This window comes from Liolophura sinensis, chromosome 1, assembly GCF_032854445.1.
Source record: "Liolophura sinensis isolate JHLJ2023 chromosome 1, CUHK_Ljap_v2, whole genome shotgun sequence".
Classification (NCBI taxonomy): domain Eukaryota; kingdom Metazoa; phylum Mollusca; class Polyplacophora; order Chitonida; family Chitonidae; genus Liolophura; species Liolophura sinensis.
In genome coordinates, this window is record NC_088295.1 from 4,648,142 (window position 1) to 4,713,017 (window position 64,876).

Genomic DNA, 64,876 nt, shown 5'->3' on the forward strand with positions numbered 1-64,876 from the left:
TAGTGACACTACCACACAGAACAAACATGTGGTAATGACACAGTCACACAGGATACACATGTTGTAGTGACACTGTCACACGGAATACACATGTGCTAGTCACACAGTCACACAGGATACACATATTGTAGTGGCACTACCACACAGAACAAACGTGGTAGTGACACAGTCACACAGGATACACACGTGGTAGTGACATTGTCACACAGGATACGCATGCTGTAGTGACACTGTCACACATAGATACGCATGTGGTAGTGACATAGTCACACAGGATACACATGTTGTAGTGACACTGTCACACATGATACATGTGGTAGTGACACTGTCACGCAGGATACACAGGTGGTAATGACACTGTCACACAGGATACACATGTGGTAGTGACACTGTCAGACAGGATACATGTTGCAGTGATACTGTCACACAGGATACACATGGTAGTGACACTGTCACGCAGGGTTCACATGGGATAATGACAGTCACACAGGATACACATGTAGTGACACTGTCACACAGGATACACATGTCATATTGACACTGTCAGACAGGATACATATGTGGTAGGGACACTTTCACACAGGATACACAAGTGGTAGTGACACAATCACACATGATACACATGTAGTGACACTGTCACACAGGATACACATGTCATAGTGACACTGTCAGACGGAATAGACATGTGGTAGTGACACAGCCACACAGGATACACATGTAGTAGTGACACTGTCACACAGGATGCATGTGGTAGTGACATTTTCACACAGGATACACATGTGGTAGTGACACTGTCACACAGGATACACATGTGGTAGTGACACTGTCACACATGATACACGTGGTAGTGACACTGTCACGCAGGATACACAGGTGGTAATGACACTGTCACACAGGATACACATGTGGTAGTGACACTGTCAGACAGGATACATGTTGCAGTGATACTGTCACACAGGATACACATGGTAGTGACACTGTCACGCAGGGTTCACATGGGATAATGACAGTCACACAGGATACACATGTAGTGACACTGTCACACAGGATACACATGTCATATTGACACTGTCAGACAGGATACATATGTGGTAGAGACAATTTCACACAGGATACACAAGTGGTAGTGACACAATCACACATGATACACATGTAGTGACACTGTCACACAGGATACACATGTCATAGTGACACTGTCAGACGGAATAGACATGTGGTAGTGACACTGTCACACAGGATACACATGTAGTAGTGACATAGTCACACAGAACAAACATGTGGTAGTGACATTTTCACACAGGATACACATGTGGTAATGACATTGTCACACAGGATACACATGTGGTAGTGACACTGTCACACAGGATACACATGTGGTAGTGACACTGCCACACAGGATACACATGTGGTAGTGACACTGCTACACAGGATACACACTTAGTGACACTGTCACACAGGATGCATGTGGTAGTGACACTGTCACACAGGATGCATGTGGTAGTGACACTGTCACACAGGATACATGTGGTAGTGACACTGCCACACAGGATACACACGTAGTGACACTGTCACACAGGATACACACGTAGTGACACTGTCACACAGGATATACATGTTGTAAAACCGCATACTATAACTGCCATGTAAGTACTCCATTTACCATTATTCTATCTGCCAGAAATAGAGAGCATGCACTATGACTTGAATGAATCATGAGTTTGTGACATCCTGAATGAACTCACACAAATGATACATGTACATGTGATAATGTAAAACATCTGGTGTAATGCTAAGGTGTCCTATGTGTAAAACTACAAGTGCATGTGCACTGCAAACAATCTAATTACACAAATGATACATGTACATGTGATAATGTAAAACATCTGGTGTAATGCTAAGGTTTCATATGTGTAAAACTAACAAGTGCATGTATGCACTGCAAACAATCTAATTACACAAATGATACATGTACATGTGATAATGTAAAACATCTGGTGTAATGCTAAGGTTTCCTATGTGTAAAACTACAAGTGCATGTATGCACTGCAAACAATCTAATTTGTATTTAATTCTGAGTCATTTCCAATGGTCCTTCTCATCAACGTATGAATCTGCGTTCTTCAGAAGATCTTCCAACTCTTCCCTCAGCTGTATAAACAAATAAAGTATAATCAAAACTTTTTACATCTGAAGCAAACAGTTTTCAAGTATACACATTATGTTTTATTTTCCAGATAACATTTTCACAAAAACAGAAAGAGCACTATTAACAAGCCGTCCGTTACCTTTGTTTTCCATTGGGAATTGCTCATACACTGATCAAAGATATCCTTATCATCTTTGTTAAGCTTGCATTCCTTCACCTGGTTTACCTGTCAAATATTAATAGACAGAGCATGAAGGTAGTTATAATCAGAGCCATGCAGAGCATTCAGAAAATACTGAGATACAGAAAATTCAGATTCACCAATTCGGCAGTCAGTAAAATCAAAGGTTTTTTCAACTTATTAAAGAATTTATTAATATCTAGAACAAAGAGCTTATCAGAACTTGGAAACTAATAGTACCGTCCAGACATACATTTTCGTGGTGCTCACATTTTCACATCAATGAAAATAAACGAACATTTTGAACGAGATGAATTGGATTATGTGAATCAAAAGTAATTTAAATTGGTAAATTTATGCTGTAGAATGTAGTATGTTCAGCAGTAATTTTTACTTTGAAGGCTCCGCTTCTTCTGGTTTTGTGCTCAAAGTGTTAATGAAACGAAAACCAATGAGGCAATGCTAACAGATAAGTGTGGTTTTCGCGTGAGATGACAGGCCTTTGACCACTCTGACTAAATAATTCTACATTCAAAACTTGAATTCAAGACAAACATACCTTCATTTTACACTTCTGTAGAATTTGGTATCTGTAATGGTTCAGTTGATGGTGATATGAACTTCTCTTGGCACAGAACCTTCCCAGTTTAAATACCTCAGGGATATCTCCAATCACCTTGACAGACAGACAGACAGACAGACAGAAAGGTTAACATGCATGTTGACAGTCCAAATTCTACACACTCCCTCCAATTCTAGGTGGACAGATAAGCAGTAAACCTGACAACCATTCATTTTAATGATCTTGTTCTCCTCACATTCTCGTTTGCTTTTACACTGGTGCAATGCCCCTTTCATTCTATTTTCACGCCCCTGTAATGTGAGCTCACATGTAATTTTCATTTTACACTTCTCTAACCCATCTCTGTGTTACTGTACTTTTACCCTTCTCTAACCCACCTCTGTGTTACTGTGGTCCTACCCTTCCCTCACCCACCTCTGTGTTACTGTGGTCTTACTCTTCTCTAACCCACCTCTGTGTTACTGTGGTCCTACCCTTCTCTCACCCACCTCTGTGTTACTGTGGTCTTACTCTTCTCTCACCCACGTCTGTGTTACTGTGGTCCTACCCTTCTCTCACCCACGTCTGTGTTACTGTGGTTTTACTCTTCTCTGACCCACCTCTGTGTTACTGTGGTCTTACCTTTCTCTGACTCACCTCTGTGTAACTGTGGTTTTACCCTTCTCAGACCCACCTCTGTTTTACTGTGGTCCTACCATTATCTGACGCAAATCTCTGTTATGTGGTCTTACCTTCCCTGACCCACCTCGATGTTACTGTGGTCTAACCCTTCTCTGACGCACCTCTGTGTTACTGTGGTCTTACCCTTCTGTCACCCACCTCTGCACTACTACACTTTTATCATTCTCTAGCCCACCTCTGAACTACTGTAGTTTTATCATCCTCTAGCCCACCTCTACACTACTGTAGTTTTATCATCCTCTCGCCCACCTCAGTGCTACTGTAGTTTTATCATTCTCTACCTCACCTCTGTACTACTGTAGTTTTATCATCTTATAGCCCACCTCTGTACTACTGTAGTTTTATCATCCTCTAGCCCACCTCAGTGCTACTGTAGTTTAATCATTCTCTACCTCACCTCTGTACTACTGTGGTTTTATCATCTTATAGCCCACCTCAGTGCTACTGTAGTTTTATCATTCTCTACCTCACCTCTGTACTACTGTAGTTCTATCATCCTGTAGCCCACCTCAGAACACCTGTAGTTTTATCACCCTCTAGCTCACCTCAGTACTACTGTAGTTTTATCATCCTTTAGCCCACCTCAGTACTACTGTAGTTTTGTCACCCTCTAGCTCAACTCAGTACAACTGTAGTTTTATCACCCTCCAACCCACATCAGTACTACTGTAGTTTAATCATCCTCTTGCCCACCTCTGTATTACTGTAGTTTTATCATCCTCTAGCCCACCTCTGTACTACTATAGTTTTCCTATCTAATAGCCCACCTCAGTACTACTGTAGTTTTATCATCCTCTAGCCCACCTCAGTACTACTGTAGTTTTATCATTCTATACCTCACCTCTGTACTACTGTAGTTTTATCATCCTCTTGCCCACCTCTGTATTACCGTAGTTTTATCATCCTCTTGCCCACCTCTGTATTACTGTAGTTTTATCATTCTATACCTCACCTCTGTACTACTGTAGTTTTATCATCCTCTCGCCCACCTTTGTACTACTGTAGTTTTATCATCTTCTAGCCCACCTCAGTACTACTGTAGTTTTATCATCCTCTAGCCCACCTCTATACTACTGTAGTTTTCTCATGTTATAGCCCACCTCAGTACTACTGTAGTTTTATCATTCTCTACCTCACCTCTGTACTACTGTAGTTTTATCATCCTCAAGCTCACCTCAGTACTACTGTAGTTTTATCACCCTGTAGCTCACCTCAGTACTACTGTAGTTTTATCATCCTCTAGCCCACCTCAGTACTACTGTAGTTTTGTCACCCTCTAGCTCACCTCAGTACAACTGTAGTTTTATCATCCTCTAGCTCACCTATGTACTACTGTAGTTTTATCATTCTCTACCTCACCTCTGTACTACTGTAGTTTTATCATCCTCCAGCTCACATCTGTACTACTGTAATTTTATCATCCTCTAGCTCACCTCAGTACTACTGTAGTTTTATCATCCTCTAGCCCACCTCAGTACTACTGTAGTTTTATCATCCTCTAGCCCACCTCAGTACTACTGTAATTTTATCATCCTCTAGCTCACCTCTACACTACACTAGTTTTATCATCCTCTAGCCCACCTCAGTACTACTGTAGTTTTATCACCCTCTACCTCACCTCAGTACTACTGTAGTTTTATCACCCTCTAGCTCACCTTAGTACTACTGTAGTTTCATCACCCTCTACCTCACCTCTGTACTACTGTAGTTTTATCATCCTCTACCTCACCTCTGTACTACTGTAGTTTTATCACCCTCTAGCTCACCTCAGTACTACTGTAGTTTTATCACCCTCTAGCTCACCTCAGTACTACTGTAGTTTTATCATCCTCTAGCCCACCTCTACACTACTGTAGTTTTATCATCCTCTAGCCCACCTCTGTACTACTATAGTTTTATCATCCTCTAGTTCACCTCTACACTACACTAGTTTTATCATCCTCTAGCCCACCTCAGTACTACTGTAGTTTTATCATCCTCTAGCCCATCTCTACACTACTGTAGTTTTATCATCCTCTAGCTCACCTCTACACTACTGTAGTTTTATCATCCTCTGGCCCACCTCAGTGCTACTGTAGTTTTTTCATCCTCTAGCCCACCTCAGTACTACTGTAGTTTTATCATCCTCTAGCTCACCTCTGTACTACTGTAGTTTTATCATCCTCCAGCCCACCTCAGTATTACTGTAGCTTTACCATCCTCTAACCCACCTCTGTACTACTGTACTTCTACTCTAACCTACTGTACCTCTTTATACACATGCATAACTTTTCGGACAATGATGTTAGAACTGACCATAGGCCTTTCCTGTGAGCTGTCATCTTCATTGCTGTTGTCATCTTCATTGTTCACCTCTGCCAGAGTCTCAGGGTCATACCACTGCCCGGTAAAGGTGCACTTTTTTGAGTAAGGATGATCTTGCAGCTTACACGCCTGTAGCAAAAGTAATGTTTTCATAAACCTGTGCTTGACTGGTCTTTTATATTGAATAAAAAAAACCCTAAAAATAGACCCAACGAACCAACAGGAGAGACTTAGTCATCAGGTCAGGGACTAGTCTTTGATAGATTTCATGACTGATTGATCGATTGACTGATCAGTAGCTGCTGAATGTTACACTTAAGAATAGTTAACTTATGTCTGTTGGCAGCCAGTTCACCTGTGGAAGGAAATGGAGAGCCGGGATTAAACCGGCAGTCTTTGGGACATATGTGAAAAAGCCAGTGGCGAGTGAAGGAAAAGACAACTCAACCATATTGCCTATTTATTGTTCAACTCTAACATTTGATTGTGTTTTAAACAGGGTCTTTGCTTGAAATGTTTGATACTTCCAGCAATGGAGTTCTGGCCAATGGGTGACATTTACTGTCGTATAATGCCATACTCAGGGTTTTTCACTGCAATGATGGAGATCGGAGTGCCTGAAGCAAACCATCAACAACTATGGCAAGTCTACACTGGGGCACAACCCCATGTGTGACGAGCAGAATATGCACACCCTAAAGCTGAAAGACATGGTCATCAACCAACGTTTAACCGTACACATGGCCTGAAGCTGAAAGACATGGTCATCAACCAACGTTTAACCGTACACATGGCCTGAAGCTGAAAGACATGGTCATCAACCAACGTTTAACCGTACACATGGCCTGAAGCTGAAAGACATGGTCATCAACCAACGTTTTACCGTACACATGGCCTGAAGCTGAAAGACATGGTCATCAACCCACGTTTTACCGTACACATGGCCTGAAGCTGAAAGACATGGTCATCAACCCACGTTTTACCGTACACATGGCCTGAAGCTGAAAGACATGGTCATCAACCGACGTTTTACCGTACACATGGCCTGAAGCTGAAAGACATGGTCATCAACCGACGTTTTACCGTACACATGGCCTGAAGCTGAAAGACATGGTCATCAACCGACGTTTTACCGTACAAATGGCCTGAAGCTGAAAGACATGGTCATCAACCGACGTTTTACCGCACAAATGGCCTGAAGCTGAAAGACATGGTCATCAACCGACGTTTTACCGTACACATGGCCTGAAGCTGAAAGACATGGTCATCAACCAACGTTTTACCGTACAAATGGCCTGAAGCTGAAAGACATGGTCATCAACCAACGTTTTACCGTACACATGGCCTGAAGTTGAAAGACATGGTCATCAACCACCGTTTTACCGTACACATGGCCTGAAGATGAAAGACATGGTCATCAACCAACGTTTTACCGTACAAATGGCCTGAAGCTGAAAGACATGGTCATCAACCAACGTTTTACTGTACACATGGCCTGAAGTTGAAAGACATGGTCATCAACCAACGTTTTACCGTACACATGGCCTGAAGATGAAAGACATGGTCATCAACCCACGTTTTATCGCAAAAATGGCCACACATGAATTGTCAAGCACTTGATGTCACCGAAGCCTCAAACGCAGCGATCATGTGATGAGAGAGTATGAGTGACCATAACTGCTGCTTCAATGACTTTCCAAGATGTGGCATTTCATCACAAATATCTTGCTTGTGACAGGCATTTATATGGAATCTGTTATTATAAAGCCTCACACCATTATATTTTTGCATGGCATCAGACGTTGTCTGTATGGAATTAGACAGTTTACATGCTCACCTGACAATCTCCATGGCTACCAGAGCTCATGGACTCCAGCTTCATATAGGGCTTGGACAGCAAGGCTTTCTGTGGGGTACAACATTTGCTCACCATTTATGTTTCTGTTAAGCCCTTCTGATCTCTACATACGGATAAAGTCTGTTTGTGGTGTAACATTGGATCTGGAAGCAATGTTGGACCCATCAAAATGGCCTTTCTAGGCACAGTTTGAACAATAGTCTACATACATGTATAACAAGACTACATGTACGTCCGAACATCTCTGAAAATGGGTCAACAATTACTAACCAGGGCCCGGTTGTTTAAAACTGTTAGAAGACTTACTACCAAATTTAACTTTAAACCTCGATGTCCTTAATTTTATACTTAGCCCAAAAACATTTACATAATAGTATATTAAATATGAACTAAGCCTGCTGCTGTTACACTTTAGACTTTGGTCAGCTGTATTACCTGCTGAATTTGTTTAAAAACCTTAATTATACAGTTGACCTAATACCAGTTTTAGCTTATACACTTTCCTACAACTGGGCCCTGATTACCATATGTGAAACAATATCTTACACCTACACCCAGCATTTAAGATTATTTCATAGGCAGAAGTTTATCAAACACCTGGTGAGATTCTGATTCATAAAAAATGTCACATTTTACTTTGCAAATATTTAAAATGAGATCTGAAATACACCATACAGAACTACTAAGCATTATAGCTCCTGAAGTCTCACCCTGAAGTCTGCCTTCCAGGCTGAACTGAAAACAACACCCACTCGTGCCTGAATAGCACCTTCTATCTTCCTCACGGCTGGCTGAATCAAAGATTCTGACAGGAAGGATATAATAAGGTACACATTTAATAAAGAAATATATGTATTCATGTACATGTGTATGGATAACTGAATCAAGGCACTATGGGGTTCAAAAATTGACAGAATTACAGTTGGTCTTCTCCTTAAATGTTGATTAATAAGCAGCCCCCCCTCCCCCCCCAACTTCACAACTTACACATATGTTGATGTTAAATCTCTAATTCACTGATCAAACCGTTTGAGCTATACATCTACTAGAATAACACCACAATGACAGCTACCTGCATGTTAACACCATTACATTTCTTTAAACAACTGTCATACCATAGTGATCCATTAACTTCAGATACTCAGGCTTTAAAAAGTCCGAGTCAAGAGCACCATTCACAAATACGGACAGGTAGTGATCAAAAGCATCTTCAAAATCCATCCCACGGCCCATTAACTGTAAACACGAGTATACAGAGACAGATTAGCATTATCAATTAGCGAATTACACTCATGCAAACAGCTGTACACTTACGTATCTGTCTTGATAAACTATACCTTTGTACACAGGGCTATACATGTACTACAGTGCAAGAAGGTTTCACTGAAGCACATAGGATAACAATTTCAGGGCTTGAAATTAAATGTAGTCTCTTGGTCAGAGACCAGTGGAATCTTGGTTAGGCCAGTAAAGCTCAGCAAGCACTGGTTGGACTGACGTGATTTGTCAGTATGTCATTCAACTGTCAGTGACTACACATATACATACAATTATACATGAACAACCACCTAAACATGTGCCATCTACCAGATGGCGTAACTTTTAGATGAAAATAAATTGTAAAACAGATTATCATGTTTTCCTTTTTTTATCCAAAGCACCAGCTAATATTCAGGAGGATCAGACACTGGCTCTACTGACCAGTGATATTTTGTACAGGTAGTTTACTTCAAGCCCTGAATTTCTACAATATATAAGCGAAGGCATATTTGTTATGAGAGGCTTAAGGACACATTCACTAATATAACCAATGTTAAGTGCCATATTCAAAAACCCTGTGCACCTGTACAAGGCGGTGAGATTAATGGATAGGTCTGAGTAAGGTTTGAGCATAAAATTTGTTTTAAAAATCACAATGTTGTTTGGTCACAGTGTGATTAATGCCGGTACATATTATGTTCACTCACCTGTGACAGGTACATTTTGTGTTGCACTCACCTGTGACAGGTACATTTTGTGTTGCACTCACCTGTGACAGGTACATTTTGTGTTGCACTCACCTGTGACAGGTACATTTTGTGTTGCACTCACCTGTGACAAATACATTTTGTGTTGCACTCACCTTTGACAGGTATGTTCACGCAACACTCACCTTTGACCGGTATGTTCACATAACAATCGCCTTTGATACATGTATGTCCACATACCACATACTGTTAATGGATACATGTAGGATCAAATATTTGAAGCCCTTACCTCTGGCAAGTGGGTGGCTAATGAGGGAAGACTTGTTCTACTTTCCTGACTGTCAATAAAATCAGTCATCTGACTGTCCTCTTCTTCTGAAGACCTGACAAGAAGTGAAAGGAAACTCAGTGCAGCAGCAGTTTGTTCTGTATTTCTGTCAAGGTAGCTACATGTAGCAGTCCAGGAAATCCTGGGAACAAAAGTGCAGCACCAGTTTATTCTGCCAAGCTAGCAACATGTAGCAGTCGTGTAAATCCTGGCTTGGTACGGGAACCTAAGTGCAGCACCAGTTTATTCTGTCAAGGTAGCAACATGTAGCAGTCGTGTAAATCCTGGATTGGTAGGAGAATCTAAGTGCAGCACCAGTTTGTTTTGTCAAGGTAGCAACATGTAGCAGTCGTGTAAATCCTGGCTTGGTAGGGGAATCTAAGTGCAGCACCAGTTTGTTCTGTCAAGGTAGCAACATGTAGCAGTCATGTAAATCCTGGCTTGGTAGGGGAATCTAAGTGCAGCACCAGTTTGTTCTGTCAAGGTAGCAACATGTAACAGTCCGGGAACTCCTGGCTTAGCAGGGGAGCTACATGTTTAGCCCAGCACCAGTGTGTTCTGTATTTCTGTCAAGGTGGCAACATGTAATAGTCTGGGAAATCCTGGCTTGCCAGAGGAACTAAAGTGCAGCACCAGTTCGTTCTTTCAAGGTAGCAACATGTAACAGTCTGGGAAATCCTGGCTTGGCAGGGGAACTAAAGTGCAGCACTAGTTTGTTCTGTCAAGGTAGCAACATGTAACAGTCTGGGAAATCCTGGCTTGCCAGAGGAACTAAACTGCAGCACCAGTTCTTTCTGTCAAGGTAGCAACATGTAACAGTCTGGGAAATCCTGGCTTGGCAGGGGAACTAAAGTGCAGCACCAGTTTGTTTTGTCAAGGTAGCAACATATAGCAGTCTGGGAAATCCTGGCTTGGCAGGGGAACTAAAGTGCAGCACCTGTTTGTTCTGTCAAGGCAGCAACATGTAACAGTCTGGGAAATCCTGGCTTGGCAGGGGAACTAAATTGCAGCACCAGTTTGTTCTGTCAAGGTAGCAACATGTAACAGTCTGGGAAATCCTGGCTTGCCAGAGGAACTAAAGTGCAGCACCAGTTTGTTTTGTCAAGGTAGCAACATGTAACAGTCTGGGAAATCCTGGCTTGGCAGGGGAACTAAAGTGCAGCACCAGTTTGTTCTGTCAAGGTAGCAACATGTAGCAGTCTGGGAAATCCTGGCTTGCCAGAGGAACTAAAGTGCAGCACCAGTTTGTTCTGTCAAGGTAGCAACATGTAACAGTCTGGGAAATCTTGGCTTGCCAGAGGAACTGAAGTGCAGCACCAGTTTGTTCTGTCAAGGTAGCAACATGTAACAGTCTGGGAAATCCTGGCTTGCCAGAGGAACTAAAGTGCAGCACCAGTTTATTCTGTCAAGGTAGCAACATGTAACAGTCTGGGAAATCCTGGCTTGCCAGAGGAACTGAAGTGCAGCACCAGTTTGTTCTGTCAAGGTAGCAACATGTAGCAGTCTGGGAAATCCTGGCTTGGCAGGGGAACTAAAGTGCAGCACTAGTTTGTTCTGTCAAGGTAGCAATGTGTAACAGTCTGGGAAATCCTGGCTTGGCAGAGGAACTAAAGTGCAGCACTAGTTTGTTCTGTCAAGGTTTAACAACATGGAACAGTCTGGGAAATCCTGGCTTGGTAGGGGAGCTACATGTTTGCGACAGCACCAGTTTGTTCTGTCAAGGTGGCAACATGTAGCAATCAGGGAAATCCTGGCTTGGCAGAGGAACTAAAGTGTAGCACCAGTTTGTTCTGTCAAGGTAGCTACATGTAGCAGTCTAGGAAATCCTGGATTGCCAGAGGAATTAATGTGCAGCACCAGTTTGTTATGTCAAGGTAGCAGCATGTAACAGTCCAGGAAATCCTGGCTTGGCAGGGGAGCTACATGTTTAACCCAGCAACAGTTTGTTCTGTATTTCTGTCAAGGTGGCAACATGTAGCAGTCTGGGAAATCCTGGCTTGCCAGAGGAACTAAATTGCAGCACCAGTTTGTTCTGTCAAGGTAGCAACATGTAGCGGGGAAATCCTGGCTTGCCAGGGGAGGTACAGGTATGTGTGTAATGGCTGACAAGATACATGTACATATGAATGACTTACCGGTGATCACCACCCTGGCTACCCTCAGAATTTGACATCGCTGCATTATCAGACATCTCATCTTGACTGGACCCTGAATCTTCTGGCATCCTAATCTGAAAAGTCAAACAATTTAGTGTCTTTCATTCTGACATAAGCTGGTACCTAAGTCGTGTATAGCTTTACCCTTTATCTTCATGTTTATCATCCTTCTACATGTACATTTTTGTTATAACTGTTGTTGTTGAGGGCCACATACCTGTAACATACCTGTGAGAACAGGACCTGAAGTATAAGCTAGGATACAAATTAACATGAACAGTATGACACTGTTCCAGTGCTATATTAATAAATACAACCAATGATGTTCTTTGGCTCTAACATTACCGCACACTCATTATGAAGTACTACAACAGATAAATCTTTGAACAAACCCTTCTGTACTTTGGGTTCTTATCTTCAGCCTCTATTGACCTCCTGTCTTTCCAGTTCTTTTTCACTTCTTTTAGTTTTTTCTCCCGTTGCACTTGTAGTTTTCTCTTGGTCTCTTGCCGGCCATGTTTTTCTACAAACACAAAAGAATACCATACAGAGGTTGTCATCCTGATTCATACAATCTGGAGATGACGAAGTCACAGATGTTGTGAGTACGGCATATGGACATTTGTAAATAACTTTTGTTTTCAGATGAAACTTTGTCACCTAAAAAAAGCTGGATAATGAATGCCACCATTTGGCTGTGCTGCACATTTGGAACTATTTATACTGCTTTTTCTGTCCCTGTAATGCCACCATTTGGCTGGGCTGCACTTTTTGGACTATTTACACTGCTTTTTCTGTCCCTCATTTGGCTGTGCTGCACTTTTTGGACTATTTATACTGCTTTTTCTGTCCTGGTAATGCCACTGTTTGGCAGTGCTGCACTTTTTGGACTATTTATACTATAATGCCACCATTTTGTTTCACATCCCAGCATAAGAAAAGGAAAACATTTGTTTTTCTTCTACTCACCGTCCCAAGGACCTAGGATGAGGCTCTTATCCACTGCCTCCATGTCACTGTCCACATCCTCCCCCTCCATAATTCTGTGACACACACTGTGGACCTCTCCTGAATTATCTGTACACCTGACAGACTTAAGGTCGCTATACTCATTGTCCCATTCCTCAGAGTCACTATAAACGTGCTTTGGCGGTTCAGGTGTGCTACCTATGGGTTCCTCCAACTGTAGACTAGAATCCTGTGACAATCTCTCTTCATCCTCCACCTGTTCAACCTCAGTATCTGATTGACAGGTAGTATGTGAGCCCGCCCGGTCACTGAGTTGCTTTGTCCGTTTACGAGGACTCATTATTTGCTCCTCTAGACTAGAATCCTGTGACAATCTCTCTTCATCCCCCACCTGTTCAACCTCAGTACCTGATTGACAGGTAGTATGTGAGCCCTCCCGGTCACTGAGTTGCTTTGGCCGTTTACGAGGACTCATTATTTGCTCCTCTAGACTAGAATCCTGTGACAATCTCTCTTCATCCTCCACCTGTTCAACCTCAGTACCTGATTGACAGGTAGTGTCTGAGCCCTCCCGGTCACTGAGTTGCTTTGTCCGTTTACGAGCACTCATTATTTGCTCCTCTAGACTAGAATCCTGTGACAATCTCTCTTCATCCCCCACCTGTTCAACCTCAGTATCTGATTGACAGGTAGTATGTGAGCCCTCCCGGTCACTGAGTTGCTTTGGCCGTTTACGAGGACTCATTATTTGCTCCTCTAGACTAGAATCCTGTGACAATCTCTCTTCATCCTCCACCTGTTCAACCTCAGTACCTGATTGACAGGTAGTATCTGAGCCCTCCGAGTCACTGAGTTGCTTTGGCCGTTTACGAGGACTCATTATTTGCTCCTCTAGACTAGAATCCTGTGACAATCTCTCTTCATCCTCCACCTGTTCAACCTCAGTACCTGATTGACAGGTAGTATGTGAGCCCTCCCGGTCACTAAGTTGCTTTGTCCGTTTACGAGGACTCATTATTTGCCTCGAGATCAAAGAGTCAGAATCAGAAGCTGAAGAACTGGATAACAGATTGAGGTGAGTGCATTCAGATGACAGCCAGGGGAGGGTGCTGGTGCCTGAGAGGATTGCTTCATCCTCATCCTCAGTCGTATCAGATGGGATTAATTTGTCATCACATGATGATGTCATCACATTATTCCTCTCACCTACCCTGTTGTCAGACAGGACAGGTTTATCATGCATGACACTAAGTTTTTCACATCTGATGTCACCGTTCATTGTAACTTGCTTAACATCAACAACATTTGTACTAATGATATCTGCTCCGATATCATTATCATTATCATCTTCATTATCATTATCATCAGTGGAATCTTCATCATCATCTTCAAAATCAATCTCCTCCTCTTCTGACATTATGAACACCTCCTTATCTATGTCCTCATCCCCATCTTTGTGACTCTGCTCACTTGACACACCATCCCACAAAGTAGTAACCGTTGACTCGTTGTTGTGACGAACAAGTAGAACTGTCACTGGGCTGCAGCACACTTCTCGGTCAACATCAGTTATACCGTCAGGACTACATTGTTTTGTAGCAACACATCTTGCTTTATCCTGACGTTGCTGAAGGAGGTCTTTTCTCTTACCAGCAGAAGTCTCCTCCCTCATAACCTGCCCATTCTCTACATATCCCCTGTCCGCAATTAGTACATGTACCTGTGCAGGTGTGTCATCAGCTAACTCACCCAGTTGTTGACTGACACTGATTAGTCCTGCCTCACAACTCTCCATGGATGGGTCATTGTTAGGCTGAACTCTTGTCTCTTCTTTACCATCACTGTTTTCACCACATCGTTGCAAAGAAGACTTTTTTGCTATGAGATCTCGTTTTGTGTCCTCGAACCACTCATCCACATCAGACAGATCGATGGTGCTCAGAAACTGGTCACCTTCTGTGTCACTGAGAAACTCCATGATCAGGCTGTTATCCCATGTGATCACCCTAAAAAGAAAAAAACAGAAAAAAGAAAAAAAAGACAAAAATTGTGATTACAAGATTTAATGCCTTGAATACCCACAACTGGCAATGCATTCACTGCTTTACTTTTAAAATAGTGGTATAATTTGGTCGAAGAATGATATAAATTACTATATCAAATTATGGTGTTGTACTTCCCTTGATGTATTATTGTATACACTGCTTGTCTTGTCAATGAAGATGGACAATGATGTTCACATATTCTGTCTGGTTTTACTTTTAGTGCTGTCTGATATTATTTTTTTATTTGTTACTTGGTTGGTGTTTTACGGCGTACTCAACAATATTTCACTTATACGACTGCGGCCAGCAATATGGTGGGAGGAAAAGTGGCAGAGCCCAGGGGAAACCCATGACCATCTGCAGGTTGCTCAGAGACCTTCCTGCGTTCGGCCTGAGAGGAAGCCAGCATGAGCTGGGCTTGAGCTCACAGCGACCGCATTAGTAGTAGACTCCTGGGTCATTGCACTGCACAGTTTATAATATTAGCTCCATGAGTGATGCTGACACCTGATTTAACAATGTACTAACGTTCCAAGTACATCAGCTTGCCCCCTTCGCTTCAGATGAAATTGTCACTCTTGGAAGCAGAAAAACTTGCTTCCTGACAGAAAGCATCGGAAATGCATTATTACAAGGGCTGACCTAGTATATTTATATGTCAGCGTCAAGATCAGACCTATCTGAGCATTTCTGTGTCTTCCTTTTGTAGGTTACAATCAATATATACAGTAAATTCATACAGTTTCCACCCACCATAATGCTGGCCACCATCGTATAAGTGAAATATTCTTGAGTACGGCATAAAACACCAATCAAATAAATAAATAAGTAAATCAATTTGATATAACTGCGCAATTTCCTATAATGTCACATGACATGTATTTGCAGGTCTTCCCAGCCTAATTTTGCACACGGAGCTAAATGAATGACAAAGATGTTATCAAATGATCGAATTTGTAAAGTTTAACTGCAGACAGTTCTAACGGAGTCCCTTCATCTAGTATCTACAAGTTATCATGTTCGCTATGTTCTTAAAAACAGTGTTATTCACCAAAGCATTAGCACTTGGGAGTGTGTGTGTGTGTGGTTTGTTTTCGTTTTGTGTGTTGTTGGGTTATGTGAATATGTATGAGCTACTTTGTATGCCACCTACTTATCTATATCCCGACAGCTGATGATGTCTCATGAGAATTTAAAGCGAACTTAACCCAGGTGAGATAGGCATTGAAGAAGATTTTTGTATAAAAAATGATAAATATAGCTTTTAGTCCAGAAAGTCTATGTGGAAAAGTAATCAGAATGTGTCTAGCCTTCAGATATGATAGCTTCTGTGTCCTGTAGAACTCTGAACTTTAAGAATCGGCAAAATCGTCATTTTGCCCATGTGCCGCCATGTTATTTATCACCTTCTGCTCCTTGCGAGGAACCCGGGTGCTCGAAACTATGAACAGAACCTTGTGTGCTAACAATTTCTTCCATGCTTGGATGTGACTCTGTACTGCTTGGTATCTTAGGGCATCGTTAGATCAGTTGAGCCACACACGTACGGCTAGGTATGTCAGTACATCGTCAGATCAGTTGAGCCACACACGCAAGGCAAGCATAATGTATATCGACGTTGTTTTTGTTTGTGCTGTTCACTCTAAATGTCTCTGCTCTCAATGTTTGAAAAGTAAAGTTTTTCCCTAGACAATCCGAAGTGGTGAAGTTGAAATGTAGTGACTGTGCAACGATGTAAATGTTGAGAAATCCTACTAACCAAAGAACATGCTGTAAAAGATTTTCCACTCACCTTTCAGTTTCGAATTCCCCGGAAACAGCTTTACAAATTACCTCCCCTTTTTAAGGTCTCTCCTCTCAGTTAGCCGGGAGACCATAGGTTTATCTCCCTTAGATAATAGAACGCAGTGAAGAAGCGAAGAATCGGGTATTAGGCCTATCTGGAAATTGGATATTCTCCTGTTTCAGTTATTTGAGAAATCTGTATTATACATTCATAAGGCACTTCAATATTGTTTGAATTAAATAAAGGGTGTTTGCATACTATATTGTATACTTAAATCACTTACTATGTACTAAATGTTAATTACGCAAGATATATCACGTGACAGATTTGTTTGACGTCACCTGTTCTCTTTTGTCTTAGAGCGGAGATGAATAAAGATGGCAGTCTGAATGAGACGCTGGGCTCTATTGTCCCTGCTTTCATATCGACCATCATCGAAGGTGTAATGTATAACAAAGGGCTAGATATTTACATGCCTCAACGTTTAATCGTTGAATTAAAAAGCGCGGTAGGTCCATTCCTCAAGGCCTAGGCTACTAACAACAAAAATGAAACATTGCAATTAATGTTTGTGGTGAAGTTAGTGGTTTGTAACAGTGACGACACAGATACTTACGTTAATGTAAGAGGAAAGGCATGTTTCACGTATATCTTTAGAAGGCACTAGGCCTACATGTTTGAGGCGGAAAAATGGTTCAGCCGAACTTATGCGCATGTAGAATTTATGATTTATGGGTTGGCAGGGAATTTAAGCACCACATGCATGCCCACCGACAATTACGTGATCTCCAAAAGGGTACAAAATCCAAGCCTATCTGACCGAAGCAATGTTGACCAGTGTACCTTCGGACATGGTACGGATTTCAGTGAGGGGAAGAGTGTCAGAAACGTGAGCATATTCCCGGCTGTGCTGATACATGCACTAACAGCAGCCAGTGGGAATTTGCATTTAGCTCAGTTCTTGAGTTCAAACCGTGAGTTCAAACCATGGTGCGACTCACAGTGTACGCCGCATAAATCCTCTTTAACATCACATCTATTAGGTATAGGCCTGGTCGGCCTGTGGTGTGGAGGAGGCGGTTAGAATGATGCTAGGCCTATAGACCCATCACAGTTAACGTGAGTGTTCCTGAATTACGAACAATGTAGACAATAGACTTTTACCAGACTACACCATGCATAACCGTAAATAGATTTACCTTTAAAACAGGGTGTCCAAATTTGGCATCACAGCCGCCAATAGTGGCCTGAGGCTCGCCTGCAATGACTGATTTCCATAAAGGTTCCTGACCCTTGACATCGCTTTTCTACCAAGGCACTGGAGTTAGAACAAACTCAGCTCACAGCATGTTGTCAATTAGGCCCATAACTCATGCAGCAATTTGTATACACGTGACGAAAGATCTGGATAAAGGCATAGCATCACTGATTTGTGGTTTACAATCCAAGGTTTTTGAAATGTCATCAGTATAACATGTTATGATTGCGGAAAAATCCATGCCGATTTGCATGGACTAAATTGAGTTTATATCAGCGTCAACAAAGTTTAAGTCATAAAACCAAAAAAGGGTAGCTTACTCCCGTCACACTTAAATACCTTTGTTTGAAAGACTGTTTAACTGAGGAAACCCACTGTACCACAAAGGTATAGCTTTCTGAAAAATTATAGAACATGACGTCAAATAAATAATCAAATAAATAACAATCAAAAGAGTAATTTTCAGCGTTACAATTACGCTACCTTTTACATATCGAGGTGAGTTATCGTTAGACGGCTGTGCACATGTTCTATAAAGGATGATTCACGTATGAGTAAATCACGTATGAGGTAAGTATTATAGTATACAGACCGTAACATTCATCGGGCCGAATTGATGGTAATGTTTATTTAATAAAAGCTGGTTTATATAAAAGCTGGTTCACTCACACAAAAGTATGTTCCAAAGAAAGGAAAAAGAAACAACTAAGATATCATCAGGCTTCGAACACTTTCTCTTTTCTAGCGGTTTGTTCTCTACAGTGACTGGGTTAATTAACTCACTGTACTATGAAGGACACCTTTCAAACAAAATACTGATTTTAAGCTTGCAAGAACATATCACATTATCAAGTTTATGTTTTACATATGGCGACAACCTTTAGCCAAAACGAAATTTTGACAGCTCTCGGACACTAGACATTTTCAGTATAAAATATTTTTCTTGTTAATGTCGATCATCACAGAGAAAATTTAAAACACAGTGCCTCCTGGTGTCATCCTGTAACACTTGATGCTGTTATCTCTCACCTCATCATTCTAACATCCCCCTCCACACAGCATCAGAGGTGAGGATGCAGGATGACACCAGGATTATCGTAATGATGCAGAATGATGTGGTGAGCGACAACACCAGCATCATTGATTCCAGGATGACACCAGGATTATGGTGGAGCCGGGGGTCAGAGACAACACTAGTATCAGGGGTTACAGGATGACACCAGAACTATGGTGTGGATGCGAGGTCAGAATGATAAGGTGTGAGAGAACACTAGTATCAGGGGTTATAGGATGACACCAGAACTATGGTGTGGATGCGAGGTCAGAATGATAAGGTGGGAGATAACACCAGCATCAGGGGTTACAGGATGACATCAGGATTATGGTGGAGCCGGGATTCAGAATGATGAGGTGTGAGAGAACACTAGTATCAGGGGTTATAGGATGACACCAGAACTATGGTGTGGATGCGAGGTCAGAATGATAAGGTGGGAGATAACACCAGCATCAGGGGTTACAGGATGACATCAGGATTATGGTGGAGCGGGGGTTCAGAATGATGAGGTGTGAGACAACACTAGTATCAGGGGTTACAGGATGACACCAGAACTATGGTGTGCAGGTGAAAGTCAGAATGATGAGGTGAGAAACAACACCAGCACCAGGGGTTACAAGATCACACCGGGACTATAGTGTGGAAGCAGAGGTCAGAATGGTGAGGTGAGAGACAACACCAACCTTAGGGGTTACAGGATGACATCAGGATTATGGTGTGCAGGTGAAAGTCAGAAGGATGAGGTGAGAGATAACACCAGCATAAGGAGTTACAGGATGACATCAGGATTATGGTGTGGAGGCGGAGGTCAGAATGATGAGGTGAGAGATAACACCAGCATCAGGGGCTAGAGGATGACATCAGGATTATGGTGTGGAAGCAGAGGTCAGGATGATGAGATGAGAGACAACACCAGCATAAGGAGTTACAGGATGATATCAGGATTATGGTGTGGAGGTGAAAGTCAGAATGATGAGGTGAGAGACAACACCAGCATCAGGGGTTACGGGATCTTCACAAGTCACATGATTCAGTGTGACTGTTTTTACTTTTAAGGACAAAAGGGTTCGAACTCAAAACTCTCCGTTAAAGAAAATTATACAGAGGAATTATTTAACATATGAAACCAAATAACAATAACGATAACGAAGAATTGTCACTGAAAATTTTTATTATAAAACTCTCTCCCTGAGCATAAATATATGGGAGCGATCCGCCACCATCAAAACAGGTTTAATTCATATAAACCCAGGTAAAAAAATAAAGTAACCTCTACAGCTTATATAAAATAAATACACAATTATAAGGACTATACTCGTTGTATGGCAGATAGAAAGATTAAATATCATGTTTGAGTTGGGCAATTCTGACTTTTACAACCAAACACAAATGTGTAAACTAAGGTGTGCGGCGACAAGGCTGAGTTATTGGCGCATGATAAAGGATGGAAGTACATGAGAGATGACTTAGGACTGAGGGAACCTCAATGAACATGTGGCATAAGACAATCTTATACGTGAAACCCCCGTTCTTGATGATAACGCTTGATTGGATTTAACCTATATTGTAATGATTATTGACTGACAACAGAGTGATTTATGTCAGGTGAGAGACAAAACAAAAAGGCTCTTAGACTCGCAGTGACTCTTATCAAAATTACGATCACATGCAGTGGCAGTTTTTTTTATATTAGACACTGTTCACGTTAAATTGTCAGATATGACGCATATGGGCACGCACTAGAATGCATCTTATTCAATATATTTATTTAAAGGTGAGGTAAATTATACTGTGTACAGTTAGAATTTGTCAGAAAAAAAAATTTCTGAATACAAAAATTTGTAGTTTGAGAAGAAAAGAGCATTTCATAATTTATGAATATCACACATTGTTATTGAGGCAGGGGTCTCACAACACTCCTAATCAGTTACATCTTCTAGGTTTTCTAAGAATCATCGGCGATGTTCGGCCCACTGAGGTTGGTCCAACTAATAAACCAGCCGCTCATGTCCTGGGAGTCGCTCAGGAAGATCCCATGTCGACAGATTTGTCTCCCTTGATCTTCCTCAGCCGACAGAAGATGAAGATGGTGCCGATGACGGATATGATCAGCAAGGCGGAAACGACAGCCACAGTGAGAAGAAGAGCCAGCTGAGTAGAATCTGACATACTAGATGACTGACGAGAATCGCCGGCTGAAACATGTGAAGCAATTGGTTAGAAACATGGTACACATGATTATTACCAGCTGTCAACATGTATCGCAATAGGCCTACTGGTTCGAAAACACCGAGCCCATTAATGATTCTAGCAAATCAACCAACATGTGGGCCTACTAACGCGAGCCATCGTAGCTACGTGTACGTGTCATGTACTTGTACACTTGTAATGTGCATGGTCATTATGTAGGCATAGCTAGTAGGGCTTTGTGAACAATAAGACCGTGGCGTCCATAATGTGTGATGAATAGCAGAGTTACCTGACAGAGCTGTCCCGGAGTTCTGAGGGTCGTAAACCCGGTACTGTACAACCAATCGGAGAAGCGGGGCGTCATCTTCACTACTCTGACGCTTCCGCCTGACCGACTGACCGCCGCAATTGTTCTGAAAAACAACAGGAAAATTTCAGTCAGATAACACTTTGATATCATTTATGGGGTGACAAAGGATTTTGACCTGGAACTAATTCATGGATTACGAATTTGAACTTTGATATGGAATTCATGCCTGAGATATCCACTGTCTGCCCGGCATCATTGAAAACTGATTACCGCTTCTCTTTTGTGTGTTACCCGCTTTATTTCCTATTCCCTATTTCCTATATCCAACGTGGCGCGCGAATTCAACACGATTAATATACATCCCCTAGCCCCTGATTAAGCGGATTTAGACACAGTCGTGAAGCAGAGCATCAGCGATTCTGGACGCTGTGTCCATATTTATCTGCAAGAGAATTGTGCTCATTGTAGAAATTAAGAAACTTACAGTGAAGGTGTTTGATAGAATAACCTTGGTACACAAGGCAGCCATGCTCATTACATCTGCATGATGCCTTTATGAACAGTTGCAAAGCGCGACTGAGATACATTGATTAAATGTTATTTGACCAGGAACTCATTCAAGGACAACGAATTTGAACTTTGATATGGAATTCATGCCTGGAATATCCACTGTCTGCCCGGCATCACTGAAAACTGATGACCGCTTCTCTTTTGTGTGTTACCGGATTTATTTCTTATTTGTATAATTTCTTACATACCTTTGTCTTTGGGAGCTAGCGTTAAACGTTGTTTTGGAAATGGATCTTGCGATTATCGACTTGGAACGCCCTTTACGGACTACGAATGGTATATGAATGTCGGACATGACGCTTATATTTATATATTTCCGGTTTGGACACCGTTGTGATATGCAGTCTGACACGTGAAACATGGAATAGAGAGTTTACCCCGTCACAAGCTTGGGCGTTGTTACAAGGCTCCACAATACACGAGAAAGTGACGATGTCATCGGGAGAGTCCTGGATACGGAAGGCCTGGAGTCCCGGCAGTACAGCCTGAGTACCGCTCGTAATAAACCCAGAGTCGCCATCAATCATGGTCTGTAACACCGGGCAGCTATTGATAGAACAGACAATGCCATTACTCAGATGGCCAACCGTAATGAGCTGGAAAGCATAGTGCGTGTCAGGAGAGATCGAACCGTCGTAGTGAGCTGAACAATGTGTTGATTACCAGAATAAACTGACCAACGGTAATGAGCTGAACAATGTGTTGATTACCAGAATAAACTGACCAACGGTGATGAGCTGAACAATGTGTTGATTACCAGAATAAACTGACCAACGGTGATGAGCTGAACAATGTGTTGATTACCAGAATAAACTGACCAACGGTAATGAGCTCAACAATGGAGTGATTGTCCGGATGAACTCACCAAGCGTTATGAGCTGAACAATGGAATAAGTGTTAGGACAGAATGACAAACCAGAATAGAATGATCAACCGAAATGAGCTGAACATCGTGTTGATTATCAGAATAGAATGACCAACCGAAATGAGCTGAACAACGTGTAATTACAGATTGACCGGATGAACTGACCAACCGTAATGAGATAAACAACGTGTTGATTACCAGGGCAGAATGACCAAGCGAAATGAGCTGAACAATGTGTTGATTACCAGAATAGAATGACCAACAATGAGATTGTTTGACGATGTGACACGAGATCTTGGAGCACTCACTAATTGTCAAGCAGAACCACTTCTGTCTGTCTGGTGTTTGTGGCTACACATCTTCGCACCCGTAAACTCTGTTCATCTGGAAACGATACAAGAAGAACGGTGCTATTTTATAATCAAAGTATCTTGTTATAAAATATTCACCACTGAGTAAATGTTCGCCTAATTAATTACTGCTTTTTACATACTTTTTGATACCACGTCAAATTACGGACATGGTGTGTGTGTCATACCTAGATCTACTATAGAGTATAAAGCAGTGCCACAGAAGGCCGCGTATCTCCAGTGGGTGTGTGCGTCATACCTGGATCTGCTGTAGAGTATACATTGCCACAGAGAACCGTGTATCTTCGGTAGATATGTTATAAAGTATGAACTGCCACAGAAGTTCGGTATCTAGGCAGTTTATTCATCATACCTGGATGTGTTATAGAATATGGAGTGCCACTGAAGGCCGTGTATCTGGGGTGGGTGTGTACGTCGTACCTGGATCTGCTATAGGGTATGGAGTGCCACAGAAGGCTGTGCATCTGTGGTATGTGTCTACGTCATACCTGGATTTGCTATGGAGAATGGAATGCCCCAGAAGGACGTGTATCTGCGGTGAGTGTGTACGTCATACCTGGATCTGCCACAGAATACGGAGTGCCACAGAAGGCCATGTATCTGCGGCGGGTGTGTGCGTCATACCTGGATTTGCTATGGAGAATGGAATGCCACAGAAGGGCGTGTATCTGCGGTGGGTGTGTGCGTCATACCGGAATCTGCAATGGAGAATGGAATGCCACAGAAGGCTGTGTATCTGCGGTGGGTGTGTACGTCATACCTGGATCTGCCACAGATTATGGAGTGCCACAGAAAGCCGTGTATCTGTGATGGGTGTGTACGCCATACCTAGATCTGCCACAGATTATGGAGTGCCACTGAAGGCCGTGTATATGTGATGGGTGTGTACGTCATACCTAGATCTGACACAGATTATGGCGTGCCACAGAAAGCCGTGTATCTGTGATGGGTGTGTACGTCATACCTAGATCTGCCACAGATTATGGAGTGCCACCGAAGGCCGTGTATATGTGATGGTTGTGTACGTCATACCTGGATCTGCCACAGAATATGGGGTGCCACCAAAGGCCGTGTATATGTGATGGGTGTGTACGTCATGCCTGGATCTGCCACAGAATATGGAGTGCCACCGAAGACCGTGTATATGTGATGGGTGTGTACGTAATACCTGGATGTGCCACAGAATATGGAGTGCCACCGAAGGCCGTGTATCTGTCATGGGTGTGTACGTCATACCTAAGTCTGCCACAGATTATGGAGTGCCACAGAAGGCCGTGTATAAGTGGTGAGTGTATACGTCATACCTGGATCTGCCACAGAATATGGAGTTACGCTGATGGCCGTGTATATGTGATTAGTGTTAGGTCATACTTGATAGTGCTACAGAATATGGAATGCCACCGAAGGCCGTGTATCTGCGGTGGGTGTGTGCGTCATACCTGGATCCGTGCCCTGCATGGTGACCGCCAGGGCTATCCTATCACCCAGCATGGCACTGCTGACTGGAGTCACCTTATCCGTGTTGTTCACTATACTAAGGCTGTACACCTGGTTGATGTTTCCACGGATCGTCTCCTGTTTCCTCTGGAACGGTTTTCTGGAAGGAACAAAGTGAGTGACTGAAGTGATTTTTTCACTTGTATACACCGTGTCATGTGGCTTATGGAAGATCTGCCGACATGAGACATCATAGACATCTTGGCGACGTTACAAGAGATTGGTACGACACTGGCAACGTTACAAGGTGTGAGGCACTGGTAAGACACTGGCGGCGTTACAAGGTGTGAGGCATTGGTAACACACTGGTGACGTTACAAGGTGTGAGACATTGGTAACACACTGGCGACGTTACAAGGTGTGAGACATTGGTAACACACTGGCGACGTTACAAGGTATGAGGCATAAGTAAAACACTGACGACGTTACAAAGAGTGAGGCATAAGTAAGACACTGGCGACGTTGCAAGGTGTGAAACATTAGTATGACCCTGGCAACATTACAAGGTATGAGACATAAGTAAGACACTGTTGACCTTACAATGTGTGAGACATTGGTAGCTCACTGTTGACGTTACAAGATATGAGACATCGGTAAGACACTGGCGACGTTACAAGGTGTGTGACATAAGTAAGACACTGGAGATGTTACAGGGTGTGAATGATTGGTAACACACTGGCGACGTTACAAGATGTGAGCCACTGGCACGACACTGGCGACGTTACAAGTTGTGAAACATTGGTAAGACACTGGCGACGTTACAGTGTGTGAGACATAACTAAGACATTGTTGACCTTACAAGGTGTGAGACATAAGTCAGACACTGGCGACGTTACAAGGTGTGAGACATTGATAAGACACTGGCTACGTTTCAGGTGTGAGACACTGGTAACACTGTAGCTCCCAATATGGAATCAGCGCCATGAGTTCGGGCGAAATCAAAATTGTAATCCAAATTAAGCTCTACGAGCGTCTGATTCACTTGGGTTAGCCTTATGTTGACATTTGACTAATCTCAGATGTTGACTTTTGACTAATTTCTGATGTTGGTAATTGACTTTACTTTAGGCCTATCTTACACATGTCAACTTAATTGGGTATAAATTAGAGATATCGTTGGAGATGACATACACCGCTGGAGTTAATACATGCATCAAATCTGCTGAGGCAGTATTTATTTATTTATTTATGTGATTGGTGTTTTATGCCGTACTCAAGAATATTTCACTTATACGACGGCGGCCAGCATTATGGTGGGAGGAAACCGGGCAGAGCCCGGGGTAAACCCACGACCATCCGCAGGTTGCTGGCAGACCTTCCCACTTACGGCCGGAGAGGAAGCCGGCATGAGCAGGACTTGAAGCTACAGCAACCGCATTGGTGAGAGGCTTCTGGGTCATTACGCTGCGCTAGCGCGCTAACCGACTGAGCCACGGAGACCCCGCTGAGGCAGTAGATTTACAGTTTCAGCCATGTTTGGATGTATTCTGTTTTGTAAAGAAGATAAAGAAAGTTTGGACTAGCCCAAACCAGCTGTGTGAAACAGCCCCCTGACAACTTGATAACATGACTCGGCAAACGCACATGAATACATTTACGTAAGAGAAAGCCTTACCTGAGGACGGTGAGAGAGCCGGCCACCACACGGACTTCAGTCGCAGCGCCGGTAAAGTTACAGCTGAGGCTGAAGCGTGGGTCAGCGGCCGTCTGTATCAAGGGCTGAGTTTGCACTGTTATCATCACCTCATAGGCTACCCAGGTGGTACCTGCTAGCACCTGCAGAACGTCAAGTCACGGGATAATGTAGCAAAGTAACTCGTTGTACCACCATTCCTTGTTACAATGATATAAATAAATATCAGTAAATGAACATTCTTTTTCATCGAAAAATCAAGGAACCATTTGAAATATTTTAACCGAGGAGAAAAGGACTACCAATTGTGAAAATATGGCTGAAATATATGTTTTGATTAATTAATTGCCTTTGTTGTCTATGGAGGCACTTTACCTGCACACCACAGGCGTTGCTGTCACGAGCATTCTCTAACGTCCAGGTGGAGCCAGTGTTCACGAATGAACAGGTGCTGTAAAAGTTCTCAGCGTACACAGCCGCTGCGTCAAGACCAGGTTTGTTGAGGGACGATTTTCATTGGTCCTGTGTCATGTTGACCACACTCTAGGCTGACTGGAAAGATCAGAAATAACGACGCATGTTACAAAAAAACAGAGTGTGATTCACATGTCCAGTTACCCAGAGTGTGATTCAAATGTCCACTTAACCTGCAACTCTATATATTTTAATTTACTATACTGCACATGATATTTGGAATGTGTTTAAGGGTGAGACATGGGTGGTGAGCACGTGAAAAACTGGAGTTTATCTTACTGTCATTAGTGGTGACTTGGTCAGGCTTCAGGCCCTTCTGTCACGCTGGCGTTTCTTGTAGGCTACAACAAACAGAAAACTGAGGTATTACCACATTCACTATAGCGCCTATCGTGATAGAATATTTACTCATTTATTTCATTCATTTTTCTTGTTACTGCAGATTTTTTTCATTTTATACAACGGCGCTCAGTTTTGGTATTGAGTGAGGTTTGCAGTACTACATCTTTATTGCAGTTTATTGTAGCTAACCAGTTTTGTAAGATGTGGCTCACTGTGTAAGTAAACCCCAAGGGTACACAATTTTTAAAAAATTTCATTTACATATTTATTTGAATGGAGTTTACGCTGTACTCCAGAATATTTCATGCTTCGGAAGCCAGCATTATGGTGGAGGAAACCGGTCATAGCTCGAAGGAAGCAGTTTTTTGTACGGTTGCCACAGAGTATTGTGCGGTAGCCGAAGAGTACGTTTGTCACACGGTTGCCATTACAGTTGTCATACATTATTTTACACTGAACACCTTTGCTGCTTCTGTGCGCTGCCAAAGGATTTCAGATTATTTGGTACTTTGAACTTTTCTATCCAGTACCGTGCAGCAAACTAATAGCTCTCCATGAGCTAACAGTAGCCAATGTCTTGTACACAATCATTAGAATTAATCTGTTAGACGTCGGGTTGAGTTACCTGTTTCTGCACACCCATGTCTCCAGTAATCTCTCCATTAGGGAACCGAGAGGTGTAAACCACCGTCCTCATACTAGCTCTCTTCAGAGCCTCGGGGTCGTTACCAGGCAGCACAAAATATCCCCTGAAGCAATAATACATGTGAGGTGTGATTCTTTTGCAGCGAGACTCACGAAATGTCCAATAGCTGATCCACACTTTCCACATCGACAATTTGTTAGGCATTTGAAGAGTTCAGGGGAGCTTGAAAAATTTTTATTTGAAAAAAAAACCAAGACTTTATTGAGGTGGTTTTTTTTAACCATGTAGCAAAAACGAAATTTCAATCCAGTTAGTAGACATGCAACATTACCTCGCCTTCGATTGCCCCACTCTCCACAAGAGAAGGTGTAAAAGGCGGAGTGATATCTATGGCGTCACCAGTGCTGTCGTTCCTAATTTCAACACGCGTCACAGTCTCTCCGATGTCCAAGTTGCGGATAACTATACTGTAACAGATGTCAAGCGGCTTTATATCTCTCTCTTATAAACGACAACATATGCATGGATTTCATGGATAGCATTCTTTGAATGGTGATACAACTACGATGGAAGGTAAAGGGTTTGAAATTTGAAAGGATACAGAGAGTTGCTAATAACGACATGCTACCCTTTTTTCTTCGCAGGAAACAAGGGTTTTACAACCTACCCAGTAATATAAAGGGAAAATCTGCATGTCTTCACAATCCTTCTAAGGTCAACTCCTGACTCTCGAGAATCAGAGCCTACCAAACCACTGCCGGAAGTGGGCCCCCAATCACATGGTTTTACCCTCTAATCTTAGGGTAAGTCTGGCTTGGAACGCTCCTTAGTGATTTACTAGTAGAATGGGTACTTTAAATGGCACATAGTTATATGTGTCAGCAGTGAAAGAATCGGACAGAAATTGCCATTGACTGGACTTGTTCACTGTTCACGGGAATTATGGAAGACAGAGACTTACCTGAGCTCAACTCGAACTGAATCCAGGGGAAAGAACGCTAAAAAGGCGGTGGTAGCTAGGGCACGGTCACCGACAGGGACTGGAGCCCTCAGCTGTGATACCAAACCTGCGGGAGCGAGAAAGGTAGAGAACGAATCGTAGGGCCGAATGAATCTAGTAGAGCCTACTAAGTAAGTGTTCCCACACCCAGAACATTACTCCCTATCACAATAATAAGAGGAAATAAAATTGTTTTAGGGGGTGCAGGAAACAAGTGGCTCACTTATGCTCATCTGTTATAAAATGATAAACCATTATCTTTGGAATATGTTGAACGTTCTCTTTCAGCCAGTTACCGACGAGTTATAGAATATTACCACTATGGAGAATTGACGTGAAGTCGGTAATTGTTTGGAGTCTACAGTCGTAAAAACATCTTGGCGTCAGCGTATTGGTCGGAACTTACATGCGGCGTTGTCGACATTTTGGCAAGCCCATCTGTCAAGCTTGGACAACTGAAAAGTTCAGAAAGTTGACAGTATTAGTTAAAAAATAGCAAAACTGTATGATTCGATGGTTCATTGATCACTATGTAAAGTCTTAACTTCAGTCCTCACCTATATCGCGTTTGATATTTCAAATCATACTAAAAATTCTGTGAATAAATTGTTTGGGAATGTACATTAAACGGTTGGAAGTAAGCAGGTCACAAATGATGCCGCTGCCACCATGGGAAAATATCTAGTCTAAATGTAAAGATTACGACGGAAAGAGACACGCTAAAGCATAGACGACAGCTAAGGTTCACATGGCACCATGTAAATATGGCATCTTGTCAGTTTACCTCAGCAAGGTTTTATTCCAACTGTTCAGGTTTAAATAGAAGTATTTTACTAGGCTCTAGCACCATGGCATATGATACATTAAATAAAAATACAAGAATTTATTAGACGTCACTAGAGTGTCTTTCTGAAAACCTGTTAATTGGCTTATCTCTCCAGTAGCGGGGTCATTTTGAGAGTATACCAGGGTCATCTAACATTCACACGTTCCTTGCCCAGACAATACCAGGGTCATGTAAGACTCACCTGTCACTGACTGACCAACCCTTGCCCAGACAATACCAGGTCAAGTAAGACTCACCTATCCACTGACTGACCAACCCTTGCCCAGAGAATACAGGGGTCATGTAAGACTCACCTGTCCACTGACTGACCAACCCTTGCTCAGAGGATACCAGGTCAAGCAAGGCTCACCTGTCCACTGACTGACCAACCCTTGCCCAGAGGATACCAGGTCAAGTAAGGGCTCACCTGTCCACTGACTGAACAGCCCTTGCTCAGAGGATACAAAGTTCATGTAAGACTCACCTGTCCCTTGACTGACAACCCTTGCCCAGAGAATACACGGGTCATGTAAGACTCACCTGTCCCTTGACTGACCAACTCTTGCCCAGAGAATAAAAGGTCCATGTAAGACTCATCTGTCCACTGACTGACCAACCCCTGCCCAGAGAATACAGGGGTCATGTAAGACTCACCTGTCCACTGACTGACCAACCCTTTCCCAGAGGATACACGGGTCATGTAAGACTCACCTGTCACTGACTGACCATCTCTTGCCCAGAGGATACACGGGTCATGTAAGACTCATCTGTCCACTGATTGACCAACCCTTGCCCAGAGGATACACGGGTCATGTAAGACTCATCTGTCCACTGACTGACCAACCCTTGCCAGAGGATACACGGGTCATGTAAGACTCACCCTGTCCACTGACTGACCAACCCTTGCCCAGAGGATACACGGGTCATGTAAGACTCACTTGTCCCCTGACTGACCAACCTTTGCCAGAGGATACAAGGTTCATATAAGACTCACCTGTCCACTGACTGACCATCCCTTGCCCAGAGGATACCAGGATCACGTAAGACTCACCTGTCCACAGAATGAACAACCCTTGCCCAGAGGATACCAGTGTAATGTAAGACTCACTTGTCCCCTGACTGACCAACCTTTGCCCAGCGGATAGAAGGTTCATATAAGACTCACCTGTCCAATGACTGACCAACCCTTGTCCATAGGATAAAAAGGCCTCGTAAGACTCACCTGTCCACTGACTGACCGGGCCGGAGTCTGGCTATTCCGCCTGATGTCAATGTAGTGTAGACCTGACCACAAGTATCTCACTATCTGGGCACTGTTAATCTTAGATAAACAAAGGAAGGTGACAAATGAGTCTCTGTAAATCTAGACAGATGTCGTGCAAAGAAAGAAACTGACTGAAGTGACCCGTTTTTCTGGTCACTGCACTAAGAGGATAAATCTTGTACAGGTACATGTAGCTGCCCATTTGATATTTGATAAGGCTTTTCATGCAACATATCTGTGATTAGTTTTATGTTTACGCTCTTAAAGTAAAAATGCTGATAAAGTGTACTGCGGATGGCGTCATGATGTCCACGCTGTAGTGGTGAATATGAACACTCTGTAGTTACCGTCAGGTCAGCCTGCACCACCCAACTGGAATTAGCGATGTTTGTCAGGCGCAAGTTGGACGTGGGCATGAACACTTGGGAACCCAGTCGTCCAGGTAAGGAGGGGCCGAACAATCCGCCAAGCTGGGGTGGAGTGGTGAAGTTCATTACCTGCCAACAGATCGCAGACAAAAACTTAGAGGGCAGGTAAAGAGAAGAGTATTGGTAAAATGAAGATCTGTTTTATTTCAACTGTCCAAAGTATCACTTTGAAAATAAAATTTGTTCTTGCTTAGACTTGCACTCACCAGTAATTTGGTTGACAAGGTGGTTCCATTGAGGAGAGACACAGCGGCTATCCCAGTTAACTTCGCTTGCTCATCCAGAACTTCCGCCTGGAAAAAAAGGTCATGCAAAGAAAGAATTGCGATGGGTTGGAATTTAACAATCTTTACTTTAACACACACAGATAAACAGAACAAAAGATATTTTTGTCAAGTAAGACTTTTCATGCAACATGTCGGGTTCATATGTGTAAATTTGGATGACAGGATTCACTTAACTATTGTACAGTCGCCCAGAAGGAGTACTCACCCAAATTCCTCCCCGCAAGGTGCCCGTAAAGGGCTGAAACTGATTGACTGAGCTCACGGCTCGGACAGTATCCGGGAGATCCCCTGAAACAACACAGGTTACGATGTTATGGCCACCATAAAATCACAAATGTCACTTGGTATGAAACAAAACATTTGTTTAGACGAGTTCTGCTCATTCTCATTCGTCCAATAATCGCGGCATGCTTATGTTAATTTTCATTCGGTAAGTTCACCATGTATCTCCTCACAAGAGCACATGCATCATATAACCAGCAATAACAAGGAGACACCTTACGGCTCAAGGACACACCATGTCATCAGCAGATCATGAAATGACTTTGCCTTGCGCAATAATAAAACATCTTTGTCACAATGACAAGACTTGCTATCGGTAAGACAAGGGAACATCTTATATAATGACGAATGGATGTCCTTAATATAATCTATGGTTTTCTAACTTACTTATTTTAATGCCTAACTGTCCTGTGCCTTACCAAATGCAAAGATCATCTTTCTCCACCACACTTATTGCAACATCCAGCTGTGCTTTAATTTATCTGGGTCTTCAGCAACCTGCGGAGGGTCGAGGGTTACCCCTGGGCTCTACCCGGTTTCTTCCCATCATAATGCTGGCCGCCGTAAGTGAAATATTCTTGAGTACGGCGTAAAACAACAATCAAATAAATAAATAAATAAATAAATTTTATTTATCTGATATAATTATTAATTATTATCGTATGCACATGTGTCTCTCCGTTAGGATAGTTTGTGACAAGAAAATATATCCACATGAAATATGAGACTTGTTTGATGGTCAGCTTACCCAATGTACCGAGCAAGAAATCCGCCATGTCTCCCACTCCATCAACGACAAACTTAATCATGCCTGGCAAAATGAGCTTTTGTGATATTCTGAGAGGGTCAGTGTCTGTGGCTACAAAACATATACAAACGTCGTATAAGTTTTTAACATTTCCCGAATCAGTGTTTTACAACTTCTATTCCATTTATTTATTTGAATTACCCTTACATTTATGTCACGGCTGTTGAGTTTATTGAGGGAGAAGGCCTGAGTGCCTGGGGAATAGCCCTAGTGCCTGGAGTAAAGACAGAGTACTTGGGGAATAGCTGGAGTGCCTAGGGAATAGCCGGAGTGCCTGGGGAGTAGCCGGAGTGTCTGGGGTAAAGACAGAGTGCTTGGAGAATAGCAGGAGTGCCTGGAGTAATGACAGGGTGCCTGGGGAATAGCCGGAGTACCTGGGGAATAGCCCGAGTGCCTGAGGAATAGGCGGAGTGCCTGGGGAGTAGCCGGAGTGCCTGGGGAAAAGCCGGAGTGTCTGGGGTAAAGACAGAGTGCTTGGAGAATAGCCGGAGTGCGTGGAGTAAAGACAGGGTGCCAGGGGAATAGCCGGAGTACCTGGGGAATAGCCCGAGTGACTGAGGAATAGGCGGAGTGCCTGGGGAGTAGCCGGAGTGCCTGGAAAATAGCCGGAGTGCCTGGGGAATAGCCCGAGTGCCTGGAGTAAAGACAGAGTGTTTACAGAATAGCCGGAGTGCCTGAGGAATAAGTGGAGTGCCTGGAGTAAAGACAGAGTGCTTGGGGGATAGCCGGAGTGCCTGGGGAATAGCCGCAGTGCCTAGGGAACAGCCGCAGTGCCTGGGGAATAGCCGCAGTGCCTGGGGAATAGCCGGGGTGCCAGAGGAACAGCCGGAGTGCCTGGGGAATAGCCAAAGTGCCTGAAGTAAACCCCGCCCTACTTTAGACAAACCTTCTGCTTTAAAGTCATGGCCGATCTAGCCAACTCATTGGCTATTTTATGGTCAATTTTTTAATAAGATTCCCGACAGGTCATTTAGCATTAAGGAGAAATAATATCTTATGCCGCATACATAATTTATCCTGCAGCATAGCAAATTGTTTGCTTAACTGCAAATGTACAAAACGCAAAACTTCTCTAGGGGCAACTGATAAGAAAATACATTACGTGCCTTTCATGCGAGGAGGATGAAACTTACCTGAACGGGAGAAGTTCAGAGCCAGGAAGCTGTCGGCTTGGGCGTCGATCGGCTGGGGGATGACAGCGGTGACGTAGAGGTTGTATTCCAAAGAGGTGGCCCTCACAAGCCCTACAGGATACTGACTGTCCTCCGCCATCAGCGCTGCCTGTCAACCATAGAGAGGCACACAAATGTGTACTGTGAAGGGATAAATACACTGTGCCAGTCCTCAGTAAAACGCCAGAATGGTGGTCAGTATTGTGGTTGTGAACTGGCAGAAAGTATATTATAAACGCTGATAATAAAATTACTGTGTCAAAAATAGATATAAACGTAATTCTGTGCACTGGAATGATGCAAGTTGCAAAATAGTGAGGCAAGAATACATGTAGATAACAGTGCAGTACCGTATGCTTGCACAATGAAAACTTGAAACGGTGGTGGAAGGAATTGTGCAGTAGTCATTTTAATACTCATGAGATCAAGAGAGGAAACATAGTAGGTTTGTATTGTAAGTCAGTTAACTGCCGCGATAGTTCATCCCTGCAAACATGTTTACATGTGGCGTGTAAAGGTCTCGTACCGTCATCGTCCTGGTGGCAAAGGCACACGGCCCTGCCTGTTTGAACGGTGTGCTGTAGAGAACGTCGGCCTGGGAGAAGGCAGGGTCCACGGCCCTCAGGAGCCCACGGGTGGAGTACTCGGCACTCAGCGGAGAGTAAGAGTTCGGGGCAAACATCTGGAACCGCAAAAGCCATAGGTATATACAAATATAGACTCAGCGATCTTTTTTTCTTCGTTCTTTCGCAAATAAAAAGATGCAAAAGCTAAGGCGTTTTGTTCAAAGGAACTTTTTAATGTACCTGAAGCAGTAATCAGCACATAAGATATACCATGTATGGTACAAAACAGCCAATTTATAACATATGCAGGGGAATAAACCGTTCACACAAATGTCCCCACTTAACACTGCAGCAACGCATTATTTTCTTATTTCTTTTAAAAGTACTTATTTATTTGATTGGAGTTTTGCTTAGTGCTCAAAAATATTTCACTTACATGACGGCAGCCAGCATTATGGTGAGGGGAAACCCGACAGTGCTAGGGAGAAAGTCTTGACCATTTTAAAAGTATGGACATCAGAACCTTACAGAGCTTACAAAAATTCTGACGGTCCTTTGAATAGGTTCATAAACACAAAGACAGCTTACCGTCGAATTGGCTTCTAGGGGGAAGATGATCAAGCCTTCAGATTTAGTTCTCAATCCGATACCCAGTTGTCCAGACTGAAGAAAGTTTGGAAGATTAGCATATCAAATAATTACCAGGTCATCACATATTAAACTTGTACATAATTTAAATATTTTCAGTTGAGTAAGTTTGAGTTTGAGTAAGACATGAACTCTGACTTTCAAAATGAGTTATGGGAACAAGTGTTGGTGTATAGAACAGTCACTGATATCGGAATGATCTTCACAAAAGTGTATTATCTATTGTACAGTGCACACCGCCGTGACGAGTCAAGCTTCAAAAGCTTTTTACGTTCAACATTATTAAGCAATTACCCTAAATTATAATTCCCGACATCGTCCATACACGTGACCTGCAACGTAACTGGTAGAAGTGAGGTAGCATTTAAAGATTGCATATTACCACAAGCCTCTGTCTGATGAAGGCCTGGCGAAGCTCAATATTGCCCCGGTACACCACAACAGCCGCCGATACCGGATCAAAAGTCTGGGCTACCAAGGCCGTGGACACATCGTACAGTCCTTCTGTTCCGGATACTCTGGAGTACACAGAGGGTGGAAAACGCCCAGGTATACAGGACAAGTGTAAAACAAGCTTAGTGTGGTAACGAAGAGGTATGTGTTCATGTTAACAGCTGTGTATCATCAAACTAAATATCATCTACATTCCTAATCAAGACATGCAGTTAACTAGAACTGACTGCAGTTTCGTGGCTTCCAATGGTATTCTGCTTTTACTTACGTACAGAGCAGTTTGCCAGGTGTTTGTAACAGTCGTTCAGCAAATCACACATGCTGTCGTATTAAGATACATAGTCCGCTTTGGGAGAGCATGGGCAGTCAAAAAACGTGATAATCTTGTTATCATCTCAGTTGAGTGCATGGGCTTAAATTTCTAATGTGGTGATGTCTTTTATATACTTTTAGCTACAAAACTATTAACTGAAACATGTTCAAATACATCGAGCTAGTAGTTGGTGCAAATCACAAATTTGTAACTCTCATAGTTCTCAATTTACAGGCCATTGAAAATTACGTAACTTAAAGATTTAAACGGCGAGCTTCTAACGCTTTCAGCGAATTTTAACGTCTTTTTCAAACGTTATTTAACAAATATTACTCTACATGCATATCAAATTTCAGATGCATCCGTCTATTTATTCTTGAGAGGATGTTGAAAAGTTTCGCTAGAAATCCAATATGGTGCCCAAACTAAGTAAACTAGAACAAACTTCGAAACCCTTGAAAATAATATCCACCAATTTATCAAATTTCAAACAGCTGCGATTTGCAGGGGGGGTGGGGGGGGGGGGGGTCAGTAAAACGACAAAATGTACTGTCCGAAAATTAATATGCCGAGCAAGAGTATTGGAAACCTAATAAATAAACAGGTGAGAAAAACTTTCATGTGAAAGGGTTATACTGTAAACAACCAGTCTTTCAAGTAATGCACTCACATGTCAGATGGGCTCACACCTTTAGGCTGCACATCGTAAATCAGTGTATTTCCTCGCAGCTCAAGCGATGCTTTATTGAAGAATATGTTGGCATACTGAGAATTCACCTGTAAGGAAAAGAAACAGGTAAGTTATGTCAGTAGAAAGGGTAATTTAAATACCTGCATCATAAAAACGACACACATCGCAACATGACGGCAGACTAAATATCTGTAAATGTCCGACTGAAGGTCTCGCCGGCAGAACTGGTTTCTGACTGGGAATGTCTGCAGTGTGAACTAGTTTACACCATAACAAGCTGACAGATCGTCTTACCCGCAGTGACGGGGAATGTCTGTAATCTGAATTAGTTTGCACCATAACCAGCTGACAGATCGTTTTACCCGCAGTGCTGGTTTCTGACTGGGAATGTCTGCTGTTTGAACTAGTTTACACCATAACCAGCTGACAGATCGTTTTACCCGCAGTGCTGGTTTCTGACTGGGAATGTCTGCTGTTTGATCTAGTTTACACCATAACCAGCTGATAGACCGTTTTACCCGCAGTGCTGGTTTCTGACTGGGAATGTCTGCTGTCTGAACTAGTTTACACCATAACCAGCTGATAGATCGTCTTACCCGCTTGTTTCTGACTGGGAATGTCTGTAATCTGAACTAGTTTACATCATAACCAGCTGATAGACCGTCTTACCCGCATTGCTGGTTTCTGACTGGGAATGTCTGCTGTCTGAACTAGTTTACACCATAACCAGCTGATAGACCGACTTACCCGCAGTGCTGATTTCTGACTGGGAATGTCTGTAATCTGAACTAGTTTACACCATAACCAGCTGATAGACCGTCTTACCCGCAGTGCTGGTTTCTGACTGGGAATGTCTGTAATCTGAACTAGTTTACACCATAACCAGCTGACAGATCGTTTTACCCGCAGTGCTGGTTTCTGACTGGGAATGTCTGTAATCTGAACTAGTTTACACCATAACCAGCTGACAGATCGTTTTACCCGCAGTGCTGGTTTCTGACTGGGAATGTCTGTAATCTGAACTAGTTTACACCATAACCAGCTGATAGACCGTCTTACCCGCAGTGCTGGTTTCTGACTGAGAAAATCTGTAATCTGAACTAGTTTACACCATAACCAGCTGACAGATCGTCTTACCCGCTGTACTCTCTTTGACTAAGAATGTCTTTATATAATCTGACTTAGTTTTCAACATTACTTGCAAACCCGGCATTTGTGTCGGAGTCAGATATAGGTATAATCTTTCACATATACAGATACTTCCGGAAACTGTGAAGAAATTCACAAATAAGCAGTTCGCTAAAATCTGCTGGAGACGATCTCCTAAGTTGTAGTTTATGCGCTAATATTGTGTGCATGTACATAAACCTGTTGGCTGTTAACCTGTTCGGCAAATATTTGACGGGAGAGTGTATCGATAAGTGCATAAGTGCTAAATAAGTACAACTTATCGATAACTGGTTGGTATCAAGCGACGGTAACGGCCTGTCTTGGCCCGCTAAAACCTACAGGAGAAATGCAGAGTGCTCTCACGATTTTGAAGCTGCTTTTTAACATCTGACCATAATGTACCGTACATATGTCGTTTGCTGCAAAATGTCGTATTAGCTATATTTTTGCCTTGGACGACATGCAGATGTACCAGTAAACGAACGAGTAACCGCCAGGACAGACATGATCCCACCATCCAAGCACCCACTCCAAATCCATCCAACCCCACACCGGTGCACCTTTCACTCACCCTTAAGGTGGTCGCTAGCTGATAGGGCCAGTTTCCGTCCAGATTGTTGGGGTAATCTTCACACTGCAGTGAGCTGGATCTGCCGGGCTGCGTCGCCCTAAAACACCAAATCGATATAACCTATTATTGTGTTTTCAGTAAGTCGGTAATAAAGTGATAGGGAAAAAATGATAACCAGCTTTATTTATACCAAATTATGACATGGTCTAATTAACCTTTAATGGAGTCATTAACTGAAGGTAAAACAATAAGAAGAAAAGATAGATAAAAGCGCTCCTATTACCCGGTATTAAATACAATAAACTCTATTAAAGGACGAATTATTTTAGCTGGAGCTCTGTTATGACAAATAAGGTTCATAGCTATACTTGTATGTTTGTATAATGTCTAACATACGTGATTAAATCTTACCATATCTTCACATCTGCACAGGAATAATAGACAGAACAGTTTGATGACTCCACGGGGTCGCTTAGGGAGCACGGTGGGTCGCCTGCAATTGGAGGACAGTTACAAAAATCAATTGGATTCTAACTGGGGAGCTGTGCTATGGTTCACCTTTAACCATTTCCTTTCATTTTCATTTGCGATAACGGCGTGCAAACAACAGTCAGGTGACTTACAGGTAGGCTAGCTGACCTGACCTAACACAGACTATAGCTGGTCATACAGTCAGTTAACCTGACCTAACACAGACTATGCCTGATCACACAGTCAGCTGACCTAACACAGACTATACCTAGTCATACAGTCAGCTGACCTGACCTAACACAGACTATACCTGATCACACAGTCAGCTGACCTAACACAGACTATACCTGGTCATACAGTCAGCTGACCTGACCTAACACAGACTATGCCTGATCACACAGTCAGCTGACCTAACACAGACTATAGGCCTACCTAGTCATACAGTCAGCTGACCTGACCGAACACAGACTATGCCTGATCACACAGTCAGTTGACCTAACACAGATTATACCTGGTCATACAGTCAGCTGACCTGACAGAACACAGACTATGCCTGATCACACAGTCAGCTGACCTAACACAGACTATACCTGGTCATACAGTCAGCTGACCTGACCTAACACAGACTATACCTGATCACACAGTCAGCTGACCTAACACAGACTATACCTGGTCACATAGTCAGTTGACCTGACCTAACACAGACTATGTCTGATCACACAGTCAGCTGACCGAACACAGATTATACCTGGTCACAAAGTCAGTCAACCTGACCGGACACAGACTATACCTGGTCATACAGTCAGCTGACCTGACCTAACACAGACTATACCTGATCACACAGTCAGTTGACCTAACACAGACTATACCTGGTCACATAGTCAGTTGACCTAACACAGATTATACCTGGTCACAGAGTCAGTTGACCTGACCTAACACAGACTATGCCTGATCACACAGTCAGCTGACCGAACACAGACTATACCTGGTCATACAGTCAGCTGACCTGACCTAACACACATTATACCTGGCGCCAAAGAACTGGTATCCACGGAGATAAGCTGTAGGTAGCAGTCGTCGCACTGTATGTCCGGGATGACGACTGTTATGGCTGTCATACTGCGCCGACATCTACCGATCGGATAATCGTCCGGCTAAGAAGAGCAAGGTAACGTGGTGAATTACTCAGTACGCAGATTTATATGTTTTGGTGAATTTTAAGGGTGTTATTTCTCTCTTGTACTTGACTAGCTGGTGAGCATGAAATGGTAATGTATGGACAACTGTCAGAGGAATCCATATACATGTATCTAAAAAAGAAAAAAATATGTTCCTCCAAGCTTGTTTTAGAATTTCATTCAGCTAATCGCATAAATACATCTATCTCTTATACATAAATATGAGCGATATCTGTTCAGATAGTTTTTGGAATGTTGTGGACATCGACTTCTCCATTGCACCCCCCCACCCCCCTCACCCTATCGCCTCATCACAAATTAAGGCGGCTGGTTTAGCGCGAAATTCCATTTTAACATCGCACACTTGTTCAGCATCTTGTAACAGTCTTGTGATATGTACACTAAGCTCTCGTGGCCGTTTTCTGGGATGATGTCCCATCTGACTACTCACGTTACACTCGCTGCCCTTGCTGGTGAACTGGTTGTCGTTGTGTGGGATGTGATCCAGCAGAACACACGTCGTGTTCTGACTACGGCTCTTCAGGGCAATCCTACTCGGGGCTCCTGCCATGACAACACAGAATACACCTAATGGAATTAGTAACCCTAATACCACTTTCGTTTTTCGGGAGCGAATGTAATCCTATGTATATTTGGGAGCAAAGACTTATTTCGCTGCCAACAAGTTTTGATGTACACGTGAGTGCACTGTATTTTGGTGCAGATACTGGCAGCCTTTACGGCCGATACACAATCACGGTGCTTAGTTGTTGTCGTAGGTAAGCAATACGGCCGATATGTAATCATTGTGTTCTGGTGTAGACATAGCTGGGCTGTATGAGCGATGTATAATCGGTGTGCTTTGGTGTAGACATAGCTGGGCTTTATGGCCGATATATAATCGGTGTGCTTTGGTGTAGACATAGCTGGGCTTTATGGCCGATATATAATCGGTGTGCTTTGGTGTAGATATAGCTGGGCTTTATGGCCGATATATAATCGGTGTGCTTTGGTGTAGACATAGCTGGGCTTTATGGCCGATATATAATCGGTGTGCTTTGGTGTAGATATAGCTGGGCTTTATGGCCGATATATAATTGGTGTGTTCTGGTGCAGACATAGGTGGGCTTTATGGTCGATGTGTAATCGGTGTGCTTTGGTGTAGACATAGCTGGGCTTTATGGCCAATATATAATCGGTGTGCTTTGGTGTAGATATAGCTGGGCTTTATGGCCGATATATAATCGGTGTGCTTTGGTGTAGACATAGGTGGGCTTTATGGCCGATATATAATCGGTGTGCTGTGGTGTAGATATAGCTGGGCTTTATGGCCGATATATAATCGGTGTGCTTTGGTGTAGACATAGGTGGGCTTTATGGCCGATATATAATCGGTGTGCTGTGGTGTAGATATAGCTGGGCTTTATGGCCGATATATAATCGGTGTGCTTTGGTGTAGATATAGCTGGGCTTTATGGCCGATATATAATCGGTGTGCTTTGATGTAGATATAGCTGGGCTTTATGGCCGATATATAATTGGTGTGTTCTGGTGCAGACATAGGTGGGCTTTATGGTCGATGTGTAATCGGTGTGCTTTGGTGTAGACATAGCTGGGCTTTATGGCCAATATATAATCGGTGTGCTTTGGTGTAGATATAGCTGGGCTTTATGGCCGATATATAATTGGTGTGTTCTGGTGTAGACATAGCTGGGCTGTATGAGCGATGTATAATCGGTGTGCTTTGGTGTAGACATAGCTGGGCTTTATGGCCGATATATAATCGGTGTGCTTTGGTGTAGATATAGCTGGGCTTTATGGCCGATATATAATTGGTGTGTTCTGGTGCAGACATAGGTGGGCTTTATGGTCGATGTGTAATCGGTGTGCTTTGGTGTAGACATAGCTGGGCTTTATGGCCAATATATAATCGGTGTGCTTTGGTGTAGATATAGCTGGGCTTTATGGCCGATATATAATCGGTGTGCTGTGGTGTAGATATAGCTGAGCTTTATGGCCGATATATAATCGGTGTGCTTTGGTGTAGGCATAGCTGGGCTTTATGGTTGGTATATAATCGGTGTGCTTTGGAGTAAACATAGATGGGCTTTATGGCCGATATATAGTAGGTGTGCTCTGGTGTAGACATATGTTTTTTTTTTCTTAATTACACTACATGTATTATATGCGATCATTAAAGCTACAGGTATGTGGAACCTGCTGGATCTATCTGCCGAGATGTGCTCTTCACATCTCTGGTCTTTTGCAGAGGTTAACTGAATAGTCCTTACCTAGACCATCAAGTACACAGTAAGTATATCTCCGGGTAAATCAGGTAGTCAAGCAGGCTGGACTTCACTCCCCAACCGAATGACACCCAGTCCTAACTGACGGGTTTAGAAATACTTAGAATCAACTGTGGGGTAGGGTCCGTTGTAGAGGTATAAAAATTACATTCATCATGCACACTGAGGGATGACAAAAAATAATATAAAAAATAAATATCGTGTTTAGTATAATTAACAATTACTCATGTGCAAGCGGGCAAAAATAAAAATCTTATATAAAGAAGAACAGGCAATACAGTTTTAATTTAGCCTACGGCAATGATTCTATTACTGGTTGTATGCGTATTTAAATATATCTATGAAGTTTTTACGCAAATTATTTATTTTTTTATGAAGAGAATATGAAGATGACGTGAGATAAAAAGAGATGTGTGACGATGCCATGGTCATCAGCAATCTGGTAGTCTGTGTTTACTTATAGGGCCTACAAGCTTTAACTTCACCTCCATCTAGTGGGATTCACTAGTCCTATGTTTATTGGGTGTAGCATGTGGTGTGTATGAGAGGTCACATCTCAATGCTGCTGTACCCGCTGTGCGTTGGTATTACATACCTGGGGTGATCTGATACCACGTTTAAACATTAGATTTCCAAAACTGTATTGCATAGAAACTGACACAAATACTAGTTAGGGATACTCTAGAGTTCGAGTCTGATTTAAATTAGTGCTATCGCTGATCTCGATTTAATTCAGATTTTGGAGTTCACACTCATCTCATATGCTCCGATCTGTGTGTGTGTTATGTGGGTGTGCCATGGGCTGTTCTGTTACCTATGTGTGTGTTGCGCAGCTGTGCCATGGGCTGTTCTGTTACCTGAGTGTGTGTTACGCAGCTGTGCCATGGGCTGTTCTGTTAACTGTGTGTGTGTTGCGCAGCTGTGCCATAGGTTGTTCTGTTAACTGTGTGTGTGTTGCTCGGCTGCTCCATAGGCTGTTCTGTTACCTGTGTGTGTTGCTCGGCTGTGCCATAGGTTGTTCTGTTAACTGTGTCTGTGTTGTGCGACTGTGCCATAGGTTGTTCTTTTAACTGTGTGTGTTGCGCGGCTGTACCATAGGCTGTTCTGTTACCTGTGTGTGTGTTGCGCGGCTGTGCCATAGGTTGTTCTGTTAACTGTGTGTGTATTGCGCGACTGTGCCATAGGTTGTTCTTTTACCTGTGTGTGTGTTGCGCGGCTGTGCCATAGGCTGTTCTGTTACCTGTGTGTGTGTTGCGCGGCTGTGCCATAGGTTGTTCTGTTAACTGTGTGTGTGCTGCATGGCTGTGCGGTGGGCTGTTCCGTTACCTGTTTGTGTGTTGCGCGGCTGTGCCATAGGTTGTTCTGTTAACTGTGTGTGTGTTACGCGGCTGTGCCATAGGTTGTTCTGTTACCTGTGTGTGTGTTGCGCGGCTGTGCCCTGTGTATGTGTTGCGCGGCTGTGCCATAGGTTGTTCTGTTAACTGTGTGTGTGTTGCGCGGCTGTGCCATAGGTTGTTCTGTTAACTGTGTGTGTGCTGCATGGCTGTGCGGTGGGCTGTTCCGTTACCTGTTTGTGTCCTGCGTGCCTGTGCGATGGTCTGTTCCTTGGGACCTGCGTGCCTGTGCGATGAACTGTTCCGTTAACTCTGTGTGTGCTGCGTCCGTGCGATAGGCTGTTCCGTTACCTGTGTGTGACGCGTGATTGTGCAGTGGGCTGTCCCGTTACCTGTGTGTGTGCTGCGTGCCTGTGCGATGAACTGTTCCGTTACCTGTGTGTGTGCTGCGTGCCTGTGCGATGAACTGTTCTGTTACCTGTGTGTGTCGCGTGGTTCTGCGATGGGTTGTTCCTTTATCTGTGTGTGTGCTGCGCGGATGTGCGATGAGCTGTTCCGTTCCCTGTTTGTGTCCTGTGTGTCTGTGCGATGAACTGTGTGTATGTTGCGTCCATGCGATGGGCTGTTCCGTGACCTGTGTGTGTGTCGCGTGGCTGTGCGATGGGTTGTTCCGTTCCCTGTTTGTGTCCTGTGTGTCTGTGCGATGAACTGTGTGTATGTTGCGTCCATGCGATGGGCTGTTCCGTGACCTGTGTGTGTGCTGCGTGCCTGTGCGATGAGCTGTTCCATTACCTGATGGCTATGCGATGGATTGTTCCACTGTGTGTGTGTATCGCGTGGCTGTGCGATGAGTTGTTCCGTTACCTGTGTGTTTGTGGCGTGGCTGTGCGATGGGCTGTTCCGCTACCTGTGTGTCCGGCGTACATGCGCGATGGGCTGTCCCGTATTCTGTGTGTGTCTTGTGGCTGCGAAATATGCTTTGTGTTACCTGTATGTGTTTCGCGTGGCTGTGCGATGAGCTGTTTCACTACCACTGTGTGTGCTGTGTGGCTGTGCGAGGGGCTTTTTCCGTTACCTTAGTATTGCATGTATGTGTGAGATGTTCCCTTACCTGTGTGTGTAATGCGTCCGTGCAATGAACTGTTCCGTTACGTGTGTTTGTGCTGCGTGACTGTGCGATGGGCTGTTCCGTTACCTGTGTGTGTGCTGCGTCCGTTACCTGTGTTTGTGCTTCGTAGGTGCGATGAGATGTTCCCTTACCTGTGTGTGTAATGCGTCCGTGCAATGAACTGTTCCGTTACGTGTGTTTGTGCTGCGTGACTGTGCGATGGGCTGTTCCGTTACCTGTGTGTGTGCTGCGTCCGTTACCTGTGTTTGTGCTTCGTAGGTGCGATGAGATGTTCCCTTACCTGTGTGTGTAATGCGTCCGTGCAATGAACTGTTCCGTTACGTGTGTTTGTGCTGCGTGACTGTGCGATGGGCTGTTCCGTTACCTGTGTGTGTGCTGCGTCCGTTACCTGTGTTTGTGCTTCGTAGGTGCGATGAGATGTTCCCTTACCTGTGTGTGTAATGCGTCCGTGCAATGAACTGTTCCGTTACGTGTGTTTGTGCTGCGTGGCTGTGCCATGGGCTGTCCCGTATTCTGTGTTTGTCGTGTGGCTGCGAAATATACCTTTGTGTTACCTGAGTGTGTGTCACTTGGCTGTGCGATAAGTTGTTCCGTTACCTGTGTGTGTGCTGCGTCCGTGCAATGAACTGTTCCGTTACGTGTGTGTGTGCTACATGACTGTGCGATAGGCTTTACCTCTGTGTGTGTGTATGTACTGCATGACTGTGCGATAGGCTTTACCTCTGTGTGTATGTGCTGCGTGACTGTGCGATAGGCTTTACCTCTTTGTGTATGTGTTGCGTGACTGTGCGATAGGCTCTACCTCTTTGTGTATGTGCTGCGTGACTGTGCGATAGGCTTTACCTCTGTGTGTGTGTATGTGCTGCGTGACTGTGCGATAGGCTTTACCTCTGTGTGTGTGTATGTGCTGCGTGACTGTGCGATAGGCTTTACCTCTGTGTGTGTGTATGTGCTGCGTGGCTGTGCGATAGGAAGACCTTTGAGTAATGGGTTATTTACACAGGGAATTAGCATTGAATAAAGAAATGCCTCGAAAATGCTAACAGTTGACTCCAGGAAAGCAGGCTGTACCTGTAGGAGTTATTACCCACCTTTTCTGTACACGGTCTCCTCCCAACGCACAGTCAGCAGCCCTGGATAGACATCGGTTATCTCGCGGGCACCTGACGCTAACCCTTGGGGATCACATGGGCCCTAAGAGATACAGAGGGGGAGATGAAGCACTGTGAGCGATAAAAAATAATATACACATCGAGTGCATTACAATTCGTCTAGGAAGGCGTTGGACGGCGAATAACAGTTTTCACTGTAAACTGACCGTGTTATCTGCGATAAAATAATTATTGTATACCTTCAAGTAGCGTATCCGGTACATGTCTCTCGCCTCAAAATTTAAATGTACAACAGGAAACAATGCCAACTATATATAACAATATTAAAAATATCTGATGATAAGGGAGAAACACGACGAATCTTTGATAAAACACTATGAATTATACAAACACATCATATGGGTTTCCAAGGTTTATACCTATGGATATAACAAAAAAATATTTGAGTAGTTTTAGATAGAGTTGAGAACATTTGAAAACACTTCATTTTCCCGTAATACCTGCTTAAAAACAATTCCCTATATCAGTATAAAGGGAAAATTCTAACACAAAATTCATTCATTGGTCAACAACTTCATTCATATCACACTGTTTACATTTCCGGTCTATCGACCTGTTTCTTTCAGCTGCCTGGCGGATAATGTTGAAGAGTTCGGTTCTATATGATTTCGATTCTTACTACTTATAATGTACATTCCTGATTTAGACTTATGCTTACGTGAACTATACCATCGACTCACTGGCTGAACCAAGTTACATCACAACTTAACTGAACATCTCAGGACAAAATGCATAACCCCGAAATATCTGCTCTTGATAAGAGAAATATATGAGATATAATGTTTTCATGTATTTTATATTTTATTATGGCATTATAGCGTTTTCGCATGAAACACACTAATTTTTCTATAATATATCTGTATTGCAAACTATCATTTCCATATCCATATCCAACAAGACCAGAATTCTAAGAAATCACCCATACATTGGGAAAAGGCAGAATACCCGGGGCAAACCGCCGATGGTGAACGACAAGTGGTCTTCAAAAAACGTTAGAGGGTCGTCTACCATTTATTGTCACCAAGAACCCACAAACAGTAAGAGCAGTGAAATCTAAGAAAGACATCCAAAAGAAATTTGTCCGGTGGGTAAAAGTCCAAACAAAAAGAAGCCCCACGGACAAAAATCCTGCGAATTCGCCCCCTCTGATGAAAGTATATTACTAATATGAAGCATATGTAAATGTACGTGGATAGTCTACCTGATTGAGAAAACTTCAATTTCATTCCATGAGGTCATGCCTCGGATTTTATTTATACCGAATTTTATAAAGCTAAATTATTTATTGTGGTTTACATCTGGAAGGGTTTGATGACGTATACAGAAGCCTTACCTATACGAAAGACGCCACAATGCGTGAAATATGTACAGGTACTTGCAGAAGTGAAACCGGATTTTCATACAACACAAGATGCACATGTGTTTTTCAATTACCAGTTTTATAAAGGGTGACGCGACATAAGCTGTATCGCGTCATGTAAATGCGTCGTATAAAAACCGTGTAGTCTAACAGTTTTCTTAGACATTTTGAAGAAATGAACATTTAGCTGAACACAAGCCATTATCTCTCTAGGGTACGTTTTTACGCTCTTATTAGATGTTATTTCGGTTATTTGTTTCAGTAAACATCACATAGTATGCCATATTAAACACTCCTGGAAACAAAATCCAGCTTATCAATCATGCAAACAATGAATTGTGGCAGGTGCTTAGGGACATAGACTTAGGTATTTATTTAGGAAGAATTATTGAATAATAGCTTTATATCAGATGGTGAAATATCTGTAAATAATTAACAAATATCATAATATGTAGTCTGGATAAGTTTGTGGGTTAAATTCAACCTAGGTTAGTCATGACTTAACGTACGATTATTCCGAGATTTACGACTATTACCCGTATTTCTTAACTACTTGTAGGTGATGTAGGTGTAACTGGGCCTTTAGGCATTATTATTCCACAGCGGACAGGAACCTGACCGCTGAGGTTGCGGGTTCAAATCCAGCCCGTTCTGCATTTGTGTTGCTTCAAGTCAGAAGGTTTGTCAGGTAGGCCGATAAAGCTAATCTATAAAGTTCACCGCCGACATATGGATTCAAAAATCTCGAACACACAATAACACACTAAATTAATTCAAATACAGATAGATAGACAGGTAGATAAATAAATAATATACACAAGCAGTGATGTACACACCAGTAGTGTACACAAACAGTGATGTACAGACCCAATGGCACAACCAACTAACTGTGCAGGGGCAGTGATGTACACACCAGTAGTGTACACAAACAGCCAATGACACAACCAACTAACTGTACAGGAAGAGTGATGTACACACCAGTAGTGTACACAAACAGTGATGTACGACCCAATGACACAACCAACTACTTGTTCAGGGGCAGTGATGCACACACCAGTAGTGTACACAAACACCCAATGACACAACCAACTAACTGTACAGGAGGAGTGATGTACACACCAGTAGTGTACACAAACAGTGATGGACAGACCCAATGATACAACCAACTAACTGTACAGGAGCAGTGATGTACATACCAGTAGTGTACACAAACAGTGATGTACAAGCCCAATGCCACAACCAACTACTTGTACGGGAGGAGTGATGTACACACCAGTAGTGTACACAAACAATGATGTACAGACCCAATGACACAACCAACTAACTGTACAGAGGGAGTGATGTACACACCAGTAGTGTACACAAACAGTGACGGACAGACCCAATGATACAACCAACTAACTGTACAGCAGCAGTGATGTACACACCAGTAGTGTACACAAACAGTGATGTACAAGCCCAATGCCACAACCAACTAACTGTACAGGAGCAGTGATGAGCACACCAGTGGTGTACACAAACAGTGATGTACAGACCCAATGACACAACCAACTAACTGTACAGCAGCAGTGATGTACACACCAGTAGTGTACACAAATAGTGATGTACAGGCCCAATGACACAACCAACTAACTGTACAGGTACTTTATTCATCCTGTCGTGTTTTACATTATCGCATGTCACATCGCAGACGGCGGATGACTAGAGCAGAAGTCTGTATGGAAGCACGATAACTATGGACCAGCCAAAGTTTGCAATTGTAGATTGTGTGGATTATGTAGACCCTGACAGGTATTGTGACGGCGTGTATAATGTGGCATGGTATATGTGTGTTATCTCATGTATGGTGGGTGGAGAAAATTTAACGAAAAAAATTTAAAAGCGAAAAAACAGGGTCAGATAATAGTGAAGGAATTTGAGGGACTAGTTTCTTGCGATTGCCTCAGGGTGTGTTGACTTTAAAGCTGTATGCGTAAAGTATATCTTCGTTTAGTTAACAATAGTGTAACAATATTTGACAGTCACATAGCCTTGAGATCTGTAAAGGTGTATTGTATAAACTATGTACATGTATATAATGGAACTGTGCTAGACAATCACTGTAATGAGTAACATCTAACATAAGGTCGTTTACACGTTAAAAAGATAATAATCTTTAGAATTTTGGACTGAAACTATAACTTTTTAAACTATACATTTGTCTTTTGCCTACAAAAACTCTGTAGGAAAGTTACGTGGCCCTAAATAGTGTATTACGAATGACAGACCTGTAACTTTAACTTCCAACACAAGAATAGGCTGGCTGTATTCAAACTGACGTAAATGCGCGCGACGTTCAAAGTAGTTGTGGAACATACCATTGGGTGACAATTGCTTTACTTACTCTAGCAGGCTGTTTCTCACTGAGGACGATGATATTTGACTTGGTTTTATAAAGGAAAGAATAGCACAAGAATAATTTAACGTATTTGCAGGAGTTATACGTAATGTGTTTGTGGGTGAGTGGTAGTTTGCCTGGGGTGAGACACAGTAAATTACCCAGTCACGGCTCGTGAAAGCGGACCCTGAATAAGGTGACACGGATCCGTGAGTAAGGCACATACACCAAACCTATAAGTTTACCTTAACGTGACACGTTTTATATAAACTAAATACTAGATCTGGATGCCCGAGGGTATTTACGATGGATTTCCATGATATTCCAATTTCCTGAATTTTTATCACGCCATATGCAGGAAAAGGAAACATCTCAACAACAAATATCAGTTGACACATCCCTAGTTTTTGAAAAGACCGGAATGCTTTTGTGTACAAGTGACACATGCCTTTCACCGATGCCTTCCTGGCATAGCCATGGCTATGATTGCATGAACTCTTTAATTCAAATCTCATTCAAACATTCATGGTGGAGCCCATTTTCAGCCAGTTCATGAAAGTGTAGTTTTACCCGTTACACGGGTATATAACAACACAGATATGAGCCACAGAGTGTATCTGATCTGTGATAGCAGTATACAGCGTGGCCAGTGAACTGTACACAGGTCAACTCAGTTGCGTACTTATGTGACGAGTGCCGTCTCGTCTAAAGGGGAATCCCCTCCCAAAACCAGTTCTTCAATAGGCACAATAAAAGTGCGTTTTAATTTTAAACAGGAGTTTCCATGCACTTTGTAATAGTGCCAGCAGTTTATACGTGTATTCAAAAGCACTTGTAGTACGCTGCTTAACACAGGCCACGACACTGCTGCAGTATTGCAGTGGCGTATACATGATCGATTGGTTTTTATTCCTTGATGAACCCTTTGGGTTGGGTCCAAATATATTAAAATATAAAAAAAGCTTTTCAGCTTTCTTCTTGAGACGTAAAGTGGCTACCGTTTTCAGAAGCCTACAGCAAACAGTCTGGTAATTCAAAATAATCTGTGAGGAAAAGGGCCCGACTTTGGGTGTTGGAAGGATTGTGGGGTTGTGGCTCGGGAGACAAGCTTGTCCCGCGTTGCCAGTAAACTCATTGATGACGTAATTTCCGAAAATTTCCGATCAAATGAGGGAAAATATGCATAAAAAGTTTATTAATACACAATATAAAATATCTCTCAAAAATGAACAAAAAACATTTTTTTGGTTCACAGCTGTCTTCATTTTTCGTAAAATCATAATCTTAAGCCATAATTGTCCACTCATTCTCTGTGTAACACCTGTAAGTGCACCTGATGGGGTAGACGGAGAGGCCCAGGGGACGTGGTATACTGTTAGCCGATTATTACATTTTTAAATGTCCGAAGATTCGAATTTTTAATGGTGATATCAGCTGAGGGGCCTCCGTGTAGCTTTGCTCTTGATTTCCTGAACTAGACTAATTAGATCGTATTACACGGTCTCGCAATTAAATGACATCCAGTGGCAACATCAAATAGGAGGAAGGTTATAACTGATGACCCCGTGAAATGAAAACGATTAGTCGAGCTATCTGATTCCCATCATATAAGAGACAGCGAACTCAAGGCATTTAGAACGGTAAAACAGTAGGTTCAGTTGTCTACCATGGTAGTTACAGCTATTTAAAGTACAATAGCTTTGAGGAACAGGATCCTATCCACATGGCACAAGTTGTGTTAGCTCAGCGAGGACCATGTGGCACAGGCGGTGATAGCTCAGTGAGGATCATGTGGCACAGGCTGTGTTAGCTCAGTGAGGATCATGTGGCACAGGCGGTGATAGCTCATTGAGGATCATGTGGCACAGGCTGTGTTAGCTCAGTGAGGATCATGTGGCACAGGCGTTGACAGCTCAGTGATGATCATGTGGCACAGACTGTGTTAGCTCTGTGAGGATCATGTGGCACAGGCGGTGATAGCTCAGTGACTATCATGTGGCACAGGCTGTATTAGCTCTGTGAGGATCATGTGGCACAGGCGGTGATAGCTCAGTGAGGATCATGTGGCACAGGCGGTTTTAGCTCATTGAGGATCATGTGGCACAGGCTATGTTTGCTCAGTGAGGACCATGTGGCACAAGCTGTGTTAGCTCAGTGAGGATCATGTGCCACAGGATGTGTTGGCTCAGTGAGGAGCATGTGGCAAAAACTGTGTTAGCTCAATGAGGATCATGTGGCACAAGCTGTGTTAGCCCAGTGAGGATCTTGTGGCACAAGTTGTTTTAGCTCTGTGACGGCCAAGTGGCACAGGCTGTGTTGGCTCAATGAGGCCACGGGGAACAGGGCGGGTCGCTTCTTCAAAGATTATGTAGCTTGTCACGCTCTACTGAAATTCCCGTGCCTCTTAATCTGCATATCATCGCAGCTACACACCGGCTCTGCGAAAACAGTAATGTATTATTAAGACACGGTATTAAAAGAAGAAATGAAATATTGGGGTCAATGGGTAACCGTGGACCTGAGGCTGTGTGTTGATATGAGCCACGATTAATTCCTAATGCCCATATATTGGGCTCTCGCATAACAGGCCGGCTGATGTTTATAAGTCCTCCTTACAGCAGACAGAGCAGGCGAATTTTCAAGCCTCTGCTGATTTCAGAGTAACCACATGTAGACAAACATAATGTTTGTTTTCATGGTGTTAAACAACTACTAGGCGGTGTCATACGTTATCTTCTCTCCTTGAAAACACGTATTTGAATAAAGATTTACTGATAAATGTTGTTACAAAAACCTTAACAACAATTCGCAAAGTAATCAACATTGTAAATTGCGAATCTATGATTAATTTTATGACACATTAATTTACACTCTTTTTAGAACCATGCTGTTAGCTAATGTTGTTTGTCATGTTGTGGTAGGTCACCTGACGTGCAGCCACCAGTAATATTATGGGGTGCCTGTATTAGACTGCATGGATAGAGTGACTGAATTGCACTGCACACAGTTTCCACACAGCGCGTTTCTATTACAACATCATTCATGGGGCGTTGCGCATTCCCCAGAAAGTATCTCTGAAAGATGTTAGTGAGATACTTTAGGGTACGTAAACGACCGTTCTTACCAGTATCTCTTCTACTTATCATTGTCCTGTTTACTATCGTATATCCGGGTCACATTGCCCTGTGGTCTATGGTATATCAGGGTAACATTGCCCTACGGTCTATTGTATATCAGGGTAACATTGTCCTGTGGTCTATGGTATATCAGGGTAACATTGTCCTGTGGTATATGGTATATCAGGGTAACATTGCCCTACGGTCTATGGTATATCAGGGTAACATTGCCCTACGGTCTATGGTATATCAGGGTAACATTGCCCTCTTGGCTATGGCATATCAGGGTAACATCGCCCTACGGTCTATGGTATATCAGGGTAACATTGCCCTGTGATCTATGGTATATCAGGGTAATATTGCCCTCTTGGCTATGGTATATCAGGGTAACATTGCCCTCTTGGCTATGGTATATCAGGGTAACATTGCATTGTATAGCGCCACACAGCCGATCAAGAACAGAGCCTGTAGTCCCATGTCTCTCTATCGTATATCAGGGTAACATTGCCAATAGTGAAGTTGTGGGACTGACCTGGGTGTTCCTTGAGTTAGGAGTTTGCGGTCGTGGACAGAGGAGTCTAATCTCCGCCGAGGTGCCAGCAAGGAGACACACGAGCGCCACACAGCCGATCAAGAACAGAGTCTGTAGTCCAATGTCTCTCATCCTGGGGCCTGGTCGAGGGCTTGGGGGTGACTGATGACGGCGCTGGGTGTAGGAATCGTCGTCAGATGAGAACAGACCGAAGGTACGGCTTCTTCTCTATCGTAGAAACAGCTGACTGACTGTAAGAGGAAGTAGGCTGAGAAAGAGCGGATATCATCCAGTGTTCTGAGTGGCTCGCGAAAGACCCCGTTGAGACTGCTTTATACCCGGGGGTGTTACCTGACTCAGGTGTGTATGCTAGATAAAAAAAAATTACATGTATATCGTTTTATCTGCATCGGCCTTCGAATTTGATAAAAATGTTATATATTTTTAAAATGTTCTACTAAATACAAACTGCAGGGGTATGAATTTTTGTCCACAAATACCACAAGACATTATACAAGTTGTAGAGATTTTTGTTTTTTTACGACCAGTATGATAGTGCCTGTTTCAGAAGCAGGATGTGATGTTAGTGATCATGTAGACCTGTCTATTGAAAAATGTGTGACAGACCCTGTGTCTGGGGAAAAATATGTGACAAACCCTAGATCTGGTGAAGGATATGTGACAGACTGTATGTCTGGTGAAAGATATGTGACAGACTGTATGTCTGGTGAAGGACATGTGACAAACCCTGTGTCTAATGAAAAATAATGAAAGATATGTGACAGACTATATGTCTACTGAAGAATATGTGACAGACCGTATGCCTGGTGAAGAATATGTGACAGATTCTATGTCTGGTGAAGGATATGTGAAAGACTGTATTTCTGGTGAAGGATATGTGAACGACTGTATGTCTGGTGAAGGGTATATGTGACAAACTGTATGACTTGTGAAGCATGTGTGGCAGACTGTAGGTCTGGTGAAGGATATGTATCAGGCCGTATGTCTGGTGAAGGATATGTTACATACGGTATGTCTGGTGATGGAGATGTGATAGACGGTATTTCTGGTGAAAGATATGTGACAGATCCTGTGTCAGATCATGTGGGAGAATCGACGGACATCAGTCTGTAGTTATCAAGTATCCTCAATGTGCTGTGGTAATGTTGTCATTTAATAACAATTGCCAATATCAGCGGGTATATCGGGTAAGAGAAGAGAGCCACATAAAGCATTGGGTAGTTACAGCAAAAGTGGTAATTTGATTATTCAGGTTTATCAGCAAACCCGTGCTATATCGACATTTTTCAGCCATGGGCTATTTTGCTACTATTTATAGAGTTATAGTCAAATTTTAGCATTTAACACAATTCAACAGCATTCACAGCAGCCCCTGCAAAGCTGTTAAGTAAAAAGATCCCTTTTCCAATAAGTTTCGTAAAAAAAAAATCATTTGTGCAAACATTGAAGGAGAACACGTGGCTGCATTTATGTCCGCTCACACGTCTATTCCGATTTCCTATCGTTTTAATACAACAGTTTTGCTTCTAACAACGTGGCTTAACCCGTCCCCAGAAAAAATGATCAGCAGAATCAAATAAAGTCTTGCAATCTGTATGCTAAATCCATCAACAAATGTACAGGTTAGCAATTATCAGAAAATCGTTTAGAATTTCGGCTCATCGTCAAGGGCTTTGACTAGAGGCTCGGGCAACCATTCAGAAACATTTCCCATGTTGGACTGGAAGGTGTCATGTTGTGTGTGGTTACAGCAGAGTGAATATCTATTTAGCTGGTATCCGTGTCTTTGTAATGTTAATCTGAGGACAGGCTCATTCATCACCGTACTCAATGGACATGGTGGTAATGTACAAGGAAGTCCGCGTATGTACACGTCATTTACACATATCCACCAAGATATAAATACACAAGCGACAGGCAAACCGCATGTTCAGTGATAAAAATGTAGTGTGGTGTACAAAAACGTTCTCTCAACATGTACATTGCGTATCCAATGGCAGGCATGTAGGCCTATAGTGTGTTGTGTTGGTACAAGCGACGTGTAAACTCCTTGTCCAGTGACAGAAATGTAGTGCAGTTAATCCTTATAATTTAAGGAATAAAAAGATGTTATCTAATGTTTTACTTTCATTCCAAACTGTGAGAAATGTTAGTCGAATTTTTTGAAGAAGGGAACACCGTAAGCTCCTGAATACACATTTTTTGAATGAGAAAATGTAATTGGTAATGAATGTTCTACCGTTACTAAAGCCTGTCGCATACGAGGGGAACTTGCTGAGCTATCGATCACGAGAGGTGGCCAGCCCAGCAACTTACTCTACACTTGCTTTACCGCACACGGGCGCATTCGTCTCAGCATATTTTCGCTCTTTTATACCACGTGACCCTCAACTATCACACGTGAGTGCACAAAATGGCGGACGACGAAACGCAGGAAGAAGAGATGCTTTTACTTCTGTTGTTAGTAAAAGTCTACGCCGTGGAAATGCATCTTTTCGAAAAAACTGGATTAGATTTCTGTTTTTGAATTCTGCCATGTTCACGGCATACAAACTATGTATAGATTGATTGTGTGCTGAATACAGCCACGCCTCAATGAATTTATCGTCCAAAAGGGCTTCATTCACGAGGCCTTCGACGATGCCATAATGCTAACAGTCACGTGCTACAATAAGCTATTTTTGTCGGCTGGCTGAGTTTTCCAGCTCAGCTGTCGGCACAGAGTGGTCGCACACGGTGAGAATTTGACATCTCGTGGCACAAAATATCAAACACGATAGATAATTTCCTCACTGTCTCTCGTGCCGAAAAGCTCACTAAAACTTCGCCGCACACGGGGGAAAGAGCTCAGCTGCCTGCCTCTCGTGGTCGATAGCTCAGCAAGTTTCTCTCGTGTGCGCCAGGCTTAAACAACGTCACGTTCACAGCGAGCCAAATGACGACGCACAGTTTACATCTGCGGGTCGTTTCAAACGCAATTGTGAAAATATTTTTCCAAGAGCATTTAGAAGATGAATTCCGATCCAGAGTACTTTAGGCGCAGAGGATGCAGTAGGAGTTGAATTAATTTCATAGAATGCATTTTCTAGGCGACAAGGCGTTTGTGTTGTTCATAACGGACCACTGCTGTTGTTGTTGCACGCCAAGTGTATGCGGAAGGTGACTTTGTCATGCCGGCTGCAAAACACGTGTAGTTGTAACATATGGATGCAATCTCAGTATTTCAAACATACTGGTTATCCATGGACAGTATGTACTTTAAACATCAGTTGGAAAGTGATTTTGATCTAACTAGCTTGTTTTCGGTGAGCCCTCGCACTCGGCTATGCATACGCACTTTGCGGACCCAGCACGTCTCTGCGTGTCTGTGATCAAGCTCATATACTGTGATAGGTATTGCTGTTTAAACAGGGTCTTAATTCATCCTAGACAATCCACAGTATTTGTACTGCTGTCCCTTTTTATGAATGCGAATATTGCAATGATTAAAGGATGTCCATTATCCGTGTTAAGGATGTTTATTTGGGGCAATCTAGCAAAAACTTGGCACTTATAAATGCCGGACCACACACTGTTGTGGCACACACACATGTAGAGTTGTCATGAAAACGTGTATTACGTCAACATACGAAACATTATGGAAATCTACCATTACAAATATAATACAGACTAAAGCAAATGTATTTATAGTGTTCTGTTTGTCATTTTACATGACGCGTCTTTACTACAGCTTCAGTCTCTGGCAGTTCTGTTCTTAGAAAAAGTAGTCCTACTTGGACGTGGCCTTATTTGTTTATTTATTTATTTATTTTTGTTTATTATAGCAAAAAGGCAAAAATTTGCCAATTGGATTGCGCCTTACAAGCGTAAATTCGGGAAATTAATTAACTCGGGGCATTTTATTAGCCATCACAAATCTATACAAAGTGCTACTCTTCTTTCTTAGCCAGAATTTACGTTCTCTACTTATAGGGCATATATTTATAACGTACAGATCTCTACAGATGCACTTGGGTGAACCTGGGCGGGCGAATCACCTCATGTCCCGCCATGAAATCGCTTCATTTTATCGATAAAATCTGTTAATCTCTTGCTGCTTATTCCGCTTCGGTTGGGTTTATACTGATGGTCATCTAAATACTATCATACAATATGTGGATGGGTTCTCTCCCGAGAAGCCACGCCTGAGGCTTTCACACTAACTAATAGATATGATGTTGCTCAGATTGATTGTGTGCTGAATACAGCCACGCCTCATTCATATTTAACAGAATCAAAACGCTGGATAGAAGGAGAAATTCTTGAAATTAACTTAACCGAGACTGACAAAAATATATTCTGTAAAAAATCGTGTATATAATTCACACAGGTTCTAATTCACTCTCCCGCTCTTCTGTGTACACACTGAATATCTAATGACATTTGTCTGGGAACCCTTAATATGACCCTTACCTATAGAGCTGCTAACTGACCCTAACCTATAGAGCTACATTCTAGTAACCCTTACACATACAGCTACTGGTGTTACCATACAGCTGCTACTAGGCCCTTGCCCATCCAACTGTTTCCTATCCCTTACACATACAGCTAATACCTGTCTTTTACCCGTACATCTACTACCTGACCCTTACTCGAACATCTACTACCTGACCCCTACCCATACATTTACATTTGTCCAATACAGCTACTTGGCCCTTACCCATACAGCTACTACCTGGCCCTTACCCGTACAGCTACTACCTGACCCTTACCCATACATATAGGCCTACCTGAACCTTACCCATACAGCTACTTGGCCCTTACCCATACAGCTCCTTGGCCCTTACCCATACAGCTATTACATGACCCTTACCCATACAGCTATTACTTGAGCTAACTCTTACAGCTGCTACATGGCCCCTACCTATACAGCTTCTTGACCCTTATCCGTACAGCTATTACTTCACCTGTACACGTACACCTACTACTTGGTCCTTATCCGTACAACTATTACTCGACACTTTCTCTTTATATGACTTCTACCCATCCGTCAATTAATGATTTATTGTCAGATAATGGAGGATTAAGGAGTGAGGATTTTTTCAACAGCTTACGGGCAACTTCATCACGGTTGACATGGATAACTGCAAACATGGCGATGCATGGTTTCCAGGCTGTCGAGCAGGGTGAGATGGCGATTAACGAATCGTTACAGCTGTCTTTTCATTTGTCAAGGTGCAATACCGTCCAGATCTCCGCAAATACTACAGCCGTCCATATCCTTATCCGTGCTGCACGCGCTCAACATGCCGTCAGCGAGCGGGAAACGCCCAGCTGTACTGTACACATCTGCACATATAACTGACAGGACCGTGACTACCACACATCCAAATAATCACAATACAAACACACGGGAGTGGTATCCATAGTGGCATTTATAACGTGTGCTGTTGAAACGGAATAGTAATTGCATGAGATGCGGCATCCGGGATGGTCATGTGACACTCTCACACAGCTATAAGACTGCGGGTTCTTCGTTCAGAGGTGTTGATTTATCGACAGCTATCCCATATAATTGAAAAGGTTGTATGGGCTATGTTCCTTCAGGTAGGATTTAACGAGCACATTGTGTGTAGTCGTAGTAATATGCCGGAAAATGTGTACATGTCTGACAGCAAATTGCATGTACATGTGGGTGCACGGTTTAGTAGTCTGATCATCATAGTCACACTGCTGTGAAAATTTTTAAAAAAGTCCTTTCGCTATAACGCTGCGTGCAAGCACTTGTTCGGCCACATATAGTTGTAAACAGTGGATCTATAAACCAGGTAGAGCCAGAATTGTAGGTAAAGTTACAGTTTTGTATCATTATGGGTACAAATATATAGACGGGGACACGCTCATATACTTTTACAATAAATCGTGGATTGAGAAAAACACAGATCATTTCCGTTCCTTTCTCTATTTCGATCCGGTTCTGTTAGATAGATAACAAACGCCGACATCAGTAGGCCTATATGTATCGTTGTGGGAAGTTTTAATACACGCAAATTGTACTGCTATATGTATTTGTGAACAGAGCATCCACCTGAAGTGGACCAAGTATTTATTTATTTGATTTGATTTGTGTTTTACGCCGTACTCAAGAATATTTCACTTATGACCCTTATGGTGGGAGGAAACCGGGCACAGGCCGGGGGAAATCCACCACCATCTGTAGGTTGCTGCAAGACCTTCCCACGCACGGCCGGAGAGGAAGACAGCATGAGCTGGACTTGAACTCATAGCGACCGCATTGGTGAGAGGCTCCTGGCTCATTACGCTTTTGTAACGTGTGACAAGTTCATTATTGTCGCCCTTCTTGACAGATACACATGTAGGGCCTACATGTGTACGAGAGACAAAGCACTTCGGGTCTACCAAAACTACACGTATCCTCTTACACTGCATGTTGGAAGATTACGATTTTAATCCTGATATAACCACACTTATCAGTCGGTGCCTCAGCCTCAGATATTTACGTTTAGCATAATGTTCCATTCAGACAGCTATATCAGTACGGTTTTAGCGTGCAGATTACTGACGGAATACAAATGTCAGTACTGAAGTACCCATCTATACCCTATTACGATTTTTAGAGCTACCCTTTTATTACCTGTCTTCTCATACCGCGCCTACCTTACATGCAATCAGCATGAATACATTATCTTCAATATGGATAATTAAGAACTAATTTACGTGACCTTGATTTATTCTCGGTCTTACATTCATTAAGCTATGCAATTAGAGGCCAACACGCGTAATTTATTTCAACATTCTTCACAGACACTTACAAATTATGTTGTAGGAAACTGTTCACAGTTAAAATCACGAAGCGAAAGTTACCGTAACTATAGTTACCGGTACTAATTCCCAGTACCTTATTCTTGGCTGAGTGGGGTTATACAGTTTGTCACTATATATGTCGCAGCGTAGGGTGGTGTCTACAGGTAAATAGCGCGTCTGTAAATCTGGCACAACCTTCTGAATTTATCTGATAGTTGGTATATGTGAAATGGGTTGAGGTTTGGTTACCATCTAACAATTGTGTCATCCGTGTTGTAATACTCTAGATACCTAACCCATTTCTTATACCAACGTTACATCCAAGGCGCTTTTGATTATGTGGAAGCACCGTTATCGTAAGCTAATGAGGACCACTCACGTAACAATAACAGCGAATAACGTTAAACGATTGGATCGGCTAGGCTGGCGACACCAGTGTTTCCGCATAATCGTTATTTCGTATGAACAATATTGGGCGATGATGGTCTATATACATGTATATGAACTTTGAATAAAGCCTTCCTCATGGTCTTCCTCTTCTGACAAATACTTGAGAAGAATTAACTTCAGAATTACTGCTTGGAGTTGCCGCTCTAAAATACTATTTATTCCTTTCATCTGTCGTCTGTCGTGTCCCTTGTCGGGCTGGAAGCGGGAGTTTTGTAAAACAATCCAAAATAACAAAAGTACATGTAGGAAGTAGAATATGGGCAAATTATATACATGTAACAGGCATTGCGCACTTGATTCATTCGATATGTCAACGTTACATCCTAAGTTTGTGTGTATAAATATGTGTGATCCTAAGGTAGGCCATGGAGGTATATACCTGTATGGGTAAGCCTAGGACCACTACTCCTCCCTCCCTTAATAGCCTAACGCATACTACAGAAGAAATGGCTTTAGAATCACATCAGTAGTATAAATGCAATTGATATGATCCTAATATATAAGTAATTTAAAGGCAAATCGTGACGTATATGTGCCGTTTTAGAATGTTGCTGTATGCTCTCTTTTCAAAAGCCTTTTGTCATGTGCACCCGGTTAGTATAATTTCAGGTGAAAACAATGCGATCTCCAGGTGCATGTAACCCCGAACTGACTCATTTACCTAGCAAACGTCGAATCTTGTAGTATACACAACACGAATGTGTCGAAATCGCCACCACTGCCACCCTTGAAAGTCATTGTGAACAGTTTGGACCATACAATGCGTCAATATTACATCCCGTACTTGTTTGGTAAATATAGGGTCTTTAAGTTGTGTATGACCCTTACACAGGACTTCCCCTTAATCGTTTTATTCACACCGAAGAAGAAATGATATGAAAATCAAATCATTTGTATTTACGTTGCCCTAAAATGTTATGATATGAATTTTATATCAAATTTGAAGCCTTGAACTTAACATGTACAACAGACATGCTTGGCTGTGGTGACTTAAGCTCCGGTTGAGGATCACTTTTTGTTCCACCTCAGACTGGTGGATAATAGCATATGGCCTCTTTTCTATTGATGGACATCTCGATTAAACTGATAAATCAAGGACTATTTCCTAACGTCGTCTTGCATGAGCATTTTCTAGAGGCTCACTAGATTTGCAGTACTGAACCGGGAATAAATAGCAAGTCGCTAACTTCAGTTGTTTTCTTAAACTTTCTTTCGATGGCTTTCCGGATGGGGAGGTAACTCATGTATGCGTGAACAAGAAGGGGTTATGCCCCTTGTATGAAGCGCCTATGGTCAATGTGCATGAAATCGTCCGTAAAGTTTTAAAAGTCCAGCAGTGTACCTGAGCAATTGTACAGAAAAATATCCCTTGTTCATGAATATATCGCTAGAACAACTGGTTAATACAAAAAAACCCAAACAAGTAAGAAAAAATAGGAGACAACTCTCGGACTTTCCTCCTGTGCGCCAAATAGACCCCAAATTGACCCAAGTGTATAACAAATGAAGGAAATTTAAATAAATCAGATCAATGATACTGAATACTTCCAAAGCGCAATACCTAGCTAGAGTGACACAAATGGAGCTTTAGTCACCACCCCATGCATGTGTGTTGTACATATTAAGTGCACTTCAAATTTGATATGGGAGGCGCAGCGTAATGACCCAGAAGCCTCTCACCAATGCGGTCGCTGTGAGTTCAAGTCCAGCTCATGCTGGCTTCCTCTCCGGCCGTAAATGGGAAAGTCTGCAGAGGCCTGCGGATGGTCGTGGGTTTTCGCCGGGCTGTGCCCGGTTTCCTCCCACCATAACGCTGGCCGCCGTCGTATAAGTGAAATATTCTTGAGTAGGGTGTAAAACACCAATGAAATAAATAAATAAATAAAATTTGATATAAAATTGATATCATAGCATTTTAGGGCAAAGCAAATACAAATGATTTGATTTTAGATAAGGTGATTAAATGGGAAGCTCTGTGTATTTATTTATTTATTTATTTCATTGGTGTTTTACCCTGTACTCAAGAATATTTCTCTTCTTTTAAACCAGGTAGAGCCCAGGGGAGACCCACGACCATCCGCAGGTTGCTGCAGATCGGAAGTCCTGTGTAAGGGTCATACACAACTCAAAGACCCCATATTCACCAAACAAGTACGGGATGTAATATTGACGCATTGTATGGTCCAAACTGTTCACAATGACTTTCAAGGGTGGCGGTGATGACGATTTCGATACATTGTGTTACGACCCAAACTGTCTGTATTATAAAGAGATGGCTTGTTCGAAATACACGACAGTTTAGCCGCACAAAAAAGTAACCAAAACCAGCAGATTTTATTTTACAACAATTTATTAGCTTTAACAAGAACAGATAATAAGACTTATACAAATACTAAAGTACTTAAGTTTAACAAGAAAGGATAGCAGTATCTATACAAATACTAAACTACTTACATGTACAACGGTGTCAAGTCCAAACGGACGCATATATTCCACAATATATACCACACAGGCATAAATGCTCAGAGGCAAATTCACAAGAGGGAAAATCCATAGTATAACAGTGTATGACGAAATATACACAAAATTCCACAGACAGGGTCCGTGTATTAATAAGCATTGTGTTCACAAGAGCACAAATTAAATATACAAGTTCAGACTGAACAAGTGCTCGGTGGAGATAGGATATAACAAAGCCAGGGGCTATAAAGACACCAAAATTTAGCACAAAAGGCCTACTAAAGTAACACACAGCGAAAGCATCCAAACTCTCAATAACTCTCCTTTCCCCTCCTTTGACCTGCTTTCATAGGTCTTATATAGCCTGGTGGAATTGTCTAGAATAAGAAAATTCCTGAACACTTGATGTAAACAAACAGGCACCGAACTGAGCGTATTCTGAAACATTCTAAGGTAGAGGCAGACAGCAGGCCCTGAACTTAGCATATCTAAACAGTGGCAAACTAAATTTAAAAGCTGACGGCAGTTGTGCACATAACAATTGGTGGTCGTGTATACTACAAAATTCGACGTTTGCTGGGTGATTGGGTCAGTTTGGGGTTACATGCACATGAGGATCTCACTGTTTTCACCTAAAATTATACTGACCGGGTGTAGGCTACATGACAAAAAGAGAGCATACAGTAACATTTTGAAACGGCTTTTGTACTTATATTACTTATGTATTAGAATCACATCATTTGCCTTTATGCCACTGATGTGAATCTAAAGCCATTTAGAATGTATATATATTATTATTAAATAGTAAATATTATTAGTAAATAATTAGTAAATGCTCACGTTTGTAAAATACGTTTTCGTTTTGAAGCGAGATATTAAATAATAATTAGAACAAATACAAAAAATATAAGACGTAGCTATGGAACAACTCGCGTCTTGGTATACCTTTAAGTCAAACGTGTTCTATGTGGCCAGTGAAGGGAGACATAAAAATTGGCGCATATAACAGCTGGCCACGTAACACAGGTTGTGAAGACCAAGCCAAATCACAACTGAATTAAGTTTCAGGAAATGTTCACATGTACATAGTAAACTTATAAATAATTGTTAAAACACTAATCTCTTCCGCTACATACATTTCATAGAAATATAACAGTTAGAGTGAAATAATAACTCAATAATGTCAAGTTTTGTGGGGTAGACCTATGGACCTCACGCATTCAACAGGCGCTTACAGAAAGAGTTTCACGTCAGGGCACGCATGACAGGAGAACTTTCTTCCCATCACTGTCAAACTCTAGAAAGCCATGTGCCAGTTTGGCCTACATAGACATAAATGGACTATTCTAACAAATCTTTGGCAGACTGCTGCGATGCTCGAAAATCCAGTCAATCATATTTGCCATTACAGGTGCAACAACAACAACAACAAAATGTACGAGTGAAGGAAGATCAATTTTTCCATGTGTTCGG

The 64,876-nt window shown here is 42.6% G+C and overlaps 4 protein-coding genes across 4 annotated transcripts; all 4 read right to left on the reverse strand.

The window, feature by feature from the left end:
• Positions 1-1,879: 1,879 nt before the first annotated feature.
• On the reverse strand, positions 1,880-10,404 carry LOC135461524 (coiled-coil domain-containing protein 82-like). Its single transcript, XM_064738659.1, has 8 exons — positions 10,010-10,404; positions 8,869-8,989; positions 8,464-8,558; positions 7,733-7,801; positions 5,887-6,024; positions 2,887-3,003; positions 2,286-2,372; positions 1,880-2,148 (listed from the first exon to the last, which is right to left on the reverse strand). The coding sequence occupies exons 1-8, from the start codon at positions 10,076-10,078 to the stop codon at positions 2,077-2,079; spliced, it is 768 nt and encodes a 255-aa protein (XP_064594729.1). The 5' UTR covers positions 10,079-10,404; the 3' UTR covers positions 1,880-2,076.
• A 1,742-nt stretch (positions 10,405-12,146) lies between these two features.
• LOC135461859 (clumping factor A-like) lies at positions 12,147-19,296 on the reverse strand. Its single transcript, XM_064739121.1, has 4 exons — positions 19,292-19,296; positions 13,174-15,179; positions 12,597-12,727; positions 12,147-12,278 (listed from the first exon to the last, which is right to left on the reverse strand). Exons 1-4 carry the CDS (start codon positions 19,294-19,296, stop codon positions 12,180-12,182), a joined length of 2,241 nt encoding a protein of 746 aa, XP_064595191.1. The 3' UTR covers positions 12,147-12,179.
• A 1,670-nt stretch (positions 19,297-20,966) lies between these two features.
• Positions 20,967-27,283, reverse strand: LOC135461330 (uncharacterized). The gene is made up of 7 exons (XM_064738369.1): positions 27,128-27,283; positions 26,735-26,895; positions 25,062-25,219; positions 23,560-23,635; positions 22,764-22,932; positions 21,796-21,919; positions 20,967-21,511 (listed from the first exon to the last, which is right to left on the reverse strand). The coding sequence occupies exons 2-7, from the start codon at positions 26,857-26,859 to the stop codon at positions 21,339-21,341; spliced, it is 825 nt and encodes a 274-aa protein (XP_064594439.1). The 5' UTR covers positions 26,860-26,895; positions 27,128-27,283; the 3' UTR covers positions 20,967-21,338.
• A 242-nt stretch (positions 27,284-27,525) lies between these two features.
• On the reverse strand, positions 27,526-58,886 carry LOC135461866 (uncharacterized). The gene is made up of 22 exons (XM_064739135.1): positions 58,783-58,886; positions 53,669-54,037; positions 46,203-46,305; positions 40,794-40,906; positions 40,192-40,318; positions 39,105-39,186; positions 38,694-38,790; positions 36,932-37,038; positions 35,878-36,013; positions 35,436-35,510; positions 34,808-34,963; positions 34,243-34,390; positions 33,050-33,160; positions 32,225-32,307; positions 31,939-32,025; positions 31,652-31,801; positions 31,263-31,361; positions 29,621-29,669; positions 29,176-29,281; positions 28,541-28,681; positions 28,194-28,317; positions 27,526-27,567 (listed from the first exon to the last, which is right to left on the reverse strand). The coding sequence occupies exons 2-22, from the start codon at positions 53,798-53,800 to the stop codon at positions 27,526-27,528; spliced, it is 2,268 nt and encodes a 755-aa protein (XP_064595205.1). The 5' UTR covers positions 53,801-54,037; positions 58,783-58,886.
• Between the last annotated feature and the right edge of the window lie 5,990 nt (positions 58,887-64,876).

Excerpts from the sequence above, each read along its gene's own strand:
- LOC135461524 (XM_064738659.1), bottom strand. The coding sequence starts at position 10,078 with ATGACTGATTTTATTGACAGTCAGGAAAGTAGAACAAGTCTTCCCTCA. Across the intron at positions 3,004-5,886 it reads GCTCACAGGAAAGGCCTATG|GTGATTGGAGATATCCCTGA; the intron begins GTCAGTTCTAAC and ends CTGTCTGTCAAG. Across the intron at positions 2,149-2,285 it reads ATTCCCAATGGAAAACAAAG|CTGAGGGAAGAGTTGGAAGA; the intron begins GTAACGGACGGC and ends TTGTTTATACAG.
- LOC135461859 (XM_064739121.1), bottom strand. Across the intron at positions 12,728-13,173 it reads CATCCTAGGTCCTTGGGACG|AAAAACATGGCCGGCAAGAG; the intron begins GTGAGTAGAAGA and ends TTGTGTTTGTAG. Across the intron at positions 12,279-12,596 it reads AGAACCCAAAGTACAGAAGG|ATTAGGATGCCAGAAGATTC; the intron begins GTTTGTTCAAAG and ends TTGACTTTTCAG.
- LOC135461330 (XM_064738369.1), bottom strand. The coding sequence starts at position 26,859 with ATGATAACAGTGCAAACTCAGCCCTTGATACAGACGGCCGCTGACCCA. Across the intron at positions 23,636-25,061 it reads CATGCAGGGCACGGATCCAG|ATGAACAGAGTTTACGGGTG; the intron begins GTATGACGCACA and ends TATCGTTTCCAG. Across the intron at positions 22,933-23,559 it reads GTGGTTCTGCTTGACAATTA|CTGCCCGGTGTTACAGACCA; the intron begins GTGAGTGCTCCA and ends TTCTATCAATAG.
- LOC135461866 (XM_064739135.1), bottom strand. The coding sequence starts at position 53,800 with ATGAGAGACATTGGACTACAGACTCTGTTCTTGATCGGCTGTGTGGCG. Across the intron at positions 39,187-40,191 it reads TACCAGTTCTTTGGCGCCAG|GCGACCCACCGTGCTCCCTA; the intron begins GTATAATGTGTG and ends CTCCAATTGCAG. Across the intron at positions 31,362-31,651 it reads TGGTGCAGGCTGACCTGACG|ATTAACAGTGCCCAGATAGT; the intron begins GTAACTACAGAG and ends TGTTTATCTAAG.